General features: G+C 37.1%; 1 non-coding gene and 1 pseudogene across 1 annotated transcript; one reads left to right on the top strand and one right to left on the bottom strand.

Annotated features, from left to right (window-relative positions):
- The first annotated feature begins 51339 nt into the window (after positions 1-51339).
- LOC119980190 lies at positions 51340-51446 on the top strand. The gene has a single exon (XR_005463826.1). It is a non-coding gene; the product is annotated as a small nucleolar RNA R71 (small nucleolar RNA).
- Positions 51447-69899: 18453 nt separating this feature from the next.
- LOC119979848 lies at positions 69900-71835 on the bottom strand (annotated as a pseudogene).
- Between the last annotated feature and the right edge of the window lie 254 nt (positions 71836-72089).

The following is a 72089-nucleotide window of genomic DNA, read 5'->3' as shown; positions in this document are numbered from 1 at the left end:
GGGAATCGCAGGACACCCTTGTGTATTTCTCCTGAATCATGTTCTTTATAGTCCAACAATTGTTGGTAGTATGAGACAATAGGTCATGGTATTTGCAGTACTCCTTCCCTTTTGTATCCTCTTTAGATGGTATTTTGTGTCCAGTTGGAAATGTAACAAACTTTTCCTGTGATAGAAGGTCAAAAATTTGTTCCGTTTTGACCACATCAAAAGTGTAATTGATGTTACCACCCATGGGTTGTTTCTTTGATGATTTAGTTGATTTTGGTTTGGATAATGCAGGGCAAACCCACAAATTTTTTTCTGAAGTCACCTCCGCAACAACCATTTCCATCTCCTGGTAGTAAGTTCCCATGGAAGACTTCTTTCTCCTACTCTTCTTTCAGTAATTCTTCATACTCCGCTACCTTTGCTTCCATCTCATAAAAGTCATAAAATTCCACACCTTGGAACTTTTTGTGCAATTTAATGTCCAATCCTCGCTTGGCCATTTTAACATCTGACTCAGGTAGATAGATGTGATATCTATTCCTCAACCTCTTAAAATAAGCAATATAAGCATCGGTGGTTTCTCTTGCCTTTTGCACCAATCTAGATAACTCAGCCACAGACACCTCTGGTTCAACTCTAAAAACTGAATAGGAAATGACCGTTCCGTCTCCCACCTTGTGTTGATGGAATTTCTTGGTAAGGTGGAATACCAAGAAAAATCAACTCCTGTCAAAGAGTTTGGAAACAACCTGAGACGAACAAGTGCGCGGTGCCATGGTAGTATTCAGATTCTTCTTCCCCGTCCCACCGGGTGTGCCAAAAAAGGTTGTTGACACCAAAAATGACCCAAGATGGTAAGAATTGCAGGTGTGCCAAGGCTTATAGTTTCCCACACTAATTTGAATGAAATACACCGAATGTAAATAAGACTTCTATCTAGACAATTGAACAAACTATCTTGAGACCTCAATAGTTCGAGGTTCCCCAACTCCAGTATATTGCGCTCTGTAGAGATTGGAATGAAATAAATAGATAGACACCAAGTACAATCTACACAACGATAGTTGGTATTGAAACTTGACAAAAAATATTTTCAAATACAAAGTAGTATAAAATGAACAACATAATGTTTGCTCGAAATTGGTAAAAATTTGGAAAGCAATTGGAATGCTTGAAAATGCCTTTGGGCTTGAGTTTTGAGTTTGCGTTTTTTCTTCTTTTTCTATCTATCTGTCCACCAACTTTTATATGTCCTGTTTTGCACAAAAATCTCCATAACTCATTATCTTGCTGTAGTTATACCCTTATTCGCACCATGTTATGCCAATTAGAAGCTACTACCACCTTCTCACATCAGCTTTCCTTTACTTCTCTCATGTACTGCCACGTGGACCACATTCCTCTAACTGCCACAAACTTCTTCCACTTTATGCGAGTCAATTACAACACAATTCTACTTGGGCCATTATTCTTTGCAGTTGGGTTTCTCTTCTTCAATAATATGAGCTTATAGGCTGTAACAATCCAAACTGTAATAGGTCGTATGTGCTGCACATTGGTCCATGTGATTAGGCTATACCGCGGGCTTTGTACATGGTCTAAGCCCATTAGGCCAATATGTTTTTGTTGCCAACACCTAGAAACAAAATTTTAGGACCAAAAATCATAGTTTGATATCTATTGGATTTTTTAGATCTGATCATATACCCCTCGTCTTCTGGCCTCAATTTTTTTGTGCATTATAGATTGATTTTTATCTTGAAAGCCCGTTTATCCACTTTCTTTTTACACAGCTCAAGAATCAATTTTTGTGTATCAAAACATTTCAATCATGGATGCTGGAAATGATTGGAATGCCAAAGAAATTGTTCCAAAAAAAAAAACAATTTCGTGATCAGTTTTGAGAGGACCTTGAATTGCAGATATCTCGTCTCCTCTCTCGATTTGGCGATCTCTACCCTTCCTTGTCACTATCTCTTATTTACAGCCGAATTTCATGAAAGAAAGAATAATTTAAGAGAGAGAAAAACCAGAGAGTTAAAGAGGAGAGAATATGTTTATTTGATATTTATGGGATTTTAAAATTGTAGCCATTCGATTACATAAGATCTAATCTCATCGTCCATTTAAATTGCCAGAAGAAGAAGAAGAAAGAAGAAGCTTAGCAATCAATAAATTGATTGACTTAAAAAAACCCACCACAGATGCAGAGGAAGCTAATATAAGCAACCTCTTACAAACAAAATATAGCCGTTGGTGTCTGATTAGACTACCAAAGGTTATGAAACTACAAAAGAGAACAATAGGCCAGTGGCCCAATTAATTCAGCCCAGTGGAATCAGTCCAGTGGGTTTACAAACTAAAGAACAAGAGAGCTAATAATAACAATAGGGCTCAAGCCCAACAACTTCAGATCTTCTTCTTCCTCATATCTGCAAGACAGACAAGAGACGGAAGCAGCACGACGGAAGCAATACATAGAAGAGCATTACGCAGAAGAGTATCTTATCACTAGGCATTCGTTAAAAAAAAAAAAGAATACCTAAAATTATTTTCTTTTCTCCATCTCTATTTTCTTCCTTCTCACACCGCACAGGTTTCCTCCTTCATGGCAACAATGGTATCTATGCCATATGGACCTCAAATCGAGCGTAGCTAATGTCAAAATGATCATCCTGCGACCAGCGGACCAAGAGCAAAACCTGACCGTCTTCTTCCGTCCTCGGCAACTGCATAAGAGGATGTCCGGCGTGGTGGGACTCCCATAGGAGTCTATGACTAAGAATTTGAAATGCACTAAGTTTTACTCAGGTTGGCGTGAAGAAGAAAGGGATAGTGCTTGTCTGCTTGATCGTGTGGTGACCATTTGATGTGGGCCTAGCCCATGATCAACTACTAGGCCTGACCTTGTTTGTTGGGCCAAATGAAAATATCTAAAGCTTTTTAAAAGAGTGACCCGTGGATAGAGGTGTACATTGGACTGGGTCCTGGGTTATCAGACCAAATTTGACCTGACCCGATAATTTTTAAGAGAGCATTGACTCGCCCGATAGTCCTGTTAAAAAAATTTGAGTTATCGGGTTTTGGGTCATTAGGTTATTGGACTATAGAGTTTGGACCGGGTTTCACCTGGTTGCCCGATCTAAAAGGACATATGAAAAGTTGTGCTAATGATTATCCAAGTGACACATATGTCATTTTCTTCTCTCCTTCACCCTCACTTCACCATTTCTCTCTCTCTCTTTCTTTTTGACAAGAACAAAAAGGCATTACTTAGCCTACTGAGGACTTGTGTAAAGTGATTTCTTTATTAAAAATGTTTAGGATAATGATAAAACTGATGTATGAGGCGACTTTTTTTTCTTCATTTCCATTGCCTTTTCTGGAGCAACTTTCTTTCTTGCAATCAAGCAGCCTCGCACGATCGTCCAGTTCTAGATTTCACTGTCAAATTTAAAGGTCACAAATAGCCCTCTACATGTAAAACGATGCTAAAGCAATATCCATGACTATGAAACAACAGACTGCTCAATCACTTCTCTCTTGTTGAACTACTGGGGAAGGGTCCATTCTGGGACAATAGAGATGCTGGGATTTCAGAATCCCACATCGTATAAATGAGAAATAGAAGCACAAGTATTTTGCTTTAAAAAGCAAAAAGAACCCCTAAACAAATCTATATTTTAATTTATTGGGTTTTAAACCCGAAAATCTTAAAAATTGTCACCCGGAACCTGGCCCTATTAAAAGCTTATTGGGTCGGGTTTGGTCTAGACCAATAAGAAAATTAACGGGGCAGCCTGATTAGGTTTGGGTCGGTCCGGGTTTGGAGACCCAGTGTACACCCCTACCATGGAGTATATATTGGCCCTTTTTTTTTTTTTAAGTTTGACCGTAACTACACTTTGCTTAATTTGATTTTGCTGACTAGAAAAATTAGTTTAGACAATCTAATAAATTATTTGAGATATTATAATAATCCATTATATGCCGCTATATTTTTAGGAGATCGAGGAGACATAGTAGATGCGGTAGACGTATAGTTGATTGTACACTGATATTGAGGTAGGGGTTTTATATTTATTGCCCTCTAGTGCCTAATATTCTTCTTTCCTATGATTCTATGAATCACTCTTTTCGCTTGACTAGTACTTGATTCGTTCTTGATTGTTTCATGTTCCATTGTTGGAAATCAGGGTCGTTACTTGTTTCGTCTTATTGTTTCGTGATCTCTATTCATTGATCTCGTAATAGTGCACCCGTTAATAAATTTCTTTTGGTATTGCTGATTGTTATTGATGGTTAATGTGCTTTGATACTTGATTAGTTATTTAGATATGATTATCCTTGTTTTATCGTCTTGCACGATTGAATCTCTCGATATGTAAACTTGGCGTGAAACCGTTTTGGTACTTTGGGTTGTGAGAAAATGTTTTAAATAAACAAATTTTATTCTAAAATATTTTTGCCTTAAAATAAAATATTGGAAATATTATTTATATTTCTTTATAAGTTTATGTGTAAATCACATAAAAATATATTTGAATTTGATTAGGTTCTTCGTACAACCTTGCATCATATTTTAGAAAATAAAATATATTTTCTAAATAAAGATTCAATTGTTTCGGGTGCATGAAAATTTAATTGAAAACATGCATCATGATTTACTGGTGTGTTTGGATGGATTTCAATGGTGTAGTAGACATTACGGTGATAGCATTGTTGTTTTGTTTGGTTTGTTGTGAAATTTGTGGTGATGACCTTGTTGTAGACTTGTGGTTTGTTGATACCTATGTTAATATTGTCTAGCCAGTTATGGTTTGTGGAGTTGTATGGATGGTTGTTGGTGCCCGGTCTATGATGGTTGTTCCGAACTACCGTGTGCTGTCTTTGAGATTTGTGGACGGTTTTGTGTGCCACGGCCTCCGACGGTTTCCCAAAGTGTCGTGTGCTATCTTTGATAATTGTGGATGGTTTTGAGTGCCACGACCTCCTATGGTTGTTCCGAACTGCCATGCACTATCTTTGAGAGATGTGGATGGTTCGATGCCATGGCCTCCGGATGGTTGTTCTGGACTGCTGTGTGCTGCTGTTGATTGTAGTGTTTGGATGGATGGTTGTGTTGGAGCTGTGATGGATATGATTGCACGAATATATTGCTTGTTCATGTACTATGTGTTGTAGGTATTAACTGTGGAATGCTCATATTGATTACTGTCTATCTTTTTTATTGTGATTGGTTGTTGCTCTCGGATCAAGTAGATTTAATCTACTCTTTATTATGTTTGTTGTTCGATTCATTTGTGTGATTGTTGCCCACTCGGGTATGTACCACATAGGTACATGGGTTCCTATCGGGTACTTACCTCTACTAGGCTTTATAGCTCACCCTCTCTTTTATTTTCCCCACTTTTAGGTGAGTTCGTTGATGGTGATCAATTTCTGGTGACGTTATTGTGGTGACATGGATAATAGGATCATGTAGGGTTATGGTAGAGTTGTTAGGTTGTTTTTATTTAAGCTTCCACAAATATTGATTTTGTTTGGCTTGTTGTGAGTATTTGTAGCATTTATTTTAATAATAAATGTACTTGGAGGATTTTAAAAGAAAATTTTGGTCGAGGTTAGTTTAGTCTTTTTGCAGAACCCCTCCGGGATGGGTCGTTACAAAAACTGTGGTATAACAAGCAACATAGGAGTTGGCCAAGGAGGGTATTTGACATGATTGTTTATTGAATATTCATTCTTTCATGATTTACTTTCTCCATTTCCTATTCTCTTATACTTACTCCCTCTTTTATGTTGGTGTTTTATGACATGTTTCTGAAATCTGAAGGAATAGTTCATGGTGTTTTGTTGACAAATTTTAACAACTTTGTTTTGTTTTGTTCTGTTTGGTGTTTGGGCTGCAAGTGAGGGAAATATACCTTCTCTTCTAATTTTTTTTCAGGTTCAGTCAATGGCTTATGTTTGTCTCTTACGTTTTCTCTCCCTGTATTTCTCCATCCCTTCATTTCTCTGGCTTTAATTCAAGGTTTTGGTCATTAGTCGACCATAGATTTGATTTGATGGAGGACGATTGTAAGACTCATAAGCACCAGATTCCAATGGCATAGATGTGTAGAAGATCAATGACTACAAAGAAGTGGGTCCCGCCAAAGAACGAGTTCTTTCAGGTGCCTGATCTTGAGTCTATATTCACTATGCATACATCACGAGAAATTTGGGTTTAGTTTAGTTCACTTTCACTATCTTGCGATTTGTTATTGATTTTACTTTCTCCCTCGATGATTTTTAGATTGAAAGGTATAAAATGAAAGGTTTTATGGTTGTGTATATAATTTGTTTGTAGTGTTTTGTTAGGGAAAATTTGAAAATTCATGTAACTAAGAAGGGAAATGTTGTAGAAGCCAGGGTTGTCAATGATAGGGATAGTGGTGGATCTCGAGGTTTTGGATTTGTTACCTGATTTTCTTCTGAAAAGGTTAACAATGCCATTGAATACTTGAATGGTGATGTACCTTTTCTTGGCCTTACCTGCCTTTTAAGATTTGATGTCTCTAAAATATATCATCTGTGTGGATTTTATGTTGCAAATTATCCGCAGCAATACAATCTCTTTTATTTATTGTCGTAGCTATCGGTGGAAAAGACCAAGATGAAGGTGGTGCTGATGTTCTTCATTCTTAGTAGGTCTTTACACACTCCCTTAGAATTATTGTACATCTCATGTTCTTCATTCTTAGAGATGTGTTCTACCCTCATCCAAAATATCCATTTTCTATCATGCCGAATTAAAATCATAGAAGAAAATTAAATACGTGTACTACATTTATGCTACAATATAATTTAAAATTATAATTACATGTTGCGCGAGGAAGTGTCCAAGTAGCAGAGAAAATTCATTTTGACAATGGAGATGAAATCGTAGTAGGACTTGATGTACGATGGATGAATCCAATTGAATACTTACATTTTAGTTGAGCATCATTTGATGCTTCAACTGAAATTTAAGGAACAATCTAAGGGAACACAAATGGGTGAATGTTTTACACAAATTTTGGTGGGAGGAACTTCGTTCTAGGATATATTTGATACAATCTGATTATTCTATTTCTATTAGGTACAAAGAATGGGAAAATCTTAGTGTCAGATTGAGATATGCACTTACAATAAAAATAATAAATATCATATCAATTTAGATGAGCAACGTAAATTCTTTTTAATTATGAAAATTAATAGATTGTAAATATATTTGAATTAGTTTCATACAATTTCTCATAAATAATTATTAAAAATCAAATTGACAATCAAAAGAATTACTTTCCATCAGAGTGTGTAAAACCTGAGAAAAAAATTGAAACAAAATATGAAATATGAAATACAACATCTAAAAAACATATTAATTAAACTAAAAAAAAATATGAAATACGACATCTAAAAAAATGTCAATTAAACTAAAAAAATATGAAATACGTCATTTAAAAAAATCAATTAAACGAAAAAAAAAAATTGTGGGATTCCGACTAGTTATTCTATGTATAGCTAGCGTTGTTGGTCAGCAAATGAAAGATGAGATATGGGGCCTCGAATTATTTAATTTAGACAAGTCATTATTTTATTTCTATAAATATGTTGGATTGATTCAAGAATTAAAAGCGTCAATAATTCTATGATTCCTTCAAGTTAATTAATTTAGAGAATCATAATTAACGTGCTACTTAATTTTACATAAATATATAATGGCTTTTTACACATAAGGATAAAATGTGAGGGTTGTAATCCAATAAGGACAACTTAAAAAAAAACACTTTAGAAATAAGGACAAAAGTTATGAACTTACTAAAATATCCTTCCTTCTTCCTTCTTTTTTGCGCCACCATGGAGAAGATTGTCGTCCGGCCATTGTTTTTGGAGAATGAAACAACAAAATGAAACTTCATGGCAACTCGACCAAAGCCTTATCATCATCGACCATCGATAATCACTTGAGCCGCCGAAAAGGCCTGGCAAAATCATGGACCATAATTTGAAACGCGATCTGGTAAAATGAGTGAAAATCATTATGGTTTGTAGATCTGATTATATGTTATATATATTATATTTGCTGATAGGGGTTTAAAATATTCGAGTAATCCGACCCAACCCTTAGACCCGACGCAATCCATAAAGAGAGTGTAGGATAAGTAAATGTAGTTGTGGATAAATAAAATGGCATATGTTAGGTCTACAAAAGAAATGTACATCAAGCTTCCAGGAAGCATCGTACTAGGAAAGAAGCTGGGAGAGGATCTTTCTCACTCCCAAGAATAATATCTCAAAAGGAACCATTCAAACATGAAGGAGATCAGGGATCAGGATCAGAAGAGGTTGGATCCTACCCACCATGATGAGGTCTTACCTCATACAAAAAGGAAATGGTCAGGAAAGGCCGAAAGATCAAGGAAAGCCAAGGTCAGGAAAGGCCAAAAGGAAATCCAATCAAGGCATATACCCTCGGACGAACGACCAACATCCTACTAACATGGTCGGACAACTCCCATCCAACCAACATGGCGAACAACTCCTACCAAAGCGGACGCCATGTCTCAAAAAAAAGGAAAAAAAGGCAAAGAAAGGAAAGTCAAAGAAAGCCAAGTCAAGGAAAGAAGGAAGAAGCTAGTCTTCCAACCTGGCTAGAAGGTAAAGACAATCTATTGAAGACATGGGAAGAATCCGAGGAAGCAACAAGAGATAAGACGAATCATCATCCCAACAATGATATCGAACCAATATTTGATCTCAAGAGATTGATCAATTGAGATACGAAAATCCCAACAGATATGACCTACAACACTATAAAAGGAGTGTAGTAACCGGTTTTCGTTCGGCCCAAAAAAATAAAAAATGGAAAAACACAAAAAATACAAAAACTCATTTCCTTGACCCACAAGCCCACAGATATTCAAAAGTTTGTTTCTTGGATCCTTAAGCCCACAAACACCCAAATGTTAGCCCAATAAAACCAAACCCTAGAAATTATCTACAAAATAAGGAAATTAAAAGATTTTGCTAAATAAAACCTTAAAAAGGAAAAGGTGACAATTTTTTAGGGTTTTGCAAAAGGAATGAAAAATACGAAAAAGGGATAATTTTCTTAGGGTTTCTAAAGAGGAAGAAAATAAGGTTTAAAGGGACTTTTTGGTAAAAGAGTAGAAATAGGGTTTTTGTGTGAGGCGGTATGGCATTATAAAAGGGAGAGAGGGAGGAAAAGAAAGAGAGGATGGAGAGACACACAAAAGGGGCAGCACAATTGAGAGGGGAAGAAAAAGAGAGGAGGCGTGAGAGAAAACGAAAGGCTGAAATTGAGAGAGCAAGAGGGAGGGCAGCCGCACAAGAGCAAAAGAGAAAGAAAAGAGAGGAAAGTAAGGTTTTGGTGAGAAAAACAATAGAGAATCGCTGACAATATAGAGATCAAGAAAAGAGAAACGGAGGTGATTGTTCTTGTCCTGTATTCAGCAGAGTTTTATTCTCTGAAGGTAGTAGTACTTGATTCTCAATCCAACGTTATTTTTATGGTTTTAGGTGATAATAACTTTGCTGATGGTTCACTGGTTAGTGTTGAGCTTAATTGTGCCAACGTTTATCATGGATATATGCTTTGATGAAATTGGATTTGCTCTCTATTTTTACTTAGGATTCTGCCTTGATATATGTGTTTCATGGTGTATGATTGATAAGAACACAATATGAACCCATGCTTGCTGATTTTGAAATCTGGTTTCTATGTTCATGTCTATTCGATGTCCATGTTCATGATTGTTTCCTCTTCTCCTGGTTTTACATCTGGTTGCCCCCGGTTTTAGCCGATAAAAAGTTTTGGCCTCATGTATATATGTAAATATGGCCCGAGTATATATGTATATGTGTATGAGTGTATATATGTACGTGAGGTTATATGTTTATGTGTGTATATGCAAATATTGCATGGGCGTTTATTGTGTATGTGTATGTAGCATGGTTTGGGTCTACATGTGTTTATGTGTGTATATGAATGTATATATACATGGTAAGGTTTGTGCATGATATTATTGTATATGTGTTTATATGTGTACGTGAATCTATAAATATGGGTTTGGTTTGATATTATATCTGAATACTCTTTGATTACTCTTTGTGTTTGACGTTGGATTTGAACCGGGCTTAACCCTACTTGAGCAAGAGGGCATATTTAGAGGATTTGGGCCGGAATTATTGAGAGCTTGAGTAATTTTTAGATTTTGTCCAGATTATTTGTAATGTGCACATATGTGGCCCTTATGTTGGGTAATTCATTCACATTGGCATGTATAATTTGGACGTTCATTATTCGAATTATTTTTATTTATTATACGTGTACGAGTTTAAAATTGAATGTAGGTCATTTCAATTAAGGAAATCATAAGTTGATTTCCTTTATTTGGATTATGGGTCTTATTTGATTTCACTTATGAATTTGCCATAAGTTGACAATAATAGGTTAAATTGATAGATGTCACTTTTCTAAATAATTATTTATACCATAAGTTGGTATTTAAAATTAAACCTACCAAAAGTTGGTAGTGTATTTTCGTTAAACCTATCAAAAGTTGGTAGTGTATTTTCATTTAAAAACTATCAAAAGTTGATAGTGTATTTTCATTAAACCTACCAAAAGTTGGTAGTGTATTTTTATTAAACCTACTAGAAGTTGGTAGTGTATTTCCATATAAAACTATCATAAGTCGATAGTAATATTACAAACATTTTTTTAAGTACTATCATAAGTTGATAGTATTCTCACAAATCTTTTTCCAAAAAACTATCATAAGTTGATAGTATTTTTCATACAAACTTTTCCTCAAAACAATTATATCTTGCAAAGAGTAAGTTTCCATAAGATAGTCATTAAATTAATCCGGGTAATCGTTTTCAAAAGGGAGTTGTGGGGTGCCTAACCCCTTCCCCACACTCAATCGATCTCCGTACCCTTTTTCTCTGGTTCGCAGGTCTTTACGGTGTCCAATTGCACCTTAAAACAATTGGTGGCGACTCTAAACATTTATCATGCTGCAACGTCGGTCCGCCTCGTGACCCCGGTTGCGACAAGGAGGATAACTATACTTATCCCAGGTTTGCTCTGATAACCGAGTCATTGCACTCCACTTTTGATTCTTTGAATAAGATTACTAACTTAAGAGTCGGAGTGTCCCCGGGCCACGAAGGGTCGCCCTCTCCCTTGTTCTTGTAGGATTCACAGAGGCTTACCGCTGCATCAGCCCTCTTAGTAGCTGACATATGGATCATCTAGATTTTTGTATCCATAATAGTAACCCATTTTATTTATGGGTCGGATAAGGGTTTCATATTAATTTAAACCTTTTAACCCGACCCAACCCTTTTAATTGAAACACATTATTTTGAATAAAAATAAATATAATATTCTTGACTTTTATCCTCTATAACATTGACGTGAATCATTAATATGGTTGAATTTCTAATTTTGTAAGTAATAGTATGGTGTAATATTTAATGGTATGCGGTTTCAATGAAATCAATAAGTAACTATGTTTTATTTTAATATGGATGTACGCTTAATCGTCTTTGATATTTTGGATGATTTGAATTAAAAAAATACAACGATTATTATGAAAAATTTAACCCATTTCTACCGACCCAACCCTCACCCAAATTAATGACATCAAACTTCACAATTTCTATATTTGCTTTTGTAGCTTTGTATTTGAATCACGGGATTATAGCATATCTGCATGTGCGTCTATGTTTGTGATTCGATACTACACATTAACATTATTAAAGGAATATATGTGCTGGCTCTATTTGGCTACTGATGCCAAAAAGATCACCTCTACCCTTTAATGAGACGCGATCGTTGTGATGATCAAACGGTTGCGAGCGTGCCAGAGACTTGCAGTCAGTCTCAAAGTGTAAAAACATAATGTAGTGTGATTGCACTGTTAATCTAACTTCTAAATCAAACGATTGTAAGGAGAAAGGGCTTAAATAATGGTCTCAACATGAAAACTCCAAGGAACTCTAGATCCACTGAAGTGCACTTCACTAAACAAATCAGAAATGAACGAAAATGCCAGAATGTAACACTTCATTGATGAACAAAGATGTACATTGAGGTTGGAAAACAAAAGTGGGTAAGAACAAAGCTTGAGAACAAGAATATTAATAAGAATGCTTGAAAGCTTGAGCGTTTGAAAGCTTGAAAGTTTGAATGCTTGAGAGTTTAAGTCGATGGGCTGAAGTTTGTGTTTGTTTGAAGTGTGTGTGTCATCATCTTCTCTTCTTGCTTTTATACTGCATCAATATCTCCATGTAAGCTAGACCTTTGCCCATATCAGCTAGAAAAATTGCCATAACTGTCATGACTGCAGTGGCCCAAAATTCACTCCATCATGCTTCATCTTCTTCAACCGTCTCTTCTGGAAGCTCCATGTCTCCAGAAATTTTCTGCATGCTGTTAAATTCATGCAAAAACAGTTCTCCATGATAATAGGCAACTAACCTACCAATCACCTTGTAAATAGGAACAAACCCATGTTTGTAGGAACAAACCAATAACTAATCTTATCTCCATGATTTTGGACCTAATACGGGCTAGATAAATCACTAATTAAAGGCTCATACCATACAACTAAGCTCGACCCAAATAGCCTCACTCTGTCCAGCCCGTGCGACCAGACTACCGCCCAAGTTCCTACTCGTCTTATCTCTTGTTGCTTGCACAAATATGGTGTAAACATTTGCCCCCCGCGTCAATCAGGTTGAGATCTCATCCTGAATCAGTGTAGATAATTCAAATTTCAAACTAACCACATTTACTACAACCTCACCCATTTGTAGCTTTTTAAATCAACTCAGATGCCCTTATAGTAAAGACTTCTCTTGAGCCTTGGACTCTTCTAGAGAAACATACTTCCATCATGCTCGAAATCTTGAGACTTCGAAATTTCCTCCTTCTTTCTTTATTTCAACCATGGCCGCCTCTTCTCTTGAAGCAGTGTCCCAAGACATTTACCTCCCTACAACCTTGAGCAAGGCAAAGTCTTCCACACCCTTGGCCTTCAAAGACACAAAGGAAATCCCTTTTCATCATTCTTCTATGGTCTCCATTGTCAAACCTCGTGCCTAGTCCAAGCCCTATGATAACTGGGGAGAATGGGTCGATCGTCTAGCTCCCACTTTTGCTGATTTTTGGGCTTCAACAGGGATTGACCGCCTGATTGCTTTATCAAGGATATAGGTCCCTTTTGAGGAAAACCTACTAAATGCCCTAGATGCTTCTGGTCTAGGTCCTGCAACTCTTTCCTATTCCGCTGCTGTCCTATGTATATCATTCTTCTAGATGTCACTACACTCACTGGTCTACCAGTCACTGGGCAAGATGTTCCTCACATGATTGCTACTCTAATTGACCTAGAACTCTCCGATGCCGTCCTAAAGTGTAATTCTTACTTCAAAGTAAGAACCTACTTTTTTGGTGACCCATGTATTGAAGAAAATGTAGCTTTCCTATGGTGTTTCCTCTGCCATTTTATTTTCTGTGTGTCAGCCAACCAACCCACCAAGGAATATCTTCCAATTGCAAAATCCCTTGCCCAAGGCACACACATTGCCCTAGGCTCAATGTTACTAGCCCGTTTCTACCTTGCTATGGCCAATTTGACTCACCCTATGCGAGGTTTCAATCCTCCAAACAGTGGCATCCTCTGATGGTTGCCCCTCTGGGCTTTCCATTATTTCCCTGAACTTCATTCTACAACATACGTCCTTCCTGCCAGCTGCTTTTCCTACGGTAAACTCATGGCCACTTGCACCTGAGATCGTTCCTTTGACTTCATCTTTTCTTTTCTGTACAACATGCCTGTTGACCGGACAAGCCATCTGTTTTATTGCTTCCCTCAAAGAATTGGCCCTAATTGGCTTGACTTTCCTGTGGATGACTCCAACATGAACCATGCTGTAATCAAACCAGTCTAGGCCAGTTTCCTGGTATGCAGATATCTTCACCTTAGAGTTACCTTATCTTATCCATGAAATCCAACTTACGGCCTGGAACTATACATTCCTCATTACTGGGCCCGTCAGTTTGGTTTTACTCAAGGAATTCCCGAATTGACTCCCAAGCTCTTCAACCCCCTGGTCACCCACAGGTATCCATCACTTCCAAGAATACCATTATTGAACACCAAATCCTGAATGATGAGATGCTAGATTCCTTCTCCTTTACAGTACCTCCTCCATATAGACCTTCAAGAGGCAAAACCTTTCAATTCTGGTGGCAAAATCAAGCAAAATAAATTTTCCCACATCCACCACTATTGTAAGAATTGTAGGCGAAAAAGATACAGACTCCCCTGAAAGTAACATGATTGCTTCGCTTTCTTGATCTCTGTCTGTTTCTGCCTGACTTGCATTCTAACCCGTGGTCTATTTATCATAGAAACTCCTGATGCATCCTCTAGTCCCATTCACAAGAAGTCAAAGACTAGCAAATCCTCAAAGAAAGTTGCTGCTCCTAAGAGTTCTCTTCCACCTAAACGATCGACCCGTCTACATGCCAGACCTACTTCGCGAGAGTCATCCAGCCAGCTCATCGATCTTAGTGAATCCTCTGAGAGTGATGGTGAAAACAATTCGCCTAATTCCTCTCTCATGTTTCCAAAGATGAGCCATTGGATTATGGTAACGAGGCCTTTGCTACTCAATTTGTCTCTCCATTCATTCTCAATCGTCATATTAAGAAAGAAAAGATTGACCCACTAAGACTCTACCAAGCTAACCCTTTTTCCTCTGTGCATCCTCGAGCCAGCCCTATCTCACAGGTATGCAGCCATTCTCTGACCTTACCCATGCTGAATTTCTTGATATTAATCCGCATCTTGTATTTGTAGGCTTTCGAAAGTGATGTCCCTTTTCGCATTATCGAGACAGTGAACCTTGAGGAATTTGAGGACCCTTAAGTGGTCTAGACTTGGAATTTCTATCTACTTCTATCACCCCTGAAATTGTTCCTGTTGGCCCTCCAACCGAAGAAGAGGTTCAAGCTACGACCAAGTCCTTGAAGGAAAACTTGACCACTGACCTAACGGCCATGACAGTTTAAGTTTTTGACACCTGGTTGAACACTACAAGGGTACTGCTTCGTGATCCCAATCCCCATTCAAAGACCAGCTACTACGCCTTACCAACAAACTGCCTGGCATGATCTCCTCCTTCCAGTGCTTATCTAAAGATAATTCCAGCTTGACTGAAGGACGAAATCAATTTTCCCAACTCAACAAGCAAGCTAAGGACTTGAGAACAGGAATTGAAGCTTCTCGTGCTGAGGATGCCAATTTGTGCCAGACCATTCTTAACCAACAGGAAACAATCACAGGATTATAGTAGCAGATTGAAGAATTGAAGAAGCAATCTTTTGACTTGAAGGAAAAGGTCGACGGTTTGATTGCTCAGGACTGGTGGATACAACAAGGTTGAAGCTTGTAGCTAATAAGATTTGGTCTTCCTATGCTGCAATCCAGAAAGGAAGTGCACAGCAGCAATAGATACAACAACAATTAACAACTCTTTCTGCACAATGGATAGCAGTTAAATCCCTTTATTTCCCTACATGAACAGTTTATTTCTATATTTGGATGATTGTAATAATCTTTCCAAACCGTAGTCGATCAGTATTTTGGGACAATTGGCTATAGGTCAGTGATATGGATTTAATTGCAAGTGCACAAATCGCACAAGTAATATAGAGATGAGTAAATTATCATTTTCACTAGGGATGTGTTGGCAATAGAAATCAATGTCAAACAAGCTACAATTATGCAAATTGGGGAAAAGAATTCAAGATTGGTCTTGTTTTTAAACTAAACTAAAGAAAAAGAACAAAGAAAAATCAAACACAAGTACGAAATCAAGGATGGAAAGCACTAGGGTACTTAACTTCACCTCACCTATCCAATTCAATTACCTTGGTCCCTTAATCCCTATTTCTTCTCTCTATAATGACAATCGATTTTCCAACCTATTCAATGTTCTATTCCTAGATACATCAAACGTATTTTCAATATAAATCCCTATTATTCCTAACAATCGGATTAATATATCAAAAACCCATTAAGAACTATGAAAATCATTTAACGATTGCATAAGTCACAAACCTATATTCCTATGGTTCATGCACCCTATGTCACCTATGGCTTGAGGCAAAACCCTAGATATCTCCTTCCGGTCTCAATCTAGGCCACAAATAATTGAATGATGGCCAAACATTCAAAAGCATTAATCACACCCATAGACAATCAATAGAGAGAGAGAAATCAAGAAATGAGGAAACCAAGTTTATTGAATATTCAAGTTTTGGTTACATTAAGACCCTAGTAAGAAATCTAGCCACTCATGGAAGTAAAATACATCATTAAACAAAGGAAATCAACCATAGAAACTAGGATAGAAAAGGAGAGAGAAAACTCCCTTGTAGACCCTCTTCTTTTCCAAGCTCCAATAGTGGCCTCCAAGCTCTCCAATGGTGGTAGAATGAAATCCAGCTCGAAGAACTCCCCAAAAACCCTATTTTATATCATTTTATACTTCCCTAAACTCTTATGTCATTTCTAAAACAAGTTGGGGTCGTTTTGGCTTAAAAACACGTGAATTTGAAACTTTTTCACGAAACTGCGCTGTGATGTGAATAGTAATCCGATTGATCGGGAATATTTCCGATCGATAGGAAATACAATCTGTCTCCACGATTTTTTGGATATTTTAGCAGCTCCGATTGATCGGGAATGACTCCGATCGATCGGAAATCAGTTCTGGACTCCAAATCTTCATTTTACACTCTTTTTCTCCCTTTCTTGCCTTGGCACCTACAATATGCATATATACTTTTATTAGGCAATATCAACTCTTAATCAAGTCAAAATGGGATGAACTCATGTGCAAAGGATGTACAAATGTATGTATATATTTGGCACATCAAACACCCCCACACTTAACCTTTGCTCGTCCTCGAGCAAATTGAGAATGCATAAGTAACTAATCTATGCCACTTTCATAGGGCTCACGATGACACTTAGCATGTGCCACAAGCCTTTAAACCCCTAGGTGCCCCTAGTAGGAGGAGTTGTGTCTCCTAAGAGTTTACCAGAATGATACCCACAAACATTAAACAACTTCAATGCAAAAATTCATGTCATCGACAAGAGTATAAAATGAACTCACAATTGCAACCCTTTCCACACTAACAAACCAAACATTAGGTATTCAAACCAATAAAAATATTCCTTCAAGAATCTTATATCATCCACTTTGCTTATAAATTCAAGAAATGATGCACATAATGGATTTCACTTGATATTTGGCTTCAAAGTGACATAAACAATGACCATGAAGTCTTCCAAGAACAATAAGAATAAAAAAGCAAATACAATGAACATTTATTCAAACTTCATTCTTATTCACATTTTTTCTTTCTTTTTCTTCTCAAAGGTGACTTGTGCAATGTTCAACCTCCTTAAGCTTTCTAAATGACTCATGTAACGAGCTTTCAACCAATGACTCCCAATCCAATTGGTTTAGGGTACTAGGTGTTAAGACACCCCAACGGAGCTAATTACCCGAGTCAAAAAGGCTACGAGGTTAAACTAGTCACCAAGGTACTCTAACATTCATTTCCTACCTTTTTATGCGAAACTCATTGCTTGCTAGGCAAGAGGCCCGGTTACTCAGCAAAAAACTTATGAAAGAAACCAATAATTCATTAGCACAATTTTTTCTCTCTCTTTTCTATTTTTTTTCATTTTTCATTGCTCAAGTAGTGCTATTTAGAATCAAATTGATCTCAAACAACCACAAATGCCAATGTCAAGTCATATTTCATATCCCACAATCAAGTATTCCATATTCACAAAAGCACAATGGACAAAACAATTTTCAAGATAGGAAAACTCAATTGGAAAGGATGTCCATAGCAAGATCCATCAATGCTTCAAATATCACAAAATTCATCCAAATACACTCAAGAGTGACATGGCATAAGGCATTTGAAGTCAAAAATTTTATTTTTTTACAAAAGCTAGAAACCTAAATTCCCACCCCCACACTTAAAATATGCAATGTCCTCAATGCATGGAATAGGTGAAAATAGAAATAAAAAGATAGAGATAGAACAATAAAACCTGGGTTGCCTCCCAAAAGCGCTTGGTTTAAAGTCTTCAGCCCGATTTCCCTTTGGGAATTCAATAGGGATCCTTGAGGGTTGTGGTGTATACTCCCCTTGATGGCTTCTTAAGATTGACATTTGATTGCTTAGGTTCTGTCACAACTGGCGACTCTGCTGGGGAGTCCAGGTTTTTTTTAAGACCTACGAGGGTCAAGCCCATATGATTAATTAATTGGCTATGGTTACTTCTTTTTGTATGATTAATTGTTTGCTTCCTTTATATGTTAGAAATGTTGATTTATTTTGTCGTGGTAAATTATTTGTCATCTCATACATTTACACTCACTATAGCCTACCACCCAGGCTCTACCTTTAGCATTAGAGAGGGTTGACTACTATTCTCGTGAGATTCCGTCTCCGCATGAATAGTGGAAGACATCCTCATCGGATTGACTTCCCTTAAAAGTTAAGGGAGGAGCTTTTGTTCCAATAGCTGGGATTTAAAAGCAACCTGATCCGGGACCCTTCGACATAGTTAGATAAACTTAACCATGCACTTTACAAAACCCTAGATCCATGTTTGAAACTTGATGCTAATGTCTGTTTCCCATATTTTTAATAGTAATCTCCATTCTTAATTTTTCTTCCCATGACATTCACATAGGCATAGTCATTGCAATTCGGTTTGGCAATATTTTTGAGACATCTATTAATTGAAGCTGGATTTGCACAAATAATAACCACATGCCTACACATTTTTAAAAAGAGAAATGAGAAATAATGTTGTTGTTTTCATAATGTATAGAAAATCATACTTTTTTTTAAAAAAAAATTAAAAAAAAGAGAAGAAAATAAATGAGAGTCATGATAGTTTACTTTACGGAGGGATGCAAAACAAAGTAAAATTGGCTGATACTGGGGTAGATTTTGAAAGCTCGATTGATGCAACTAGGGTAATTTTTACAAATTTATGTAATCAGTTCAAAGAGTTCCAATTAATAAAGATTGTTGTTGTCGAAGAGGATCAGAACTTTGCTGCTAAACCCTGCCACATCCTCTAGGTTTTGAGCTCAACAACTGGACCAATTGGGAATTGTCAGTTTCTGTCAACAGCCTTGAAGAGTAATCTCTATATGCACCACCATCTGTGGTCCAGCTCACGACCATTGATTGGGTTTTTATAATGAGCATGTCTTTACTTTACTTTGATGGATTTCCATAATATGGCTTTTGCATGTTCAATATTTCTGTCCTCATGTGTCTAGTGTTTCTGATATACTCATCTTCGTTCATAATTCCCATATTTATTCACCTTTATTTGTCCCTCACTTCCAAATTCCAAATCTCACGCATTCCATTTGGAAGGATCGAAATTAATGATAATGAAGAAGATGAACCTAATGAACCAGATTTTGGGACACCCATCAACAATGTTGAATCTGACTTTAACACTGAGGATGAATTTGAGATATCGCCAAAAATGTTGAGATAAGTTAACTAAGAAGAAAAGATAAGTCAACCACACAAGGAAATGACGGAGGTTGTTAACTTAGGAATCGAAGATCGAAAAAAATAGGTTAGAATACGTGCAACTTTAAAGGAGAAGATAGAAAAAGATCGACATGATTGTTGCATGAATACCAGGATATTTTTGCATGGTCATATTAGAATATGCCAGGACTCAACCAAATATAATGGTCCATCACTGGCCGTTAAAGCCAAATTATCCTCCGATAAGGCCAAAGTTGAGAATATTAAAGTCAGAGATGCTTTTGAAAATCAGAGATGAAATAAAGAAGCAGTTTGATGTGGGATTGGGGTCGTGCTCACCGCTAAGCTTTATTTCGAGCGAACCAACAATGTGTTCGGATATGAGGAATACTCCTTGGGAATTCAAGCTACTATTGATGTCAGGATTAAAAAGTTCCATGTTTATGGTGACTCTCAGTTAGTAATCAGGCAATTGAGTGAAGAATGGGAAACTAGGGATGTCAAGTTTGTCCTGTACTATCAGCATATCAAGGAGTTGATCAAGTTTTTATCGATTGTGTGGAAGCAGTTGCTTTTGCCACCCTAGCAGCCATGTTTGATTTAGACCCTTGTGGAGAAGTTGAGGTTATTAAGATTGAGAAATGTGAGTTTCAGGCATCTTTGTTTGAATATAGTGGCAGAACCTGATGGTGAATCTTGGTATTATGATGTGAAGCAGTATTTGGAGAAATGAGAATGCCCCCCAGATGCCTCAGATAATGATAAATGCACCATCTGAAGACTCTCAAGTTCCTTATTCGTGGATAAGAATGCGTTATATACAAGAATCTCAGGATTTATACTTCTTCGATATGTGGACACAGACGAAGCCAAGCAGATTATGGAAGAGATTCATGAAGGAATATGTGGTACTCATTCAAGTGGATATTCGATGGCAAGGAAGATACTGTGGGTAGGCTATTATTGGCTCACTATAGAAAAAGATTGTATTAATTATGCAGTCAGATGCCACAAGTGCCAAATTTATGCTGATATGACTCATGTTCCAGTGAACCCTTTACGTGTGGGGTATAGGTGTTATTGGCCCTATTGAACCTAAAGCTTCCAATGGACACCGCTTCATGCTAGTTGCAATCGATTATTTTTACAAAATGGGTGGAAGGAATTCTTATGTCAAAGTGACAAGTAGCATTATTGTTCGATTTCTGAGTAAAGATATTGTATGTCGTTACGGAGTTCCTAACAGAATCATTACAGACAAAGGCACAAATTTCAATAGCAAGATAGTGAATAATTTCTGTGAGCAGTTCAAGATCAAGCATCATAATTCATCTCCTTACCGTCCCAAGACGAACGGAGTTGTTGAAGCAGCTAACAAAAGTATTAAGAAGATCATTCAGAAGATGATAGAGAATTACAAGGATTGGCATGAAAAGCTACCCTTTTGCTTTATATGGGTACCAGACTTTTGTACGTACTCCTACTGGAGAAAGTCCTTTCTCCTGGGTATACGGGATAGAAACGGTCCTTCCCATTGAAGTAGAAATTCCCTTACTAAGGGTGGTGGTGGAGGCCAACTTGGAGGAGACGGAATGAGCCCGAACATTTAACTTTTATTGAGGTGAGAAGATTAGGAGCACTTTGTAGACGACAACTTTATCAAAGTGGAATGATGAAGGCACATCACAAGCATGTGTGTCCTCGTTGTTTCAGATACGGGGCTTTAGTACTAAAGATGATTCAACCACCTCAAAAGATGATCGCGGAAAACGGACTCCCACCAATATGGGACCATATGTGGTGAAGAAAGCATTCTCTGGTGGAGCGATAATTTTGACAAAGATGGATGACGATGATCTGCCTCACCCAGCGAATGTCGATGTTCTTAGGTGGTATTATGAGTAAAAAAGGAAAAATCCCGCTAGAGTGAAAACCCGAAAGGGCGGTCTAGGCAAAAGTTAGGGAGAAATAAAAACCCGCTAGAGTGAAAACCCGAATGGGCGCTCTAGGCAAAAGTTAGGGAGAAGAAAAATGCCGCTAGAGTGAAAACCCGAAAGGGCACTCTAGGCAAAAATTAGGGCAAAAAAAAAAAAAAAAGGGAAGGAAAAATCCCGCTGGAGTGAAAACCCGAAAGGGCGCTCTAGGATAAAATTAGGGATAAATGAAAATCTCATTGAATTGAAAACCCTCAAGGGTGGCGCTTCAATTGTGGCTGCAAGTTCCAGTTTCGGATTGTTTGAAGAAAGATGGTTGGGACATGAGTCTGTTGAATTAGTGAATTGATGTATGAGTTGGCTGTTAACTTGTCTCACACTGACATGGTGGGGAGTGCAGAATGACGGATCGAGTTTAACACAAGAGGGGGGGTGAATTGTGTCCCCAAATTCCAATTGGAATCCCTTTTTCAATTTAAACAAATTAATGGCAATTAACAAGTAGCACACAAATTTGGACTCTAATGATTTTCCTAATCAATATTCAATCCAATGCAAGATGTGATACAATATAGTGAATGACCAAATATCAAATAATCAAGAATTGCACAACCATTTGATCAATGTATGTCTTCAAATCTTGACCATTCAAACTCTCTTTAATTCTCAGCCATGGATGTAGATTGTACTATGTCATCTTGTCCCTTCATTTTGAATCAAAGACTTCAAAAGTGATCCCTTAGTCAAGGATCTTGTTTGATTGCACCAACATAACTTTCTTGGTAGCACATGTCTTGAGTGAAAATGTCAAGGATCTTGTTTGATTGCACCAACCTAACTTTCTTGGTAGCACATGTCTTGAGTGAAAATGTCAAACAAGAATATATCACTAATGATAGAGAGGACAAGGTTTGTCTCATATGATTGAAAAGAGTTGTATCTCCATGAAGACCACAACCAATAGCCTCAATGTTTGATTCATTCAACTTGATAAAGTGCCTTAGTGGAAAGTTGGCAAATATAGGATTTTTCATAGTTTCCTAGAGCTCCAAGCTCATTCTTAGAAACTGGACTTCGACCACTCTTGAACATACTGAATTCTGAGCCATATGAGACCACAATGATGATTAACCTACAAGGAAATAGGAGGTAGAACTCCCCAATTGTATGTAAGCTCAAAGAGCTTCATATAGAGCGCATAGGTTAATTACATTAGAAAAACAACCCAGAAAATTCATATTACTGCATGATAAATCATTTTATATGTAGTATAATGTCCATGTAAAATTTCATAACAATCGGAAATCGTTTGGTCACTCAACCAAGCAATTTGATCACTAATAGTGAAACCGATAAATTCTAAGTGTAAATTCAAAGTCATTTTGCAAACTCAGTGTAAATGACCTTTTCTCTTGAACTTTACTAAATCAAATATGTTCATAGTGATGAAACTAAGATGCACACGAAATTACATTTAAATCGGAGTTCATTTGGTTCACCACGTTCACAAAGAACACATATGCACAAAATTAGGTAAAACCTAGTTTTGGCGGAATTTAAGCATATGACCAAATATATATGTGATGCACTTAATTTCTCATGATTATAGTCCTAGAACATATATTAAACCTTCATGTGCATGTGATTCAAGTTTCAAGTCATTTGGACCTAAGTAAGATAAATTATGATCATTAGAAGATTAATGCCCTAACTTAGTCCATGTATGTTTGTTTCCAAAACTTAATTTCCAGCACTATCTAAAAAATATATAGTCATTTAAATTCAATTCATATAAATCAAATATTGCTTTAATGTTTCATTATGATTTATAAATGATTTAATATCATCAAAATTAGACATATAGGACCATAGGTCCAACAATCTCCCCCTTTTTGATGATTACAAAACATGCATGATATAAATGTCTATTTGATTGTAATTGAATTTAATATCAATTCAAAGTGCATTAAAAAGTTTAATGATATCAATTTAAAACACTTTTGAAACTCATATACAACTTTAGTTAAGTAAGCTTAGCTCCCCCTTACTTTAACATCTATTCTCTCCCAATCATGGCATATGCACTCCCCCTTAAGTTATGCCTATATATGCGTTTTGGCAAATGATTTTAATGCAATTTATCATCATGTCTCTCCCCCTTTTTGTAATAATTCAAAAAGTGGAGAACTAAGGGGTTGATGCAAGTTTTGTAAAAGATTTATAAGCATTTTTGAGATTTTATCACAAAAGTGATTTAAGACCATAAACATACTTCAAATAATATCAAAACTAGTTCTCATCAACAAATAGTCATGGCAACACACCAATTGAACTAATAGAACCTAAGTGACCTAATTTGGAGCCTATCACACTAAGTGACCCATGGCCTCCTAATGACACTAGGTTACTCCCCCTTCAATCATGCATACCAATTTATATATTTAGCTTATAAGCACATATCACCAAGAAAATATAATAAGCATTCAAGTAATATGCACTCAAGGTGCTTCACACAAACCCAATGCATTTCTTAGTTTTATGAACCTATCCTTAGCTAAAGGCTTAGTGAACAAATCGACAATATTATGTTCCCCTTCTACATGTTCAAGCACAATGTTCTTTTTAGCAACATGATCTCTAATGAAATGATGTCTAATGTCTATATGCTTAGCTTTACCATGATATCTAGGATTCTTAGACAAATGTATGGCACTTATGTTATCACAAAGAATTGGAATGTTTGAAAATTCCATATTAAAATCAAGCATTTGTTGTTTAATCCAAAGCAATTGGCAAGTACAACTACCAATAGCCATATATTCGGCTTCGGTAGTGCTCAAAGAAACACATGTTTGCTTCTTGGAGAACCAAGATATGAGCATATTTCCTAGGTATTGACAAGTACCACTAGTACTTTTCCTATTTATTTTGCAACCCGCAAAGTCGGCATCTACAAATGAATGCAAGTCAAATGAAGATTTCTTATCATACCACAACCCTAGGGAAGGTGTGTCCTTTAAGTACCTAAGAATCTTCTTTATGGCCATGAGATGTGTTTGCTTAGGATTAGATTGAAATCTTGCACATATGCATACACTAAACATAATATCGGGCCTAGATGCGGTCAAGTAAAGTAAACTACCAATCATTGACCTATATCTCTTTTGATCAACATCATTACCATCTAGGTCGGGTTCTAATTTGGTTCCCACTCCCATAGGTGTGGATGAACCTTTAGAAATATCCATGCCAAACCTTTTTAATATCTCATTTGTATACTTAGTTTGACTAATGTGAGTGCCAAGTGGGGTTTGTTTAATTTGTAAACCTAGAAAGTAAGTCAACTCACCCATCATACTCATTTCAAATTCATTCTTCATGCATAATGCAAAATCTTCACACATAGATTCTAATGTAGCACCAAACACAATATCATCAACATATATTTGCACAATTAGCATATCAAGACCTTTGTATTTAATAAACAAAGTATCATCAATACTACCACATTGAAAACCATTTTCAAGCAAGAACTTAGACAATCTTTCATACCAAGCTATAGGAGCTTGTTTTAAACCATATAAAGCCTTGTCTAGTTTGTAAACATGGTTTGGAAATTTCTTACTTTCAAATCCGGGAGGTTGTTTAACATAAACTTCCTCATTTATCACACCATTTAAAAATGCACTTTTCACATCCATTTGAAAAAGTTTGATATTTTTGTAACATGCAAATGCAAGCAATAATCTAATAGCCTCTAACCTTGCAACCGGTGCAAAGGTTTCATCAAAGTCAATGCCCTATTCTTGGCAATATCCTTGGGCTACTAATCTAGCTTTGTTCCTAGTTACATTACCATTTTCATCCATCTTATTCCTATAGACCCATTTTGTTCCTATAATGGTGTGGTCTTTAGGTTTAGGACAAAGAGTCCAAACCTTACTTCTCTCAAATTGTTCTAACTACTCTTGCATGGCATACACCCAATCATCATCATGCAAAGCATCATGTACATTTTTAGGCTCTACTAAAGAAAGCATGGCAAAAGAGTTTAAAGGATTAGAATTGACCGTAGAGTCCCTTTTGGCTCTTAGTTGCCTTCCTTGATGCAAGTCTCCAATAATTAGCTCTTTTGGATGTGACTTCATCACCTTGTATTTGTGAACACCCGGTTGTTCCATAGCATTTTCAGCTTCATTTTGTTCTTCATTTCCCTCGGGTTCACCTTTACTTTCTTCATTTGGTGGTGTTTCTTCATGTGCGATATTCATCTCCCTTAAGTTCTCCACCAAATGGACATCATCTTCATCTTCTTCTAGCAATTGTACTCCATGTGTACCTTCATTTTTGTGCTTCAAAGGATGTTCCAAATCTGAAAATTTATTTTCTACACGCACATTTGGAGCAAGTGTGGTCATATCATCGAATTTAACATTTACACTTTCTTCCACAATTTTAGTTCTAGAGTTAAATACTCTATATGCTTTAGATGATGATGAATATCCTAAAAATATTCCAATGTCACTCTTTGCATCAAATTTATCCAAATTGTCTTTGGTATTTAAAATAAAACATTTAGCACCAAAAACCTTAAAGTAATCTACTTTAGGTTTCTTGCCATACAAGAGTTCATAAGGAGTTTTCTTTAATCCTTTTCTAATGCTAAGTCTATTACTCACATAATATGCATTACTAGTAGCTTCGGCCCAAAAATATTTAGGAAGATTATATTCTAAAAGCATAGTTCTTCCTAGTTCTTGTAAAGTTCTATTCTTCCTTTCTACAACTCCATTTTGTTGAGGTGTCCTAGGAGCACTAAACTCGTGTTTAATACCAAAAGAAGCACACAAAGAATCAAAATTAGCATTTTCAAATTCACCTCCATGGTCACTTCTAATTTTTGAAACCTTTAAGTTATGCTCATTTTGCAATCTCCTAAGTAAGTTTTCAAAAGCATGCAATGCATAACTTTTATGCACAAGAAACAAACACCATGTAAATCTAGTATAATCATCCACAATAACAAATGCATAGTATTTTCCACCTAGACTCCTAACTCTACTAGGACCAAATAAATCCATATGTAACAATTCTAGAGGCCTAGAAGCACTAATATCAAGTTTAGGCTTAAAAGACTCTTTAGTTTGTTTACCCCTAACACAAACATCACAAACATGTTCAACATTGAAATTTAACTTAGGCAATCCTCTAATAAGTTCATTGGCACACAACTTTTTCATTGTAGACATTCCGATATGACCTAATCTTCTATGCCAATGCAAAGCATCATCATTCTTAGCAAGCAAGCAAGATATTTTAGAATTTTTCATAGCATCAAAATGCATTACATACATATCACCACTTCTACTTCCTAATTTCACAACATTACCATAAACATCAAACACATAACATTTATCATTTTTGAAAAGAATATCAAAGCCTTTATCGGCTAAGTGACTAACACTCAATAAATTAGAAGATAAATTTTCAACCAATCTTACTTCACCAAGGGAGAAAGAAGAGTTACCTATGGATCCCAAGCCTAGGATCTTACCTTTGACCTTGTCTCCAAAGGTCACAAATCCTCCATTCTTCTTTGCTTCAAAGGATGTAAATAATGAAGCATCTCCCGTCATGTGTCTAGAACAACCACTATCCAAATACCATTTGCATGACTCGGGATTTGGATTTTAAGCACACCTAGATAAACACATGTTTAATATACCTTAGGTGTCCAAACTTTGGATCCTTTGGGGTTAGTAGCAATAAAGGCATATGCATCAATTTTGAAAGTTCTCATCACATATGCTTTCTTTTCAAAGTCATTCAACCCTTTAGGCACCCAAACCTTCTTCACATAAACTTTCCTCTTCCTAGGTGTAGTTCCCTTAGGAACATTAGCCTTACCCTTGGGGTAGGTACCATTTTTGTTCACATTGACCGTGGCCTCCTTAGCCTCTAGGGTGTCCTTAAGTTTCATAGGATCATATCCTAATCCACTCTTGTCAAGATAATGTCTTTGAGATGCAAGAAGTTCATCCAATTTAGAAGAACTCATAGAAAATTTTGAAAATTGTTTTTCAAGCATATTGTATTTCTCATTGGCCATATCAAGCTCTTTTTGTAGAGAAGAAGAGTTAGGCATAATAATGCACTCATGATCATCCCATGTATCCAACTCACCTTCTAGCTCATGAATCCTAGCATGCAAAGCATCTAAGTCATGTGAATTGCTAGATGATGCAATGTTACTAGAATTAACACATGTTTTCAATTGATTTTTTAAATCCTCATTTTCTTGAACTAATGCATCAAGTGAAAAACATACATCATCATATTTAGATTTCAAATCACAACACTCATTTAGATGCATTTTTTCTACTTTAGAAAGTCTACTAACTTCTTTCTTAGCATGCTTGTGTTTATGCATCAATTTCTCATAAGCAATATAAAGTTCATCATAAACACAAGAGAGCTCATCATAAGAAGGTTTAGAAGATGTTACCATCTCATCCGAATTTGATGAGGACACTTCCTCTTCCTCATTTGCCATGAGACACAAGTTGGCTTGGAGTTCCTCTTCACTATCACTTGAAGATGATGATGAAGAATCATCCCAAGTGGCCTTGAATGCCTTCTTCTCCTTCTTCCCTTTGTCCTTCTTCTTCTCTTTCTCTCTATATTCCTTATGCTTCTTCTTTTGAAGCTTAGGGCAATCGGTCATAAAGTGCCCTACTTTGCCACACTTAAAGCAAGTACTCTTTTCTTTCTCTTTCTCCTCTCTCTTTTCTTTAAAAGCCTTTCTATTCTTGAATCCTCCACGTTTGTTCATCTTCAAGAACTTCTTGAAATGCTTAGCTAATAGGGCTGCCCCTATTTCACTATCATCATCACTAGAATCCGAACTAGTGTCACTATTGATCCTAAGAGCTAAGCCATTTTTCTTAGGTGGTGCATCTTCCTCATCTAATCTTGACATCTCCAACTCATGTGTCATTAGACTTCCTATTAATTCCTCTATCTTAAGCTTCCTAAGGTCTTTAGCCTCTTTAATGGCTACTACCTTATCTTTCCAAATCCTAGGTAAACTCCTAAGGATCTTTTGGACCTTATCAACTTCCTCATATGGTTTGTTCAAAGCTTCTAATTCATTACATATGCAAGTAAGTCTAGAAAACATCTCCCTAATGCTCTCACCCTTCTTCATTCTAAAGGTCTCAAACTCGGTGACTAGCATGTTTATCTTAGAGTCCTTCACTTGACTTGTTCCTTCATGCTTCAACTCTAACATATCCCAAATCTCCTTTGCACTCTTACATTGAGCTATGTAATCAAATTCACTCCTAATAAGTGCAATGTGCAAAGTGTTGATTGCCTTATTATTTAGGCTAAGTAATCTCTTATCTTCCTTAGTAAACTCACTCTTTTCCTTATCTACCATCTCATCACCCAAAAGTTTCCTAGGAACATAAGGACCATTCTCTACAACTTCCCACAAATCATAATCAATGGAATTTATAAAAATTTTCATCTTATTTTTCCAAAAAACCGTATTGCAAGCCATTGAAAAATGGTGGTCTATTCATGGATAGGCCTTCGGCCTCACCATAAGAATTTATATTTGCCATAAATATGCCAAATAGGATATAACTCCTAGTTTTAGCTAACCTGCTCCGATACCAATTGACGGATCGAGTTTAACACAAGAGGGGGGGTGAATTGTGTCCCCAAATTCCAATTGGAATCCCTTTTTCAATTTAAACAAATTAATGGCAATTAACAAGTAGCACACAAATTTGGACTCTAATGATTTTCCTAATCAATATTCAATCCAATGCAAGATGTGATACAATATAGTGAATGACCAAATATCAAATAATCAAGAATTGCACAACCATTTGATCAATGTATGTCTTCAAATCTTGACCATTCAAACTCTCTTTAATTCTCAGCCATGGATGTAGATTGTACTATGCCATCTTGTCCCTTCATTTTGAATCAAAGACTTCAAAAGTGATCCCTTAGTCAAGGATCTTGTTTGATTGCACCAACATAACTTTCTTGGTAGCACATGTCTTGAGTGAAAATGTCAAGGATCTTGTTTGATTGCACCAACCTAACTTTCTTGGTAGCACATGTCTTGAGTGAAAATGTCAAACAAGAATATATCACTAATGATAGAGAGGACAAGGTTTGTCTCATATGATTGAAAAGAGTTGTATCTCCATGAAGACCACAACCAATAGCCTCAATGTTTGATTCATTCAACTTGATAAAGTGCCTTAGTGGAAAGTTGGCAAATATAGGATTTTTCATAGTTTCCTAGAGCTCCAAGCTCATTCTTAGAAACTGGACTTCGACCACTCTTGAACATACTGAATTCTGAGCCATATGAGACCACAATGATGATTAACCTACAAGGAAATAGGAGGTAGAACTCCCCAATTGCATGTAAGCTCAAAGAGCTTCATATAGAGCGCATAGGTTAATTACATTAGAAAAACAACCCAGAAAATTCATATTACTGCATGATAAATCATTTTATATGTAGTAGAATTTCCATGTAAAATTTCATAACAATCGGAAATCGTTTGGTCACTCAACCAAGCAATTTGATCACTAATAGTGAAACCGATAAATTCTAAGTGTAAATTCAAAGTCATTTTGCAAACTCAGTGTAAATGACCTTTTCTCTTGAACTTTACTAAATCAAATATGTTCATAGTGATGAAACTAAGAGGCACACGAAATTTCATTTAAATCGGAGTTCATTTGGTTCACCACGTTCACAAAGAACACATATGCACAAAATTATGTAAAACCTAGTTTTGGCGGAATTTAAGCATATGACCAAATATATATGTGATGCACTTAATTTCTCATGATTATAGTCCTAGAACATATATTAAACCTTCATGTGCATGTGATTCAAGTTTCAAGTCATTTGGACCTAAGTAAGATAAATTATGATCATTAGAAGATTAATGCCCTAACTTAGTCCATGTATGTTTGTTTCCAAAACTTAATTTCCAGCACTATCTAAAAAATATATAGTCATTTAAATTCAATTCATATAAATCAAATATTGCTTTAATGTTTCATTATGATTTATAAATGATTTAATATCATCAAAATTAGACATATAGGACCATAGGTCCAACACAAAATTGACTTCATAGTTGGTGGGTTGGACGACAATTAATTTGCCTCGCACCCAAAATTGGGGCAGTGTTCGGTACGCTCTCTATGCTATCATATATTTTACCTTGCGAAGGTGTTTAGTCCGTTAAACAGAAGGTGAAGTTTGTTGGCAGGAATGGAAGGCTCAGAGACAGCCTCGTACGAGTCAGATTTGATCATTGTTAATTGGGTGCACATCAAAACTGGGGCATTTTTGGTGCAATCTTTGAATTATCACATATTTCATCTTGGAGAAGTACAATTTGTCCCTCCTTTCTTTGACTTCTCTACATTCTTGTACATATCTTCGTCTAGAGGTTTTTCAATTGTCACCCATTCTTTTCAAGAAAAATTGTGAGGACATTCATTTCTTGGGTTTTGTTATTTGTTGTCACCTTTTCCATATTCCAATTCAATTCCCTTTCCATACTCAGAAAAAAAATTATCATTTGCCTGCAGTAATTGGCATGCATGGCCGTACTATTGAATTTGTCATTGACAAAGTTTTGACAGGAAATGTAATGAGTACATTAGGACATTACTTTTGACAGGAAGTTGATGGATTTTGGCATCCTAAACTGGAAAGGATCTGAATGAAAAGCCTAAGGTTGAAGCAAGTGTTAGTAGGAAAGAGGAAAAAGAAAAAGTAAAAGAACAATGAATTGAATAAAGAATTTCAGATAAATTGACAGCCTTGCATTCAAAAGCGTATGTACATGCAAATTTCAGGGAAAAGGAATTGATTATGGAAATACGCAAGGAAAAGAGATAGCTCAAGAGTTGGGATCTAGAATGGGAAAAGACCTTTACTAATCAGATTAGAGAAGATACATGAAAAGCTCAGTGAGTCAAAAAGTCAATCCTTACAGGGAAACAGATTTGGTTTAGCAATTTGCAATTGTACGATTGCTGGAGGATGGCAAAGCCTTGAGAAAACATGCATTCATTCATTCATGAGACATTCATAATTGAGCAAAATAGGTCATCGCATGCATCATCGCTACATAAAATTTTTTTAAAAAATCATCTTTCAGTCAAGCCGGGAATGGCTACAGTGATCCCGAGCACCTTTTTCTCAAAAAAAAAAAGAAAGAAAAATCATCAAAAAAAATCTTTTTGGCCAAGCCGGGAATGGCCTTGTGATCCCGTGCCCTTTATGTTTCTGCACAAATATTTGGCCAAGCCGGGAATGACCTTGTGATCCCGTGCCCTTTATGTTTCTGCACAAATATTTGGCCAAGCCGGGAATGGCCTTGTGATCCCGTGCCCTTTATGTTTCTGCACAAATATTTGGCCAAGCCGGGAATGGCCTTGTGATCCCATGTCCTTTATTTTTCTGGACAAATATTTGGCCAAGCCGGGAATGGCCTTGTGATCCCGTGCCCTTTATTTTTCTGCACAAACATTTGGCCAAGCCGGGAATGGCCTTGTGATCCCGTGCCCTTTATTTTTCTGCACAAACATTTGGCCAAGCCGGGAATGGCCATAGTGATCCTGTGCATTATACTTTTCTTGTTGGCCAAGCCGGGAATGGCCATAGTGATCCCGTGCATTTTACTTTTCTTGCTGGCCAAGCTGGGAATGACAATAGTGATCCCATGCATTTTCTTTTCTTGCAGGCCAAGCTGGGAATGACTATAGTGATCCCGCGCATTTCAATATTCTCGTACGAAACTCGGTTAACTACACCTTTGTCCGCCTTTTATTTCATAAAGGACATACAAAAGGGGGCAGCTGTAGTAACCGGTTTTCGTCCGGCCCAAAAAATAAAAATAGAAAAACACAAAAAAAATATACAAAAGACCGTTCTTGAGACCGCAACCTCACAAAAATTCAAAAAGTCACTTTTGGACACACAAGCCTATAAAAAACTCATTTCCTTGACCCACAAGCCCACGGATATTTCTTGGATCCTTAAGATTAGCCCAATAAAACCAAACCCTAGAAATTATCTACAAAATAAGGAAATTAAAATATTTTGGGAAATAAAAACTTAAAAAGGAAAAAGGTAACAACCTTTTAGGGTTTTGTAAAAGGAATGAAAAATACAAAAAGTGGTAATTTTCTTAGGGTTTCTAAGGAGAAAAAATAAGGTTTAAGGGGACTTTTTGGTAAAAGAGTAGAAATAGGGTTTTTGTGTGAGGTGGTACCGCATTATATAAGGGAGCTAATGGAGGAGGATAGACACACAAAAGGGGCGAGACAATTGAGAGAGGAAGAAAAAGAGAGGAGGCGTGAGAGAAAGGAGAGGGGAGCTTTGGGTTTTGGTGGAGAGAAAGGAGACGCTGCGTAGAGAAGTCGAGATGAAATGGAGAAGTTATTGTGGATTATGCGTAGTCTGAGGGGAGTGGGATGCGAGTTTCTGCTGGCGTTCCATTCCTGTTTGCTTGCTTCGATTCGGTACGGTTATGCTATTTAATTGGTATCTGCTCATGTTAGTGGTGTATTCTATATTGTCAGATATTGAGAATGGAATTTGATGAACAGGTAAGCTAAGCAACATGTTGGTCTGCACGTGTTTGTTTATTATGAAACTTGACCTGTGCTTATATATGTATGCTCGATCTTGGATGGTATATCTATATGTTTAATGGTATATGTAGGCTTGTTCATTGTGCTAATATGCTTGTTTCAGTGTGCATATAACCCATATATGCTTACTATGCTTGTTTTGTCCATACGGTTCAGTGTAGGCTTTGTTCATTACATCACTACTGATTGGTTGATCAAATAAGTTTTGAATGTAAACTTTGTGTATAAACAGATCAGATCTATTTTGAAACGGAAAATTATGTTCATTTGAGGGAAGATCATAATATGAGCTTGATTTAATTTTAAACCTTGGTTTGCGTTCGGATCCCCAATTTTGACCTTATTTCCTTTTGTTTGATCTTGGATGAGGGCCGGGCTTGGATATCATTTGGGCTGGGACCAAGGAGAGCTTGAGTAATTTTAGGATTTTTTTTTTGAGTTATTCTTGGTTTTTATTTTATATATGTATATTTGACCCTTATGTTGGGTAATTCATTCATATTGACATGTATAACTTTGACATTTATTATTTGGATTATTTTTTATTTATTATGAGTGTATGAGTTTAAACTTGAATGTAGGTCATTTCAATTAAGGAAATCATAAGTTAATTTCCTTTATTTGGATTATGGGTCTTATTTGATTTCACTTATGAATTTGCCATAAGTTGGCAATAATAGTTTAAATTGATAGATGACACTTTCCTAAATAATTATTTATATCATAAGTTGGTATTTAAAATTTAACCTACCAAAAGTTGGTAATGTATTTTCGTTAAACCTACCAAAAGTTGATAATGTACTTTCATTAAACCTACCAAAAGTTGGTAGTGTATTTTCATTTAAAAACTATCAAAAGTTGATAGTGTATTTTCATTTAAACCTACCAAAAGTTGGTAGTATATTTTCATTAAACGTACCAAAAGTTGGTAGTGTATTTCCAAAAAAAAACTATCAAAAGTTGATAGTGTTATTTCAAACCTTTTTCTAAAACTATCATAAGTTGATAATATTTTTCATACAACTTTCTTCTCAAAACAATTATATCTTATAAAGAGCAAGTTTTCAAGAGATAGCCATTAAATTAATTAGGGTATCCGTTTTCAAACGGGAGTTGTGGGGTGCCAAACACCTTCCCCACACTCAACCGATCCCAGTACCTTTTTCTCTGGTTCGTAGGTCTTTACGGTGTCCAATTGCACCTTAAATCAATTGGTGGTGACTCTAAATGTTTTTCATCCTCCAACGCCGGTCCGCGTCGTGACCCCAGTTGCCAGCAGAGTCACCAGTTGTCGCAACCTTACCGAATCGAAGCAAGCAAACAGGAATGGAACGCCAGCAGAAACTCGCATCCCACTCCCCTCAGACTACGCATAATCCACAATAACTTCTCCTTTTCATCTCGACTTCTCTACGCGGCGTCTCCTTTCTCTCCACCAAAACCCAAAGCTCCCCTCTCCTTTCTCTCACACCTCCTCTCTTTTTCTTCCTCTCTCAATTGTCTCGCCCCTTTTGTGTGTCTATCCTCCTCCATTAGCTCCCTTATATAATACCGTACCACCTCACACAAAAACCCTATTTCTGCTCTTTTACCAAAAAGTCCCCTTAAACCTTATTTTTTTCTCTTTAGAAACCCTAAGAAAATTACCACTTTTTGTATTTTTCATTCCTTTTGCAAAACCCTAACAAGTTGTCACCTTTTTCCTTTTTAACGTTTTATTTCCCAAAATCTTTTAATTTCCTTATTTTGTAGACAATTTCTAGCGTTTGGTTTTATTGGGCTAATCTTAAGGATCCAAGAAATATCCGTGGGCTTATGGGTCAAGGAAATGAGTTTTTTGTAGGCTTGTGTGTCCAAAAGTGACTTTTTGAAGTTTTGTGAGGTTGCGGTCTCAAGAACGGTCTTTTGTATTTTTTTTGTGTTTTTCTATTTTTATTTTTTGGGCCGGACGAAAACTGGTTACTATAGGTTCCATGAAAGGAGCATAAGCTTTCATCACCACCATTTGCTTAGGATAGACATTTTTCTTCATTTTCTTGGTCTTCCTCTTCTTTCATTTCTTGCTCTTCTTTTTCTTCTCCTTAGGATCTTCAACTTGAGGCTTTTGAACTTCAATTTCAGCTTGGGAGGCTGCCTTAGGAACTTCATGCTCAACCTTGGAATTTTTACCTAAAAGAACTTCCATCGGAATATATGGAGCTTCTTTCTCAAGAGTGTCGGGGATGACCATGTCAATATGCTCTACTTGGAGGCATTGTTGAGAAACCTCCTCTTGCTTCCTAGTTCCAAACACTTTAAAAGTGATTTGGTCACCTCCCGCACCTCTCAAAGTAAGCTTCCCTTTTTCAACATCTATCAAAGCTCTCCCGGTGCTCAAGAATGGCCTTCCCAAGATTATAGGAGTAGTGGGGTTGGCCTCCATATCCAAGATAAGAAAATCCACCAGGAACATAAGATCACCCACCTTCACTAAGACATCCTCCACTATGCCAAGATGGTACTTTATAGATCTATCCTCCATTTGCAAAGAGACCGTGGTTGGACTAATCTTCTTCATCCCAATTTGCTTTGCATCCGACAATGGCTTCAAATTTATGCTAGCTCCAAGATCACACAAGGATCTCTCAATCAAGGTGTTACCTATGGTGCATGGGATTGTGAAACTTCCTGGATCATCTTGCTTAATTGGGAGCCTCCTTTGCACAATGGCACTACACTCTTCAGTTAATTGTATCTTTTCATGCTCTATCAATCTCCGCTTCTTGGATAAGATCTCCTTCATGAATTTGGCTGATCAAGGAATTTGCTCTAAAGCTTCGGCAAAAAGGATGTTCACTTGAAGCTTCTTGAATACCTCCATGAACTTAGAGAATTGATCATCCTTTTCTTGTTGCTCTTTAACCTTTGAGAAAATGGAATTGGAGGCACATAAGCTTTCACAAGAGGTGCAGGAAGAGAACTATCAGGCCAATCAGGCTCAATTGCATATCGTGGCTGCGGCTCTTTCACTTTCACAAGAACTGGAATAGGTCGATCGATCGGTTGGGGCTCCGATGGATCGGAAATAGCCTCGGGTAAAGTTTTACCAAGGAGGCCCGATCGATCAGGAACCCCCTCTGATCGATCGAAAATTATCTGTGGACATTTTTTAGCTTCATTCTCCCCTGTTTTCCTGCACTTCTCCTCCTCCTGTAAAATTTTCACCTTTTCGGCATCAAGATCAGTAGCAGTTTGAACTACCTTACCAGTCTGAAGAGTGATTGTCATGCATTGCTCTTTGCCCTTTCCTTTTGGATTCACCTCCGATTGGCTTGGCAATGTACCTCTTTCTCTATATGACAAAGGGTTAGCTATTTGCCCCATTTGTACCTCAAGATTCCGGATGGAAGTTCCATAGCTTTGCATCAAAGTTGCTTGAGCTTGTAGAGTGGCATCGGTTTTACTCATGTATTGCTCCGTCCTTCTCATAAATTGGGAGGTATGAGTTGTAAGTTTATCTAGGCCTCCGGCTAGCTTTGAAAACATCTTATCAATATCCCTCTTCTTCTCTTGGGGCTGAACTAGATGTTGAGGATTTTGCACATTTTGAGTATTGCTCCAAGAGAAGCTGGGGCGATTCCTAAATCCCGGAATGTAGAAGTTGGAATAAGGATCATTGTGGGGTTGATTGAAGTTGCATCCACCAATGGCATTCACTTGCTCACTAGAGTTAGAGGAAGAAGCAATAAGGCACTCCCCTGTATGATGACGTTCACAACAATAAGCACAAGACATATGAGAAGGTGTGTTTTGCATAGCATGTACCCCTTGAGCTTGATTTAGCGTTAATGCCTCAATCTTCTTTGCCATAATAGCCAAGGTAGACATAACTTCATCATCTTTACAACTTCCCCCTTGCTTTGGATTCCCCCTCACCGAGGACCATGAGTTAGTGGTCTTGGCCACTTTATCAAGTAATTCCCTAGCCTCCTCTTGATTTTTGGTCATAAAAGAACCTCCTGCAGCTGCATCAATAGTCTCCTTAGTATGCATGCACAACCCATTATAGAAAGCTTGGTACACCACCCATTCCGAAAGACCATGATTTGGACAACTTCGAATAAGTCCTTTAAAGCGTTCCCAAGCCTCATAAAATGACTCAAAATCCTTTTGGGCAAAGGACATGATATCCGCCCTAATTTGCACCGCCTTGCTAGGAGGACAAAATTTCGTCAAGAATTGCTTCGCCATCTCATCCCAAGTGGTGATAGAATTGGGAGGCAAGGACATCAACCATCCCTTAGCCTTGTCCCTCAAATAAAATGGGAATAACCTCAACAAGATAGCATCCTTAGAAGCTCCATTAATCCCAAAAGTAGTGCACACAAGCAAGAAAGAGCGAAGATGGACATTGGGCTCTTCATTAGGAAGACCATAGAAATTCACCAAGTTAGAGATAATGTTGATGATAGCCCAGCTTAATCTCAAAATTGTTGGCATTGATAGGAGGATAGCGAATGCTTGAAGGATTTGTATCCCAAGTAGGCCTAGCACAATCCTCAAGAGAGCGAGGATCAAATTGCCTAGGAGGGTTTTCAACTTCTTCACCACCATTTCTTCTATTAGCACCTCCACCATTACCACTGCCAACATTCACATTTAAAGCTCCACCAAGATCACCAGCATTCCCCCTTCCTTGATTGTCTCCCATGCCTTCCATTAGATTATTAGTACGCTCCCGTCTAAGATTGTGAAATGTCCTCTCAATCTCCAAATCAATAGCAATTAATTCCGGATTAATAGAACGTCTTCCCAAGCTCATACAACAAAAATAATTTCTGCAGAAAAATAAAAACCAATTAACACAATTGAAAACCTAATTTGACACAAAAACAATGGCCTCATTCCCCGACAACGGCGCCAAAAAACTTGATATGGAGTTAATTGCAAGCGCACAAATCGCAGAAGTAATATAGAGATGAGTAAATTATCGTTTCCACTAGGGATGTGTTGGCAATAGAAATCAATGTCAAACAAGCTACAATTATGCAAATTGGGGAAAAGAATTCGAGAGTGGTCTTGTTTTAAAACTAAACTAAAGCAAAAGAACAAAGACAAATCAAACACAAGTATGAAATCAAGGATAGAAAGCACTAGGGTACTTAACTTCACCTCACCTATCCAATTCAATTCCCTTTGTCTCTTAATCCCTATTTCCTCTTTCTATAATGACAATCGATTTTTCAACCTATTCAATGTTCTATTCCTAGATACATCAAACGTATTTTCAATATAAATCCCTGTTATTCCTAACAATCGGATTAATATATCAAAAATCCATTAAGAACTATGAAAACCATTTAACGATTGCATAAGTCACAAACCTATATTCCTATGGTTCATGCACCCTATGTCATCTATGGCTTGAGGCAAAACCCTAGATATCTCCTTTCGGTCTCAATCTAGGCAACAAATCAGTTGAATGATGACCAAACATTCAAAAGCATTAATCACATCCATAGACAATCAATAGAGAGAGAGAAATCAAGAAATAAGGAAACCAAGTTTATTGAATCTTCAAGGTTTGGTTACATTAAGACCCTAGTAAGAAATCTAGCCGCTCATGGAAGAAAATAAATCATTAAACAAAGGAAATCAACCATAGAAACTATGATAGAAAAGGAGAGAGAAAACCCCCTTGTAGACCCTCTTCTTCTCCAAGCTTCAATGGTGGCCTCCAAGCTCTCCAATGGTGGTAGAATGAAATCCAGCTTGAAGAACTCCCCCAAAACCCTATTTTATGCCCTTTTATACTTCCCCAAAATCTTATGTCATTTCCAAAACAATTTGGGGTCGTTTTGGCTTAAAAACACGAGAATTCAGAACTTTTTCGTGAAACTACGCTGTGCTGTGAATAGTAATCCGATTGATCGGGAATATTTCCGATCAATCAGAAATACAATCTGCCTCCATGATTTTTTGGGTATTTTGGCAGGTCTGATCGATTGGAAATGGCTCCGATCGATCGACAATTAGTTCTGGACTCCAAATCTTCATTTTGCACTCTTTTCCTCCTTCTCTTGCCTTGGCACCTACAATATGCAAATATACTTTTCTTAGGCAATATCAACTCTTAATCAACTCAAAATGGGATGAACTCATGTGTAAAGGATGTACAAATGTATGTATATATTTGGCACATCAATCAGCCTTATTTTGGCTGTGGTTCGGCCTTTAACCAGGATACTTTGAAATTGCTGGCCGTGACTCAGCCTTTATTAATATAGCTTATCTTTCTTTGATACATAACATTTCTGACAATAGATAAGCTATTGGGCCATATGTTGGCCCAATTTACATTCATCATTGTGCAGAAGGATTCCTTTCCCAAATAGTGAGAAAGTATCCTTTGAGATATTTTCCATTGATAAACTTTCTGTGTGGTTGACCCTCTAGACTGTAGAGCCAATATGAGTTTATTTTCAATGTTTTATGAACCTTGAAAGGTCCCTCCCAATTAGGTGACAATTTATCGAACTCTCGGTCTTTGGTACCAATGGTAAGATAGCCTTCCATACTAACTGACCTTCATGAATGGTCTTCTTCTTTACCCGTTTATTGTGAGCTTTAGCTATCTTCTTCTTCTGGACCAACATTCTATTGAAAGCCTGAATGCGGTCTTCCTTTACCTGCTCTAATTCCATCACTGTTGCCTCTAAATAATTCTCTATGGTCAAGCTGTTCTATTTTGCCACCCCTAGGAAAGAAATGAAAATCTCTATTGGAAGTACGACATCATGTCCATAAGTCAAATGAAATGGACTTATGCCAGTACTTGACCACCTTGTTGTTTTGTACACCCACAGAACTTCTGGGAGAATCTTGTGCCACACTCTAGGATAATCATCCATCATCTTCTACAGCATGCTGATGATAACCTTGTTGCTTGCCTTGGTCTAAGGGTAGTAGGGAGTTGAGTTAATCAGCTTGATTCCAAAATCTTTCGCAAATGATCTGAATTCTTCCCCAGTAAACATTGTGCCCTGGTCAGTTGTGATTGAATAGGGGATCCCAAAGCGATAAATCAAGTGTTCCTTGACAAACTCCACCACATCGCTCTACTCTATTTTCTTCTTGGGAACGACCTCTACTCATTTCGTGAAATAATCTGTTGTAACCACGAGGAACCCATGATTTTTAGACGCAGTGGGATAGATCTTACCAATTATGTCAATGGCCTATCCTCGAAATGGCCATGGCTTGACAATCAGATAGATGTCAATTGTTGGAATTCTCTGAATGCTTCAAAAATGCTGACATTGCCTACAACCCTTTGCATATCTAATGCCATCTTTCAGGATGGTTGGCCAAAAAATACCATGTCGTCTTACCAACTACCGTATCGTGATTCCAGCTTGATGAGCCTCACACAATCCTTCATGTACTTGTCTTAGTACTTCCATACTCTCTATGAAATTCAGGTACCATAGAAGTAAGCAATCAGACCACTTCCTGTAACATTCACCTTTGATCAAGACGTAGCTTTGAGCCTACACTCTAACGTTTCTAGGAGTCTTGAGGTTGGGGTTCTTCAAGTACTCCATAATCGGCTGCCTCCAGTCAGCTGCCAGATCGTCTACATTCAATACTTCTACCGACATTCCTCTTTTTCTAATTGACGGGTGTAAACGTTTCTCTACTAGAATAATCTTATGTGTAGATCTGCTGACATCTATAATCCTGATGCTGTCTGGGCCAATTCATTTGCTTCCCAATTATCTTCTCGAGATAGATGATTGAGAGTAACTTCCTCAAATTCAGAAAGTAATTGAACAGCAGTAGCATAATATGGTGCTAGTGCAAGGTTGTTGCACTTGTACTCTCCGGTCAATTGTTTTAAGACCAGCTGTGAATCCCCCAGAACATAGATTTCTTGTGCACCAAATTCCTTTAGGATCTCTAGTCCGATCAGAAAAGCTTCGTACTCTGCCTAATTGTTAGTGCAATCAAAGTTGAGATTAAAGGAAAATCTTGATTTTGTACCCTCTAGGTGACTCAATCACTATTCCTGCTCTTGCTGCATGGTCAGTACTTGATCTATCAAACTTCAGGATCCAAGGGGCTTCCTACGAAAAACACACAGACTACACCTCTTTTTTTGGCACTTCTACTGTCTGGTGGTCGGCCAAAAAATCTACCAAGGCCTGACCTTTGACTACTTCTAAGGCTTCCAGATCAAAGTGAATTATGTTAAAGCCAACGACCACTTACCTACCCTTCCTGTCAAGAATGGCTTTGATAACATGTATTTCAACAAATTAGCCTTAGATACAATGTCGACCTTAGACCTGATTAGATAATGTCGGAGCTTTTTCCATAGCAGAATACCTGATCTTAGTGTCAGTCAGCGATCTACTCAGATAGTAGATGGCCTGCTCCTGACCGTTTAGATTATCCTCGGCCAATAAACAGCCTAGAGAATCGTGAGATACTGACAAGTAAGCTTTAGCGGGATTCCTTGTGTAGGAGGAACTAAAACAGGCGGCTTGCTCAAATATCCCTTAATTTTGTCAAAGGCTTGTTGATGTTTCTCCTTCCAACTAAAAGTTTCTTAAGCCTTTAGCTTCAGCAAGCCTAAAAAGTCCTTGGTCTTTCCTGCCAGGTTAGAAATAAACCTTCTCAAATAGTTTACCTAGCCTAGGAGCCATTGAAGCTCTTTCTTTGGCATTGGGACTTTAGCGTCCATGACAGCCTTAGCTTTATTTTGATCAACCTTGATTCCTCTTTGGTGTACAAGAAAGCCTAGAAAATTTCCAACCTTGACACAGCACACTTGAGTGGATTGAGCTTTAAGTGATGAATCCTCATCCTTTCAAGACTTTTCCTCAAATGCTCAATGTGGTCTTCCACTTTCCTGGACTTGACTACAATGTCATCGATATAGACTGTAAGATAGTAGCCTATCATATCATAAAAGATTGCATTCATCGCTCTTTGATATGTTGTGCCTGCGTTCTTCAGACAGAAGGGCATTACTACGTACTCATAGGTACCAAGAGCCCCGGGACACCTGAATGTGGTCTTATGGGTGTCCTTTCTAGCCAGCATAATCTGTTGATATTCGACGTAACCATCCATCGCAGACAACAACTCATTCTAGGCAACATCATCGAGTAGCATAGCTGCTACAGGCATCACGTAAACATCCTTAGGTGTAGCTGCATTCAGATCTCTGTAGTCTGCTTAAATTCTGATTTTCCCATTTTTCTTGACCACCGATACAATGTTGGCCAGCCATTTGGTGTACCTGACTGGTTATATGAAGCCTGCTCGGAGCAGCCTCTCGATTTCCTCTTTAACCTTCAACTCTACTTCAATTGACAATCGCCTTGGAGTTTGTCTGACCAACTTGTAGTTAGAATAAACAAGAAGCCTAGACTAGATCACGGCTTAAATCTAACATTTCATTATAGAGGATCCTGCACTTCAGCTTTTGAATCATCCAATTTTGGTGGCGCATTCTTTAAATCTTCCATCTGAATCTCATCATCTTCAGGCGCCAACGATTCTTCTTCAAAGATCATTTCTGCTCCGTTCTACTCCCACACTTGATCTCTTACTAGTCTATCTAGTGCGGCTTGTATCTGGGCTTTTCTAATTGTGGCCAACACTACGCCCTTCTCTTCTAGGGAGAAAGACATCAAGGAACTTCTTCAATGATCGAAACTGAGGTCCGCCTATATGGCACAATTGCATTTGGCCTGAGCATCCCTTTTGCTCTTTTCAGAACAAAATTGAATTCTATCTTAGATGATGGCAGATACTTTGGACCTCCTTCATTAGCACGACCGAAGAACTTTATTGGTCCCACGTCTTTATCATAATATCCAGCTTTTACATTGTTTGCATTGGCTTTGAACGGCTTTCTGTCGCCCATACTACTTCCAAATCATTGTCTTTCCAAAAAAGCAGAAATTGATGCAAAGAAGACGGCACACACCAATTGGTGTGTATCTAGTCCCTACGAAGTAATGCATGATAATTGGCTTGAGATTTAATGACAAGGAATGCAAAGAGGTCTTACTGCCTACAGTAAGTTGAATTGGCAACACTCCTACTGCTTTGGTGATTTCTTCAGTAAACCCTGCCATTGTGACATCTGTTGGGATTAGATCGTCCTCTATCAGCCTAAGTGAACTCAAGACTATACCTGGCATTATGTTGATAGCTGACCCGTTGTCCACTAGCACCTTTCTTATAGGACGACCATTCATTTGAGCTTGAATGTACATTGGGCAGATGTGTTGGGCCATATCATAGGAAGGCTTCTCGAAAATGACCCTTCTAGGCTTATTATCGTCAATGGTCTGGATAATAACAGCACGTTGACTCTTCTCAGCACCTTTCCTTTCTATTTTAACTGACTCGGCTGGCTTGCAAGTCTCAGGTGCTTGATATGCAAGCGGTAACATGATCGTATTGCATTGATACTTGACAAGAATAGTTCCTACCATGAAACAATCAAAAGTATGACCAACCTCATTAGAAGAGCTACCCATGGATTTAGCATCTTCAGTTGCTTGTCTGTAAGGATATTTTCTAGGTTTGGCCTCCTCTAGTTTAGGTTTAGTCATTTAGATTTGTTGAATGGACTTGATTAGAGGAGCTTGATGTTCCACCTTCATCAAATACTTGGATGGTCCATCCCGCTTGAATGAGTGATGAACTTCTATGAGTTTCTAGTGATGTTGCTCTGGATAATACGGCTCCTATCATTTTATGTAACCTGCTGCTCTGAGTGCTTTAGTTCTGTGCTTGGCAGAAAGATTTAGCCTCTGTAGTCTACGTTTCTGTGTCTGAGTTAACGGTAGAGGGGACTTTCTATGTTGCACCCGATGCCACCTTCCATCATGGTCAATTTTAAGAGGAATGACATACCTTGGGCTGTGGTTCTGTTGAAAATCTTTTGATGGACATCTTTGTGTAGGCAAAATCTGCACATCATTTGGCTTGCGTATACCTTTCGGCCTCCATTCAAGTCTTTAAGTCCTTTCTCAGCTGACCTACCTCTCATATTGAATTTTGTTCAGCAAATTCCTTAAGTCAGCCTTGACTATTGCTACGGGTGGGAACAAATTCTTTTCTATCAGCATAGTTCCCTTGTCAGGAAATTTGATGGTTCCCTTCTTGATAATTTCCTGTATCATGTTTTGCAAATCCCAACAACTAATAGTCGGATGTGACTGGAGATCATGATACTTACAGTATTCCTTGCCCTTCAACTCTTCTTTAGGCCTTTTATCACCAGAAGGAAGCTATAAGAATTTCTCCGCAAGAAGGAAGTCAAGGATCTCTTTAGTCTTGGTAGTATCGAAGGTATATTGCATCCTATTGTCGGTTAATTTCTTCGATCTATCTTTTGGTTTGCTCAAGGAAGGACATACGATAGGGCTTGTACTCTTGACTATCTCTGCAATTTCCACATCGTGTTGCATTTCTTGATAATAGTGCCTCCCGAATTCTTTCTTCTTTGAGATTCTTCCTTAAGCAAGTCTTCATACTCCGCAATCTCGACTGCAAGTTCATAGAAATCTCGAAACTCCATACCTTGAAACTTTTTGCGAAGCTCTATATCGAGACACCACTGAGCCATCTTCACTTATTCAGTCTCAGGAAAGACAATCTTGCATCGGATTGTCATCTTTTTGAATCTGGTTAGGAATGCATCAGAGTTTTCTCTCGACCTCTGGGTCAGCCTAGACAGTTCAACAATGCAAACTTTTGGCTTAGCTTTGAAGAATTGGGTGTGGAAAGCTCTCTCTATCTCTCTCTAAGACCCAATAGAGTTTCTTGGCACTGTGGAAAACCATGTGAATGTCGCACCTAATACGGGCCAGATAAATCACTAATTAACGACCCATAACATGCAACTAAGCTCGGCCCAAATAACCTCACTCTGTCCAGCTCGTGCGACCAGACTCCGGCCCAAGTTCCATCGTGTCTGTCAAGCCGATACTCTGACCTTAGCCTAGCCCATAAGCCTGCACAAATATGGTGTAAACAATATGTTCAATGGAGATTCATTTCAAAGATGTGTATTTCTATGGTATTGAACTCTCTACTTCACCCTTTGAGCCATCTTATTTGAAGAAGTTGTCATTTTCCTTTCATTCTACATCTAGGAAGCATAGACTTGGCAAAATGGGTGTCGAGTTCACGTCACATACACACTCAGAGCGGCAACGCGTTCGACTCATAAAAATACGGCTACGATGCTATCAACCCACATCTGAACAGTCAATAGAGCACTGACTCACTAAAGACTCATAGTTGACGCAGAGGGGACATAGATTTTCACTTAAAAACACAGCTTACATTCGACTCGGCAAAATGGATTTGTAGGTCTTGATCGAGTTTCACGAAATGACCAGATTCTTGTTTTATAGCTATTTCTTCTTTCTTCTTCATCAATCGCCACTGTCGGGCCTTCTTCTTCCTTCTCCGAAGATGGCCATTGTTAGACCTTCTTCTTCCTCCTCTGACGATCTCCATTGTCGCCTCCGTCAACTGTGTCTTTCGCTTCCATCGATCACAATTGTGGATTGCGATTGCAAAAATCAAAGAATAAAATAGAGAGGTGAGCAGTGCAAATCAGTTCATTGTTTCTTTGCATGACTTCCATCTCGATTCTGCTCATTGTCTTCCTCCCATGGCGTCCATCGTGATTCCTTCAGGACCTTCTATTCTTTCGGTGGACTTAGGGCCTCATTTGCCCACATCTGTGCTATTTCTCACGTGGGATCAGATATGTGTTTGGGTCTTCTCATATGGACTTTGGTTTGTTAAAGTCTGGTTATGGGCTAATGTAATAATTCTCGCAAGTGCACAAGAGTCTACGAATAGTACAGTGTATGCAAGTACGAGGTCGATCCCACGGAGACTAGTTAATCTAATTAATGTACCTAACTTGAGAATGATTGAGATTTGGGGAAAAAGGAAGAATGATTGATGTAATAAAATAAAATAAAAATAAAGAAATAAAATTCAGATTTTGTATCCAATAAGAGAAGAACACTAGGGCAATGATTTCACCTAGTAATCCTGTCACAAGCATCCAATTAACAAACACACAATTATGGTTCCAATTCAAGGGTTGATTCTTTCTTAAATATGTTGGTTCGTTCGTTCGCGATGCCAACAAATATTATTAACAATGGATTAATCATGTTCGGTTCGTAGTTTTTAACCCAAGGCTAACAACTCATTACGATCTAAAGAACTATAACAACCCATCAATCCCCTAAACCTTGTTCATGACAGTCGACAATTGATTTCCTTAATTTCAGTTCCACTAAGACACGTGAATTCGGTTCGTTCCTTAGTCCTAGCTAGATGAATCTAATTGAGCATTCAATTGGTGGCCAATCAACCAAACAAACAATAGATTATAAGCATAGAAATTAAAGACAAGAATCATGAACCAAAATTATGCATTCAATTAATTGAAGTACTTGCAATAATCATACTAGGCTACATCAAGCCCTAGCAAAGAGGTTTAGTTACTCATGTTATAAGAACACAAGGAAACTAAATATGAGAACGTCATGAATCAAGAACAAGAACAAAGAGAAAACTAGAGAGAAGAACAAGAGCAAAAGCTAGAGAATGTGGCTCTCCAAATTCGTGTCTTCTATTGTGCTAGAGGACTCCCTTTTATAGTGACAAAAGCTTCCTTCAATTAATGCCAAATTTCAATTCCAATTCCTTGTATGACTGGGTCTCTTTGTTTCCTTTTTCTTCTTGTCAAAATATTTCCTTCAAAGTTCTTCAAAGCTTCCTTTTTTTGCCTTCCCTCTCTCACTCTTCAAAAGATTCACTTCCCTTGCTAAATTTGCTTGCCCGAGAAGTCTCTTTGAGTTGAACAACAAAAGTCCTTCCTTTTTCCTTTCTTTGCTTAATTTGTCTTCTTTTGATTTTCTTCTTATTCTTCTTTTTAGGAAACCTTACAATGCCCTCTTTTCTTGTTTGATTAGTATTGGACTTGAAATAACCCTTGAATTTGTGGGCTTCTCCGTTGGCCTTAAATCATAGGTCGAAGAAATAATTTTTTTTCACCATTTTGTGCAACTTAACCTACAAACCAAACCAAAGATAAATTATGCAATATTCATGTCCATTCCCATAAATAGAGACAAAAATAAGTGTAAATTGAGGTACAAAAAAATATGTAAAATATAGTACGATCAAATACCCCCACACTTAGCTTTTGCTCGTCCTCGAGTAAAAAAAAATAAAATTAAAATTAAAAACCTAACTCACTTTCGCAGGAATCGTGGTGGCACTCAGCATGTGACACAAGCCTTTAAACCCCTAGGTGTCCCTAGTGGACGAGTTATAGTCTCGTGAGGGTTTACCAGAACGACACCCACAAACATTTAAAATAGTCATTCCAATCTCGCTCAAGCACCAAAGATGTCTTATAAACTAGTCATTAGCTAAAGAATTTCACAAAGAATCATGCTCAAATATATATGATTTAGAATTAGGCCAATATCAACATAACATATCTCAATCGAAATAGCGCACATTCAAACTCAATTTCGACTTCTCACAAGGAATTCTCTCAAGATTCACTCAATTTAGTGGTAGTAAAGTGTTTGCACTCAATTAATCTCATGATTACAGTCCTACCATATGCTTGCTTGTCCACCCATTCTACACTATCAAAAACATGTAACTTCATGAATCAAGAGGTCTTTATTCAAGGTTGTAATGGGGCCAAGGGTGAAGGTAAAAAGAAAAAGTGGTATAGGAAATCACAAAATTTCTAAAGAATTAGTAGAGTACACAAAAATTAGGGCATATATCATCTTGTTGGCCCATATCTTCATTCTCAATATTTATTACTCCACCAATTCTTCACAACTTCAAGATTTCTTTCACTATGCACATAAACTTTTTTTTTCTCTTTTTTTTATTCTTTTTTTTTTCAGAACAATGTCGAATCATACTACATATTTTTCTTCTTCTTCTTCTTTTTCTTTTCGACACATTAATGCACATGTGTTCGACATCAAATTTATTCTCCACCAAATAACATCCCAAAATAAACAAAAACTCCCCCACACTTGATTCTTTTCATCATCAAACTCAACATACTAAACATCATCATCACTTGAAAAATCTCATGGTATGCTCTACTAATTCCTTAGAATTAGGTAAGTAATTGTTTTTCGGGTTAAAGGGTAAGTAGATAAGTTTCATGAATAAAAAGGCTTATTTAGGCTCAAAGGGCTTTCTAGTGGATAAATACATTAGGATATAGGCAATTTGGCTATGGTGGTATCATCCTAATGCCTCAATCATATTCATGTCATCACATGTATCAATATAGTCTCAAAAAGGTTTAAAGCAAGTTCTAGAGAAACATGTAATCATGAGAGCACACAAGAAAGAAATTGGATTGATATGCATAATGTATCAATCATATAGGCTCAAAACTCACAAGGGTAATTATGCAAGTCTACATCAAGTCTAAACATACTTCTTTCTCAATCAACATATCATGTTAACATTGGCCCATGAAAAATTGTAATTCAAGCTCAATTCTAGTGAAAATTCTCTTCACTAACAAACTAGTTTTAGACTTAAACAATTTATGTCTCATCATCGCATTGGAAGGAGCTAAATTTTTTTTTTTTCAAATTTTTTTTTCAAAACAAGCTATTCTCACCCCCACACTTGAATTATGCAATGTCCTCAGTGCATGAAATAATGTGAAAAATAACATGGAGAAAAAGTACTGAGTTAGAGCGATACAACCTAACTGCGAAAACATTCGGGAAGTAATTCCGGCGTAGAATTCTGCACTGCGCAGCTGTTATAAAATCATCAATTTCTCCTTCATCTAAACTCGGATTCATGAACCGTAAAATTCTACAGAAACTAGACATCCGTATCTTTCTGTACATATATGGCTTGCATTCTGGTTCATCCTGAGTTGTCCCAGAAAATTGTTTCAATCCAGCGCTTTGGCACAACTTTTCTTTCTGCATTTGATGCACAAATAGCAATTCAATTCAATGTGGGATGAGTGTTCTTCTATAATGAACTAAAATAATATACAATAAAAAGGAACGAATTTACCGGATGGGTTGCCTCCCACCAAGCGCTTTATTTAACGTCTAGGCGAGACGTAACTCTTCAAGTAGCTAACTTAGTGAACTTGGAAGCCCACTTTCAGTTCATTACGTTGTAGCAATCGTCTTCCTCTAGCAACACCCATATTAACACCTCTCTCATTACTTCTGACCCTCATAGTTGCACGAGCAATTGGATCCTCAAGAAAATCGGAATATCCCTTTTCCCTTTTTCCAAAAACCGCTTGTTGGAGGATTTTATCTTGGGGTACTTTCATAATTGAGGGGAACAACTTGTTAGTGAATAAAGGAAAGGACTCAAAGGCGAGAGTATGCTTGCCTCTCTCATATGGCATGACTCTAGGTAGATTCATAAACTCAACCTCAGTTGGATGTCCTTCTTTCTCCACAATGTAATCTGTAATAGTGAGCACTTTCTCCATTGATTTCTCACCTTGTGATGCCTTGGGCTTGAAGGTCACTGTCTCCTCATTATTTGTCATTGTCAGTTTGCCTTCATACACATCAATTGTCATCCTTGCAGTCTTCATGAATGGTCGCCCCAAAATCAGTGGAAACTCTTCTCCATGACCTTGGCAGTCCTGCATATCAAGCACTAGAAAGTCAGCTGGAAAAATCAGTCCATGTACCTCAACGGAAACGTCTTCTAGTACTCCTTTAGGATATCGAATAGATCGATCAGCCAATTGTATGCCCACAGAGGTCTTTTTGAGCGCACCTACATTCAAAGATTCAAAGACAGAGAAAGACATTAGATTAACTGATGCACCCAAATCTAATAAAGCATGTTCAAAATTTTGATTAGCTATGCAACAAGGTATAGTGAAACTTCCTGGATCCTTAAGCTTTGGCGGCAACTTCTTTTGTGATATGGCACCACACTCTTCAGTTAGTTGAACCACCTTATTCTCATCTACTTTCTTCTCTTCTTGCACAACAGAAGGTTCCACATCCGTCTTTAGGATTGTCTTTTGCAATGATGGTACTTCTTCTTTATTTCTCCTAAGACGCCCTGGAAACGGGATTGGAGGAACATAAGGTCTCACAGGTGGAGCAGGTTTATTGGGGTCAGACCAACCATTCATGACTGTACATCGTGGCTGTTCTATTGCTTGATATGTGACAATCTTGTTCGATATTACTGATATTTTCAAATTATAATCAACAGCTTTCTGTTCTCCAAAATCTGTAGCAACTCGGCTTTGCTGCTCATCACAAACGGTAATTGCCATGGCTTGCTCTCAAGTGTTCGGATTGATCTCAGTTTGACTTGAAAATTTTCCGGCCTCTCTTCGACTAAATGCCTCTGCAATTTGCCCCACTTGAGCCTCCAATTTCTGTTGACTGATAGCCAATTGTCGCACCATGTCCTCCAATATGGTGGTAGGTGGATTGGTTTGATTCTGGGTGTTTTTCCAAGAAAAGTTTGGATGTGCCTGGAAACATGGATTATAGGAATTAGAATAAGGATCAAACCTTGGATTCCGATTGTAGGAGTTCATCATATTTGCTTGCTCTTGCACAAACTCTGGGAAATCCACTCCTTGAGGGCATGTAATGGTGGCATGGCTAGGAACATGACATATGGCACATAGCTTTTGTTGAATTGTACGCCCATTCATCGTTAGAAGCATGTCCAACTTACTAGCAATGGCGTCAACCTGCGATCTCGGTGCAAAAGTGTCAGAATTATTAAGTTCATAAACACCAGCTCGCTTACCTCTGACTTCCGAATGTTGCGTCTCAATAGCTAGTCTCTCAAATAAATTTTGACATTCGGTTGGGGTCATTCCTAATCGATCCCCCTGTATAATTATTAACTGTAGCTTTGCTATAAACTGTCAGTGCCTTATAAAAGATGCGCATCAACACTAATAAAGGCAAGGCATGATGGGGACACTGAGTTAACAAATTATTAAATCTCTCCCATGCCTCAGAAAATGACTCATCAAGTTGTTGTTCAAATTGCATGATCTTATCCCTAAGAGCATCAGTTTTCTGAGTTGAGAAAAATTTTTCTAAAAATTTATTTTGTACCTCAGTCCATGTCGCCAGTGAACCCGGCCTCAAACCATTAAGCCATGTCCTTGCTTTGTCCTTCATAGTGTAAGGGAAGATCTTCAACCTCAAGTGCTCCTCAGTAACTCCTGTAGACAACGACATGCTAGAAACCATATTAAAAATTTCACGAATGTGACTAAGTGGATCTTCCGAACTTAGACCATGAAAAGAAGGCATCATGTTAAAGTGTATGGTGTTAAGCTCGTAGTTCCTAGCTGCCGTCGGAAGTACGATGCAAGACGGAGATTCCGGAATAGTGGGGATGTCAAGATCACCCATTGTTTCAGCTGGAACTATTGCCGCCATCTTCTTGTCTTCGGTTGAGGATTCTTCGCTACTTTCTCCTTGATTCTTGTTCCTCAGCAAACTTTCAATGTTGTCTATGTAAGGTTGTAGCTCTCCTTTCACAGAGCGTCTACCTTGCATAAACCTGAAAAAAAAATTAAAAAAAAATTAAGTACACAATTAAACTAAACTAGTCCCCGGCAACGGCGCCAAAAACTTGATGTAATAATTCTCGCAAGTGCACAAGAGTCTACGAATAGTATAGTGTATGCAAGTACGAGGTCGATCCCACGGAGACTAGTTAATCTAATTAATGTACCTAACTTGATGAATGATTGAGATTTGGGGAAAAAGGAATAATAATTGATGTAATAAAATAAAATAAAAACAAAGAAATAAAATTCAGATTTTGTATCCAAGAAGAGAAGAACACTAGGACAATGATTTCACCTAGTAATCCTATCACAAGCATCCAATTAACAAATACACAATTATGGTTCCGATTCAAGGGTTGATTCTTTCTTAAATATGTTGGTTCGTTCGTTCGCGGTGCCAACAAATATTATTAACAATGGATTAATCCTGTTCGGTTCGCAGTTTTTAACCCAAGGCTAACAACTCATTACGATCTAAAGAACTATAACAACCAATCAATCCCCTAAACCTTGTTCATGGCAGTCGACAATTGATTTCCTTAATTTCAGTTCCACTAAGACACGTGAATTCGGTTCGTTCCTTAGTCCTAGCTAGATGAATCTAATTGAGCATTCAATTGGTGGCCAATCAACCAAACAAACAATATATTATAAGCATAGAAATTAAAGACAAGAATCATGAACCAAAATTATGCATTCAATTAATTGAAGTACTTGCAATAATCATACTAGGCTACATCAAGCCCTAGCAAAGAGGTTTAGTTACTCATGTTATAAGAACACAAGGAAACTAAATATGAGAACGTCATGAATCAAGAACAAGAACAAAGAGAAAACTAGAGAGAAGAACAAGAGCAAAAGCTAGAGAATGTGGCTCTCCAAATTCGTGTCTTCTATTGTGCTAGAGGACTCCCTTTTATAGTGACAAAAGCTTCCTTCAATTAATGCCAAATTTCAATTCCAATTCCTTGTATGACTGGGTCTCTTTGTTTCCTTTTTCTTCTTGTCAAAATATTTCCTTCAAAGTTCTTCAAAGCTTCCTTTTTTTGCCTTCCCTCTCTCACTCTTCAACATATTCACTTCCCTTGCTTAATTTGCTTGCCCGAGAAGTCTCTTTGAGTTGGACAACAAAAGTCCTTCCTTTGTCCTTTCTTTGCTTAATTTGTCTTCTTTTGATTTTCTTCTTATTCTTCTTTTTAGGAAACCTTACAATGCCCTCTTTTCTTGTTTGATTAGTATTGGACTTGAAATAACCCTTGAATTTGTGGGCTTCTCCGTTGGCCTTAAATCATAGGTCCAAGAAATATTTTTTTTTCACCATTTTATGCAAATTAACCTACAAACCAAACCAAAGATAAATTATGCAATATTCATGTCCATTCCCATAAATAGAGACAAAAATAAGTGTAAATTGAGGTACAAAAAAATATGTAAAATATAGTACGATCATGGGCCACTCAATTCTTAGTCATATAAATATCTCAAGTCACTCAAAAGTCAAAATGGCTCAATTTACTTTATTTAAACTCATATGTTGCTTTATTTTGAGAATCTCCGCGTCTTCGCACCCGCATCCAGTGTCCCCGCATCCGAGTCGGTGCTTTCTAGTCCTGCATACATTTTTTTTTGTTTATATGCTCATTTTTATTACTTTTATGGAGAAGCTACCAAGTGATAAACTTGAGCAATTACCATTGGAAAATGATTTTTGAACACGAATAATAAATAGGAATTTTCAATGAATTCTCTTTGCTGCACACTTCTAATTGTGTTTGTGTGAAAGTAGTTTTCTCTCTGAGACAGTAAAATCTAACTTTCTTGTATGTAGGCAATGCATGCTGCTCCAATGTACATTGCGGAGATAGCTCCAAGTGAGATACATGGTCAACTGATCTCTCTCAAAGAGTTCTTTATAATTCTTGGGATAGTTGTAAGTATTAATTATAAATTTATAAGTTTTGGTTTGTGTTGAGTTTTTTTTTAGAACATGTAGCATGTTGGTACAAATTCGCAAGTATACGAAATCGCGCAAGTAATAAAGAGAGAGGTAGAGTATCGTCCCATAGAGATTTTGGCAATTTAATTCAACATCAATCAAACCTATAATTATGCTAAAATGGATAAGCGAATTAGTTTGGATTTGGTTTGTTCTAAACTAAAGCAAGTATTAAAAAGTGATTAACAAATAAATCAAGCGAGTAAGTAAAAACAAGATTGAACTCAAGAATGAAAAGTACTAGGTACCTAATTTCACCGTCCCTTATCCGATTCAACTCCCTTGTCTCCTTAATTTCCTTGTTGGACCTATGGTCCTATATGTCTAATTTTGATGATATTAAATCATTTATAAATGATAATGAAACATTAAAGCAATATTTGATTTATATGAATTGAATTTAAATGACTATATATTTTTGAGATAGTGCTGGAAATTAAGTTTTGAAAACAAACATACATGAACTAAGTTAGAGCATTAATTTTCCAATTATCATATCTTAACCAACTTAGGTCGAAATGACTTGAAACTTGAACCACATGCACATGAAGGCTTAATATATGTTCTAGGACTATAATCATGAGAAATTAAGTGCATCACATATATATTTGGTCATATGCTTAAATTCCGCCAAAACTAGGTTTTACCTAATTTTGTGCATATGTGTTCTTTGTGAACGTGGTGAACCAAATGAACTCCGATTTAAATGAAATTTCGTGTGCATCTTAGTTTCATCACTATGAACATATTTTATTTAGTAAAGTTCAAGAGAAAAGGTCATTTACACTGAGTTTGCAAAATGACTTTGAATTTACACTTAGAATTTATCGGTTTTACTATTAGTGATCAAATTGCTTGGTTGAGTGACCAAACGATTTCCGATTGTTATGAAATTTTACATGGACATTCTACTACATATAAAATGATTTATCATGCAGTAATATGAATTTTCTGGGTTGTTTTTCTAATGTAATTAACCTATGCGCTCTATATGAAGCTCTTTGAGCTTACATGCAATTGGGGAGTTCTACCTCCTATTTCCTTGTAGGTTAATCATCATTGTGGTCTCATATGGCTCAGAATTCAGTATGTTCAAGAGTGGTCGAAGTCCAGTTTCTAAGAATGAGCTTGGAGCTCTAGGAAACTATGAAAAATCCTATATTTGCCAACTTTCCACTAAGGCACTTTATCAAGTTGAATGAATCAAACATTGAGGCTATTGGTTGTGGTCTTCATGGAGATACAACTCTTTTCAATCATATGAGACAAACCTTGTCCTCTCTATCATTAGTGATATATTCTTGTTTGACATTTTCACTCAAGACATGTGCTACCAAGAAAGTTAGGTTGGTGCAATCAAACAAGATCCTTGACATTTTCACTCAAGACATGTGCTACCAAGAAAGTTATGTTGGTGCAATCAAACAAGATCCTTGACTAAGGGATCACTTTTGAAGTCTTTGATTCAAAATGAAGGGACAAGATGGCATAGTACAATCTACATCCATGGCTGAGAATTAAAGAGAGTTTGAATGGTCAAGATTTGAAGACATACATTGATCAAATGGTTGTGCATAAGACAACTTTCTTGCTTGCAATTTTTGACTTAAAAAAGGAGCATGTGCAACGTCTATATGCTCTATGGTGGAGATTTGTTTGCTCAAATCATCAATGACCAAGATTAGGAGCTGCAATGGATGGTAGAGATCAACTCTTGAAGTTTGATCCAATGGCTACAAGCATAGGAGAGAATTGCCTTTAAAAGAGGATCTTCCCTTTCATACAACTTGGAGAAGCAAATTGAAAAATTATCCTTGAGAGAAACCTCTTGCTATCAAGTTCATCAATCATCAAGCCTTCTTGCTATTTGCTACAACAATCTTCTCCAATACAAGCCTCTACAATCAAGGACTTCTCACTACTCTTGCTTTTGCAAAAGGGAAGTTCCTATATCCTTTAGGCTTTGTTTACTTACAATCTAAACCTCTCTTGTTCTTAAAATCCTATCTTTGAGAGTGTTGCTGTAATCTTGAGAGTTCCATACCAAATACCTTTGAGGTAACCTGTGAGAACCTTGGCTGAAAATCCCATTGAGAAATTCCCTTTGTTAGGGGAAATTGTAAACATTGAAGTTTGAGGGAGTTCTTAGAAACCCTTGGTGTAAGGAGTTTTGTGGGTCTCTTAAAACCACACCTTAGTGGAGTTGGGAAAATCCTAGGTTGGTGAATCTAGGTAGTAGACGTAGGAGAAGGGTCTCCGAACTACTATAAATCGCTGTGTTGATTTCTTTGTTTACTTGTTTATATTTACTACTTGTTTCAAACTGCAGGATTTTCAAAACCCTAATCTGTCCGAGATTAGCAGACTGCCTTAAACTTTGAATTTTGATCTGAAATTTTGATATAGTGTTTATTAAGGTGTTGTGACATTGCATATAAAATTTCGTTGCATTTTGACATCATTTGATAGGTAAAATCTGAGTTGAAAAATCTGTGTGCAGTGTGTTGCTTGAAAATCTGTTTTGTGCAATTCTTGATTATTTGATATTTGGTCATTCACTATATTGTATCACATCTTGCATTGGATTGAATATTGATTAGGAAAATCATTAGATTCCAAATTTGTGTGCTACTTGTTAATTGTCATTAATTTGTTTAAATTGAAAAAGGGATTCCAATTGGAATTTGGGGACACAATTCACCCCTCCCTCTTGTGTTAAACTCGATCTGTCAATCCTAAATAACTACCTCATTATTGACAATTGGTTTCCCTATCTTATCCGATGCTCCATTCCTAGTTACACCAAAAGTTCCTCTATCCCTGACCCTGTTATTCCTAACAATCAAGTTCAAGAGACAAAGACCCATTCAAATTTATGGATTGACCGTGTAAGGTCATGGCCCTATAGTCCTATGGTTTATGCAACCTATGATGTATATGGTAAGAGGCAAATCCTAGATATCTCCTTTCGGTCTCAATCTAGGCAACAAATAAATTGAATGATGACCAAACATCCAAAAGCATTAAGCACACCCATAAACAATCAACACTAGATAGAAATCAAGAGAAATCAAAGCCAAATTTATTGAATCATCAAAGTAAGGCTATACTAGGTCCCTAGCAAGGGAATCTAGCCACTCATGAAGTCAAGATACATCATCAAGCAATGAAAATCAACCATAAAAGCAAGGATAAAAGACGAGAGAAGAAACTCCCTTGTGACCCCATTCTTCTCCAAGCTTCAATGGCTTCCTCCTAGAGAGCTCCAAAACCCTAGCCTCCAAGATCAATCCAAGTGGGAGAGAATACCCTAAAACCCAAAAAACTACCTTTTTATACCTCCTTAAACTCCTATGTCGTTTCTCTAACAAGTTGGGGTCGTTTTGACTCAAACCTACTTGAATTCGGGACTCTATTCATGAAATTTTCTATGCTATGAATAGTCACCCAGATCGATCGGAAATACAATCTGGATATTGAGCTTTACAAGGCCCGATCGATCGGTATTTGTCTCTATCTCTAAAAGTGACTGATTCTGACTCGAAAATGGAATACTTAGGCAATATCAATCCTCAACTCACTCAAAATGGCAAGAAAAAGCATGTAAAGGGGTACCTAATATATGTAAATTCTAGGCACAACATAGCACCTGCTTGTGGAGGCAAAAGTAGATTCTTTGGATTCTGTACCTTATGAAACTTCTGCACCCGTAAATTCCATATATCTATTATAGAAATTTTATTTATATATTCCAGTGGTGTGTGAATACTAAAAATCCTTAGTTATTCTTCAGGCAGGTTATGGAATTGGTAGCCTTTTGGTTGATGTAATGGCTGGTTGGCAGTACATGTACGGAGCTAGTACCCCTTTAGCAGTAATTATGGGTATTGGAATGTGGTGGCTACCTGCATCACCTAGGTGGTTGCTTCTCTATGCCATACAAGGAAAAGGAAATTTGTAGGATTTAAGAGAAATTGTAATATCGTGCATGTGTCAACTTAGGAGTCAAGCAACTGCTCTAGTATCCATTCAAGTAGATGAGATTCTAACTGAGCTCTCTAATATTGGTGAAGAAAAAGAAGCTACACTCGGAGAAATGTTTCGTGGAAAATGCTTGAAAGCCCTTGTAATTGGGGCAGGATTAGTCGTGTTTCAGCAGGTATCTTCAATAGATTGTGATATGAGTGTAAGTGATTAAGTGACAATTCAACTAACATATGTTTTCTGATTATGACAGATTACAAGGAAGCCTATTGTGCTATATTATGCAACATCAATCTTTCAGGTACCTTGAGTTTGAATTAGGGCATTGCCATGAACTCAAATTCTATTGGGACCTTAAAGAAATTGAATTTACGATCATCGTGAGTCCTCACACTTACCCAACAATCTCTCACAGACTAAGGGATTTTCTGCAGCGTTTGATGCAACAAGGGTCTCAATTCTGCTTGGGCTCTTAAAGGTAATTGATGTGATTCTATAGTAATTTCTTTTTATAATGTTAACTCTTTCATTGGTTAATATATAGACAACTTCTTATACAATCCAAATATTATTCAGCTTGATGCTTTTACGATTATATTCGGCAAGTAAAACTGCCAATACTTTTCTACGTTTTTAAAAGTTTAAGAACAGTTGTATATTCTAGCATTAACTACTAAGTTCTTACTTCCAAAATATCCTAAGTGTCTTCTGGTGTCTGGTTTGAAGAGATAAAGGTCACTAATTTACTAGTTGTGATTCCCAGCCTAGCTTTCTTCAATGTGGTTGCTTCTTGCAAAGCACATTGATCTTCTACAAATATTAGTGAACATTTACTATCCTTAGTTAATTTGCTTACTGAAATTAGATTGAAAGTGAAGCTAGGAACACATAAAACTTCATTTATAGTTATATTCTTGTAGTAACCGGTTTTCGTCCGGCCAAAAATATTAATAAAAGAAAAATAAAAATATGAAATCCAAAATAAAAATTAAAGGAGGAAAAATGAAATTCAAACTCGTTTTTACTTAAAAGCCCGTGGATTCATAAACTCAAAATTTAGGGCCCAATTCCTAAATTTTGGCTCAATTGTTAAAAACAAAACCCTGGAAAATATCTAGAGAATAAAAATAAATAAATTAAATGGAAAATTAAAAGTGGAAAAGACCAAAAAGAATAGCAACCTTGGTTAAAAGGAAAGAAAAAAGTAAGGGTAAAAGGGACAAATTGAAAGAACCAAGGTTCTAGGAGAGAGGGGGTCTCATTCTCTCTTAATATAAAAGAAAGGCAGCATTCTTTGAAGGGGGCCGCACAACAAAAAACAGAGAGAAGGGAGTGGGGCAGCCGGCAGAAGAAAGGAAACAAAAAGGGAGAGAAATCGGGTGTGAAAGGGAGAGGAAAAAGAAAGAGAGGAACAAGAGAAGAAGAAGAGAAACGAGTGTCTCCTCCTTTAACTCTTGAAGGTAATATTCGGCACACATCTCTATATCTCTCTATTTTTCTCTGATTCTATCTTGGATTCATACTTTGCATCTCTCCGATTTGGTTTCCCTGGTTTCTATGATTGCTCAGGTTTCATGTATTACTTGTTCTATATGTGTCCAAGTTGCTGGCTCGAGTGCTTGTTTAGATTGCCTCTGTTTCTGTTGTCTATATGTTTGTTTGTATGATTATATTGGTTCTTTTGGATCTGTTTATATTGACTCCTATTTATATCAATTTGTTTATATTGATCGCTCCTGTTCATGCCTATATTCTGTTTATACTAATGATGAACTACTGAGATGTTGTTTGAGTTTGTTTTGATCTCTTTTGCTAGAATGTGTACTAGATTTCCATGTATTTGCTCGTATTTGACGATAAAGTTATTGAGATTCTGTTCGGGTTTGTGGTTCGATTGATCGGACGGATCAACTTGGAATATGAATTTTACACATATATATAGTTCAGATCTAATTTGGATTGAAAGTTATGTTTATATGCAAAAATGGAAATTTGTATATATGTGAAACTCCTAGTAAATATGGTGATAAAAATGATTTGTAAAATGGTTTGTAAAAGGTGTTCGTATATAGTGTTCGTACATATAGTGTTTATATGGTGCATATAAATGGCGTTATATATAAACTGGATATTGATTTGAATTTTTGTTAATGTTTAAATGTACGACTTTGACCCATTTTGTGTTTGTTTGTTGGGCTTGGACCGGGCTTGGGACCATTTGGGCCGGAGGACATACTTAGAAGATTTGGACCTGATTTGAGCAATGGGCCCCATGGGTAATATTCCAATTGTTGTATAATATTTGTATTTCTCATTTTATATTTGTCTTTTGTACATAATTGTAAAATGTAAGCCTTGTAATAGGATAGAAAAATAGTGGATGTAAAATAGAAATGCATACATGATATTGTAGGATGCTAGAAGCATATAGAAACTAGGGATTGATTTTGTGAATGATGATTGCATTAGAATGCATGCTTAGGACTTTGATTTCTCACATTATGCCATGATGCCTTAGATGCATACTAGGATTGTTTGAATGCCATGAAAACAAATGCAACGCGTTAGTCATTAGAATTAATCCAAGCCGTCTCACATTAATAAATACACCAAGACTAAATTATGGAACCCTTATTTTTCGTTTAAATACCAAGGAGCCTTCAAGATATTGGGGTTCTATTGGCATTCATACAAAACATTTGGATTTCGTGGACCCGGAAAGCAAATATGTTTTTAGGGATTAGGAGAATTTATTTAAGGACTCAAAGGTGGGTTTAAAGATATTTGACCCATTCAATGAGCCATAAATAAATTCTTTCTTTTCTCATGAAGAGCATAATTGTGAGTAAGACTTAAATTGAACATTTTTCCTTGATTGTGGGCTCTTTTGGTACATCAACCAAGTCCCCAAAAAGTCCCTTTTCCAAAAATATCGAAACCCACTCAAAGTGGAAATTTTCATCCAGACTAAGCAAAACAAATCATCTTTGGCCAAGCTGGGAATGACCCCAATGATCCCGTGCATACCTTTTTTCAAATCATCCAAATCCACTCCAAGTGGAATTTTTATTCATCCTTGGCCAAGCCGGGAATGGCCCCAATGATCCCGTGCATACCCTTTTTCAAATTACCAAACCCACTTCAAGTGAGATTTTATCTAATCTTTGGCCAAGACGGGAATGACCGCAGTGATCCCGTGCACCCTCTTTTCAAATCATCAAAATCCACTCCAAGTGGAATTTTTTTTATTAATCTTTGGCCAAGCCGGGAATGGCCGCAGTGATCCCGTGCACCATTTTTCTTTAAACCACTCCAAGTGGATTTTTCATTACATTCTAATGGGTTTTTTTAAAAACAAATTAGATCCAAATAGGAAAACATTTTAAGGTAACCGTTTTCGGGAGTTGTGGGGCGCTTAATGTTAGGTGTAAAATACACATATTTTTCTGGGCTTAAAGTTATTAGTTTTCTATGTTGTTTAGTGCAAAATATTACCCATATTGGTATTTTTATGAATAGGTACTACTGGAGGGTAAAGCTGGCATTGGACAGAAATTGCAACCTATTGCGGCTGCAGAACGTGAGAATTAGTCTGCACGTTTATGTTGCTGATGTGGCAAATACAGCTGGGCCAACTTAGGGTTTTAAAGCTATATAAAGGGGCTCATGTGTTGGGGAGAATACACGCTGCAGGGGGTGAAAACAGAAACCTAATTCGGAACAAAGAGAGACGGCAAGAAGGAGGAGAGGAGATATCAAGCTTGGCAGTCCAATTCTTCAGCAAATCTCCACTCTTCCATTGATTTGAACATTGTTAATGAGTATCTTTATGATTTTTATTATGATTATGTGTAGCTAAACTCTTATCTAGCTAGGGTTTGGTAATTCTTCTACCATAAACCTTGTGCACAGATTTAATTGACAATCAGACTAAGTTTAATTCTTTGTTCTCTGGATTGATTGCTTATTTCTTATTATTATGCATGCCTGATCAACATCATAATTTTAGGAATTGTTAGTTAAACATATTCGGCTGACCATGACCCGGTGTTTGACGAAGTAACAAGAACTTGCGTAAGATCCAAGTTTTGGGAACATAGGACATAATTGATTGGGTAATAGACCATTATCCTAGATTGTGCAACTGTCGATTTCCTAGTGCTTATGCTTGTCTTAGGAAACTCTTAGGATAGACCAACCAAGACTCCTTTGATAAGAAAAGATCTTGCAACTGGACCAAAGTCAGGATCGTTGTTTAGGGAAATCTAATTGACTGCAGCTGGACCAAGGCCTTTCAATTGACATTGTTAAACTTTTAAATTGTGTGATTACATATTAATCTGTGTGCACAGGTGGAGGTAGTTGGCAAGCCAAACCCAAGCTAGTTTTCATTCATTGATATTTAGTCCTATTTTATTGTTAGTTGATATTAGAAGCATCTGAAATTAATTTACACTATTGTTAGTAGTTATAGTTGGTAATTAATACAGTCCTCGTGGATTCGACCCCATTCACTATTATACTGTCAGTCGGCACGTACACTTGCGAGTGGGATAAACCCATCGGTATTGAGTTGCAAGTATTTCTTGCAATAAAAAGTATCGATCAAGTTTTTGGCGCCGTTGCGGGGGACTGTTAAGTTTATTATCGGTTGTTTCTTAAGGCAATAGTGTGTATTTATTTATTTCTTTAGTTTATTTTTACTACTGAAACTTATCTGGAAAAAAAAAATTTTGTGTGCAGACACAAAATTGTCTTTTAAGAGAAGCATGGCTGAAGATCCACTTAATCGGGAAATTCAAGTTGCTGGTGGCGTTGGGAATGCTGAGGGTAATGCACGAATACCCATGATGAACAGGTATATCCCACAGAACATTACCCAGCCATCATGTATCATATACCAACCTACGGGAGCAGCTAATGTGAGCTTATCACCCCAATTGCTAAATTCAGTGCCACATTATGAGGGGCGGTTTGATGAAGATCCACATCAACATCTGAAGGATTTTACCGATCTTTGTCGAACTCAACACATGACAGGGATGTCTACTAATAATCTGAAACTGGTACTCTTCCCCTTCACTCTTAGAGGAGGAGTCAAGATGTGGTACAACTCTATTGAAGCAGGTACTATTGGCACATGGGAGCATATGGCAACTAAGTTCTTAAGGGAATTTTTTCCAGCTCATAAAACCAAGCAGCTGGTGCGAGAAATTCAAAATTTTCAACAAAAAGATGGTGATTTATTCTATGAGGCTTGGAAAGATTTCAAGAGCCGCTTAACTCGTTGCCCAACTCATAATCTGCATAAGGATGATGTTGTGCTGCACTTTTATGAAGGGTTGAATGAGATTAATAGGATGAAGGTTGATTCAGCTTGTAAGGGAGTGTTGATGCGAAAAGTAGTGAGAAAGCGATGGAGCTATTCGAAGACTTGAGTGAAGACTCTCAACAATTTTCTACACAGGGTAGAAGCTCAACAAGGAAGCAAGGCATGTACGAAGTAAGTGCTGATACTATGGTACAAGTTGAGATGGGAAATATCAATCGAAAAATAGACATGATTGTTGAAGCCATGAATGGAATGAATGTGAAAGCTTTTGTGCAAGCAAAGCCAGTCACTATTTGTGCTATTTGTTCAAATAATAATCATGTGACTGAAGCTTGTCCATTGACATCCATGTCAGACCAAGAACAAGCCAATTACTTGGGGCAAGGAAATTTCAACATGAGAAATCAGGCTTATCCTTGGCATAATCACCCAAATTTCTCATGGAGGAATGAACAAAATTCAACTGAAACAGCAGCTCCTGCACAACAACCAGCAAAGAGGAGTGACTTGGAGACCACAATGATGCAGTTCATGCAACAAACAACTCAAGCCATTCAAAAATTGGAGACCCAAGTGGGACAAATGGCTAAGGAGATGAGTGAGAGGAAGAAGGGAGAATTACCTTCACAACCTTTGAATAACCCAGCTGGGCAACCAGAGCAATTGAAAGCTGTAACAACTCTCTGAAGTGGCAAGCAAATCAACAAAACAGAGCAGCTGCAAACAGAGTCTACAAACTACAATAAAGCTACAGAAAGGGTACAAACAAGCCGCAAAACTGCACCAGTGGAGCCACAGGAATGGGAAAGAGATCCTCCACCTTTCCCGCAAAGGTTTGCCAAAAAGAAAACTGATTCTAAAGCATTAGATATTTTTGAGAATTTGCGTAAGGTTGAAATTAATATTCCACTACTTGATGCTATTAAACAAATTCCTTCTTATGCTAAATTTCTTAAAGAATGTTGTACTCAAAAGAGAAAATTTGCTGCTCATGAAAAAATTGCTTTGAATGAAGAAGTTAGTGCCGTGTTGTTAAATAAACTCCCACCAAAACTTAAAGATCCTGGTAATTTTATCATACCATGTAAAGTGGGAAATCAATTTTTTGAAAAGGCACTATTAGACTTAGGAGCAAGCATTAATTTGATACCTTACTCTGTCTATGAAAAACTTGGGTTGGGAGAGCTCCAAGAGACCTCTATAATTTTGCAATTAGCTGACCGTAGTGTCAAAAGACCTAAAGGGATTTTAGAAGATGTCTTGGTGACTGTGAATGATTTAATTTTGCCTGCTGATTTTGTTGTGTTGGATATGGAGGATAGTACTAGATCCTCATCTTTACCTATCATTCTTGGATGACCTTTTATGGTTACTGCTGACATGAATATTAGTGTGAAAAAGGGGACTGTAACTATGCAGGTGAATGACAAAGAATTGGAATTTCGTGTGTTTGATGCTCTCAAATCTCATGATGATCATAGTGATTGTTTTAATGTTAATACTATACATGATCTTGTGAGTGAGGTGTTTCAGGTTACTAGTATTGATCCAGTTGAAGCAGTGGTGGCGTATGGTTTGAATGAGGAAACAATTTCTGAAGGAATTTTGGAGAATGATGACCGAATAAATGAGGCTATCCAAGCATTCCAATTGAACCAGCCCCATGGTGGTAAGACTACTCCTCTTTTTGAGCAATTGACGCCTACTAATACATCTTTTGTTCCGTCAACAGTTAAAGCACCTAATTTGGAGCTGAAGCAGTTTCCTAGTCACTTGAAGTACATCTATTTGGGTGAGAACAACACTGTACCGGTGATAGTAGCTGCGAATCTAAGTTTGGGGGAGGAAGAAAAGTTGATCCAAATTTTGAGGAAGCATAAGACAGCTCTTGGGTGGACCATCGCTGACATAAAGGGGATTAGCACAACTAGGTGTATGCACCAGATTTTATTGGAGAATGATGCAAAGCCCACTAGAGAGACACAAAGGCGACTGAATCCGCATATGAAAGATGTTGTCAAAGCTGGAGATAGGTGTCGTTTGCATCTAAACGAGATTTAAGAATTGCGGCATGAAGCCTATGAGAATGCAAAGTTATATAAGGAGCGAGCCAAGAGGTACTATGACAAGAAGCCTGTTGGGCAGAAGGTGCTGGTGTACAACTCTCAATTGAAACTTTTTTCGGGCAAGCTCAAATCCAAGTGGCATGGCCCATATGTGATACAAGATGTGTTTCCTCATGGCACATTAGAGTTAAAACATCAAGATTCAGATCAAACATTCAAGGTTAATGGCCATAGAGTGAAGCCTTATTGGGAGAATGTACAAGTTCCCATGGATGAAGTGATATTCCTCCACGCTATTGATCTCTGACAGAGTCCAAGACTATCTCCGGCTGAAGACAATAAATTTAGCACTTCATGGGAGGTAACCCATGTGGAAGAGGAGCACCATTTTGACAATTAAATCAGCTAAGTCTCTCTTCCTTTTCCTTCACTTCATTTTGTTATTTATTTTCGTCATCACAAATTTTCGTTTTGTTCTTTCTTTTTAAACATTGAGGACAATGTCAACTTCAAGTTTGGGGGAGAGAGAATTTGCTTTTGCCGAAAATTTTTGAAGAAAAAAAAAAGAATAGAAAAAATTTTGAAATTGTTTTGAGAAGAGAATTGGCATACTTGTGCTTAATTGTTATGAAGTGTTTTTGAGAATGATGGTGTGATTATTTGCATAATCTTTTGCAATGAATGTCTACTTAGTTTACACATTATTTGCAACACCAATTAACTTGTGAGGAGCCTGCAGAAATTTTGTGTGCTATGAATTTTATGACTTTGTATAACTAGAACTTGCATTAGACCATCTGAAGTAAATGCTAAGTTTTTATTCTTTGAAAGGGATGAAGGCATTCTTTGTAAATTTTGGCCTACCTTGAACCTTGTTTTTGCTCCCATTCCTTTGATTGCATATTATTCTCTTACAATAAACCTTCCCATCTTTGTGATGTGTTATGCATGTTTCATAGGTCATAAAAATAGAATTCCATCATGAGGCTATGGTTGAGGTGTTTTGGAAGGTTATTGATAAGATGATGAGGAGTTTAAGTGTGGTGTTTGAAAGAAAGCAGTTTTGAATATTAAAAGATGCGTATAATAGAGTTCTGGGGAATTTGCAACCTAAGTGCTACTTGAAGCTCACACAAAAATTGGAGACTCAAATCTGAAGCAGCCAGTACAAAAAAAAAATGAAAAAAAAAACAAAAACAAAAAAAAGAGAAAAAAAGAAGAGAAAAGACAGAGAGAAGCTGAAGTCTTTCAAGAAAAAAATTCTAATAAGGTTTGCTCTTGATTCAGGATCTATCTATGGTTACCAGAGGTTGAAAGAGGAACAAGGAGTGTGCGTGTAAGAAGCAGAGATTTGAGGCTCAACAGAGGGGGATGTTTGACTTGATTCGTGACGGGACCTCCTTACCCTGATTTTATTTGGTTGATATGTTGATGATCTGACTAGTTTTGGTGATACTCTGACTTGTTAGTTTGGAGGAGTGGAAGCTCTTGTTATTCTATTATGTTGGTTGGTTAGATGGAGTTAGGATTAGTCTTATGATGGATGCCTATTTTTGAGACTCTATGGTATATAGCATGATCATCACATGTTTTGTTTGAACTGTACCTTTATCTAGACTATGCTATTCTTTGAAGCTTATCCTTGTTACATTGAACTTACTTGTGATTGGATTATGATGACTTTAGTTTGAATCCAATTTATATTTATTTTGTGCATCTTTGAGCCTTCCTTAGCCAAATTTCTTGCCCCCAATAAAGTCCTTCTGATTCATTGAATGAGAATTTTAGTGTGAAGTAAGGTTGGTGGACATGCAAGCATATGGCTGCAGGTTATGAGTTCATAAGAGAGTAAACACTACCCTTATACACTTGAGTGAAAATTTTCTTTTATATATTATGTGTGTACCTTTGTGAGGGTGTGTGAAAATAAATGTGTAAACTGAAGTAGTTGTGAGCAGATTTTAGGTTGTGCAATTCTCTACCGGACGTCAACGTTGCATTGAAAATAATGAGATAGTACTTGTGCTGCCAATTCTTGATTGAAGTTTTTCAAATGATGCTTAAATGGTTTAAACTTTTTCTTGATTGCGTGCTTGAGGACAAGCAAGGTTGAAGTTTGGGGGATTTTGTTAGGTGTAAAATACACCTATTTTTCTGGGCTTAAAGTTATTATTTTTCTATGTTGTTTAGTGCAAAATACTGCCCATATTGGTATTTTTATGAACAGGTACTACTGGAGGGTAAAACTGGCATTGGACAAAAATTGCAACCTGTTTTGCAACCTATTGCGGCCGCAGAACGCGAGAATTAGTCTGCACGTTTATGTTGCTGATGTGGCAAATACAGTTGGGCCAACTTAGCGTTTTAAAGCTATATAAAGGGGCTCATGTGTTGGGGAGAATACATGCTGCAGGGGGTGAAAACAGAAACCTAATTCGGAACAAAGAGAGACGGCAAGAAGGAGGAGAGGAGATATCAAGCTTGGCAGTCCAATTCTTCAGCAAATCTCCACTCTTCCATTGATTTGAACATTGTTAATGAGTATCTTTATGGTTTTTATTATGATTATGTGTAGCTAAACTCTTATCTAGCTAGGGTTTGGTAATTCTTCTACCATAAACCTTGTGCACAAATTTAATTGACAATCAGACTAAGTTTAATTCTTTGTTCTCTGGATTGATTGCTTTTTTCTTATTGTTATGCATGCCTGATCAACATCATAATTTTAGGAATTGTTAGTTAAACATATTCGGCTGACCATGACCCGGTGTTTGACGAAGTAACAAGAACTTGCGTAAGATCCAAGTTTTGGGAACATAGGACATAATTGATTGGGTAATAGACCATTAGCCTAGATTGTGCAACTGTCAATTTCCTAGTGCCTATGCTTGTCTTAGGAAACTCTTAGGATAGACCAACCAAGACTCCTTTGATAAGAAAAGATCTTGCAACTGGACCAAAGTCAGTATCGTTGTTTAGGGAAATCTAATTGACTGCAGCTGGACCAAGGCCTTTCAATTGACATTGTTAAACTTTTAAATTGTGTGATTGCATATTAATCTGTGTGCACAGGTGGAGGTGGTTGGCAAGCCAAACCCAAGCTAGTTTTCATTCATTGATATTTAGTCCTATTTTATTGTTAGTTGATATTAGAAGCATCTGAAATTAATTTACACTATTGTTAGTAGTTATAGTTGGTAATTAATACAGTTCTCGTGGATTCGACCACATTCACTATTATACTGTCAGTCGGCACGTACATTTGCGAGTGGGATAAACCCATCGGTATTGAGTTGCAAGTATTTCTTGCAATAAAAAGTATCGATCACTTAACACATTCCCCATGCTCAATAGACCCCCTTGCCCATTTTTCTCGTAGATCAGAACGGATGTCCAATTGCATCCTAAAAATCAATTGGTGGCAACTTCATTATTTTTTATGCCGGTTGCTTCAATTCTTTGTGAGTGTGACCTTTCCTATGTGAGTTTTTTTATGTCGTTGTCCATTTGGCAATGCAACATATGAATCATGAACTAAATGTGATGCATCAAATAATGTAATGTCACATATGATATGACTAGATGCTCCATTGTCTATAATCCATTGAGTAGAATGCTTTTTAAAATTAGAAACTTTGTTACCTACTACTGTTGCCATAGTAGCCAAGTTGTTTTGGTTATCTGTTGAGCCTTATCCTTGATTGCCCTTTGCATTGAGAAACTCCATTATTTGTTGGCATTGATCATTTGAGAGCTCAACAGGTGCTAATTGTTCTCCTCCAGAAGCAATTACTTGATTTGTTGAAATTTTTTTATTGTTTGTGTTGTTTGATTTGAATCTCTTGGATGAATTAGGAGGAAACCATTCAGCGATAACACTTGTCTATGTTATGGTTGTCCTTCTTGCAATATTGGCAGAAGAGAGGTTCCTTGTTTGAAGAGAAAGACTTTGATGAATTGTCAGAGTCATTCCTTTTATTGTCTGCATTCCTTGCTTGACTGTTTCTAAAATTAGGTCTAGTGTTTTGAGTTGTATCATCATGGATGAATTGTTTGACAGCCATGGCAATGGCCTCTTCTGAGATGGATTTGTCACTGCTGGTCACCTTTTGTTTCCTCTATCCACGGACAATAATGTTGTAGGCTCTATTTGCATCTGGACTAGGATTCATCTCCAGAATTTGACTACTTATGTGACTATAAGCATCTGAGAGACCCATCAAAAATGGCATAAGTCTTTCTCTGTCCCTTCTGACCAATAAAGACTTATGAGTGTTGCAAGAACAATTTGGACTTCTACATGTTGCTATTTCCTCATAATCCTACAATTCTTCCCAAAGCATTTTGATTTTAGAATAGTACTCTGTCACTGTCATATTCTTTTGTTTTGATATTTGAAAGCTCCCTATAAATCTCAAAGATCCTAGTCTCATTGACCACTGAATAAGTGTTTTTAAGATCTAACCAGACCTCCCTTGCTATTTTCCAAGATGAAATGCTTCCCAAAAGTTGAGAAGAGACACAGTTGGTGATCCATGTCTTTATGAGGCTATTGGCTTGTCTCTAAGAAGGATAGGATGAATCAAGAGGTTCTGGAACAAGTATTGTTCCATCTATAAAACCATGTTTGTTTCTTGCCTCTAGGGCATTCATAAAGTTGGAACTCCACATGTTGTAATTTGAGCCAGTTGACTCAAGAGAGATTAACTTGCTTATTGAGAAATCATTGGGTAGAAAACTATAAGGGCTTATGAATGGGTTCTGAGTAGACATCACAGATTGGTTAGGTAACTAATGTGTTGAGATAGTAGGGAGAGTAGAGTAGATGGATGGTGTTGTGGGTAGAATACTATACATATTTCTTTGCTCCGATACCATGATATAAGTTGGTGATTGTATGTTGTGTATTTCAGATCATTCAAGAACTAGAAGAAGATGAGAAAGAAAAAAAAGGAGAAGGTAGAAGAAGAAGAGAGTAGCACAAGAAAGAGATGTAAAGTTTGAATCTCATTCAAGCTTAGTGATACAACGGCTAAGAAGCCTGTAATATACAATAATTTGAATTGTCAACGGTAGTGTAGTTGATAAGACAGAAAGGTGAAATAATAATCACATTAGTTACTAAAAAATGAAACCATTGAAAGAGTTGGGCCTAAGATAAATAAGTAAAGGATAGACTTAACAATGGAACCCAAACAAAGACCCAAAGGAGTAAGCTCGTATGAAATAAACTTGAGGCCCATACAAAGGAAGATAAGGAGAAGAGGGCAGAAGAATCGTGAACCTTCTTCTTCCTCCTCTCTGAACAAGAAACCTAAGACCGCCATGGAAGTGAGTCAAAAGCTCCAAAATCTAACATGTTTATAGTGATTGTGAAGTATTGAACTATGTTTTGTATCCGCATGTTAAATAAACAAATATCTGTAGATACTTTTGATATTCAGACTTCAGAACAAAGTTATATTTATTTGATATTTACTGTTTGCCACCACTTGTTTAGGGGACAAAATCTTATAATCCCTACTCTAAAATATATGGAAGGTTCTTTTAAAAAAACTCCAAAACAACATTAATTAATAAATATGGGAAAAAATAATTTTTTTATTAGTAATAACAACCTCATGATGCTTACCAACCAATTAGGAAAGATTAAAAAAGTGAGTTATAAGATTAAAAAACATTCAACATGCTACTTGTGCTCAAACATGTTAAAAGTTGGTTGGCATTGGTTAGATAACTAGAAAAGCCAAATTCAAACTTGTTTCTTAGTTAGGTTTATTTTCATAAAGGAGCCAAGCTCGAACATATGTATGTTCTCATTATGTTTGTGAATGTATGTACAACTCGTTTACGTTTGCGGATAACTCGTTTATATTTTTGTGATTCAACTAGTTTTGGCATTCACGATCATGTTTGCTTAATGCTCACAAACTCATTGAGCTCGATATAGTTTTATGAAGAGGCATATATATTATAGGGGGAATTCCCAATAAGAAAAAAATCATAAAAATTTGTTTCGAAGGACACTAAAAAGTATGAATCAAGATACATACTTTAAATTACATGTATGCCCATCTCCTTTTAAAAAAATTACATTAAAAAAATCATGCCCAATATCGGTAGCCTCATCCTTAATCTTGTTGCGGGGCACAATATCAACAAGGAAATCGAAGACATCAGTGCGTGTAATTGCAGTGCTTATTCTCCTCGGCGTGAAACCAAGAGCGAATCATGAGCTCGAGAATAAAGAGCTCATAGGCCTCAACGAAGAGAATCGGTGCCTCCACAGAGATCACGTAAACATCCTCGTCTGCCTTCATGATCTTCTTTATGCGGGCCAAAGGGAGCTGGTGATTTTTGAAGTCATTCATCTGCTCGATCTCTTGCCTCTGGTAAGACCAGAACATCTGGAGCTGTAGTAGGTGGTGGCAAGGAGCTGCAACCGGTGCCACCGGTGATGGTATGCCGCGGATGATTGCGCTTGTTGGTTGTTCTTCATTTCTTTGACAATTTTTTTTTTTCGGAATTTGATTTGATTGATTGTGTGATTGACGAATACGAAAATGTTAAATGTTCCAACTTTTTAACCCACGTTGTCCTAAATCTAGGTGGCATTGCCACATAATCATGCTGACATAGAATATTTGCTAACATTGATAATTTTTTTGAAAATCAAATTTTCTCCCTTTCTCTCTCCATTCTCTTTTGTTTAAAATTTGAAAATCAAACACTCCCTCTTTTGTTTCCCACTTT

Source organism: Tripterygium wilfordii, chromosome 15 (genome assembly GCF_013401445.1).
Source record: "Tripterygium wilfordii isolate XIE 37 chromosome 15, ASM1340144v1, whole genome shotgun sequence".
Lineage (NCBI taxonomy): Eukaryota > Viridiplantae > Streptophyta > Magnoliopsida > Celastrales > Celastraceae > Tripterygium > Tripterygium wilfordii.
The sequence above is the reverse complement of the archived record's forward strand: the minus strand, read 5'-3'. Positions and strand labels throughout refer to the sequence as shown.